Here is a 71,656-nt window from a genome sequence, read left to right as displayed (position 1 = left end):
TATAAGTTTAAAAAAATTCTTTTTTTTGTATTGGGATTTAGCTGATTCGCAATGTTGTGATAGTGTCAGCTGAACAGTGAACAGTGAAAGTATCAGGTGAAGTCAGCCATACATATACATGTATCCATTCTCCCCCAACCCCCCTTCCCCTCCAGGGTGGCACATAACATTGAGCAGAGTTCCATGTGCTGTACCATAGGTCCTTGTTAGTTGTCCATTTTAAATATAGCAGAGTGTACATGTCCATCCCAAACTCCAAAACTGTGTCTTCCCTTCACCCTCCCCCCATCCTCTCCAACCATAAGTTTGTTTTCTAAGTCTGTGAGTCTTACTGTTTGTATCATTTCTCTTTAGATTCCACACATCAGGGATGTCCTATGATACTTCTCCTCTCTGACTTAACTTCACTCAGTATGACACTCTCTAGGTCCGCCCATGTCGCTGCAAATGGGATTATTTCATTCTTTCTAGCAGCTGAGTAATATTCCTTTGTATATATGTACCACATCTTTATCCAGGCCTCTGTCCATTGCTTCCATGTCTTGGCTATTGTAAGCACTGCTGCAGTGAACATTGGGGTGCATGCATTTTTTCAGATCATGTTTTTCTCCAAATATATGCTCAGGAGTAGGATTGCAGAATCCTATGGTAGCTTTATTTTCAGTTTTTTAAACCACATGTTATATGTAGAGCATGACGGTCTGATTTACATACATCACAAAATGAGTACCCCAATAGGTTTAGTGAACATCTATTATCTCATATAGATAAAACAGTAAAGAAATAGGAAAAAAAAGTATTTTTCCTCATGATGAGAAGTCATAAGATTTGCTGTTTTTATAGCATTCATATATAATGTACAGCAGTTTTAACTAGCTTATTGTACAGTACATCCATAGTACCTGTTTATTTTATAACTGTAAGTTTGTGCATTTTGACTGCCTTCATCTGCACATATATTTAAATGTATTTATATATATTGTATGTGGAGGGGGCTTTCATTTTTTTTTTTTTTTTCAGTTCATCAAAAGAGTATACTGGTATACCTTTAGGGAAGGGATGCATAATGTAACAACACATTTCAATTCAGTTCAGTTGCTCAGTCATGTCCGACTCTTTGTGACCCCATGGACTGCAGCACACCAGGCCTCCCTGTCCATCACCAACTCCTGGAGCTTGTTCAAACTCATGTCCATCAAGCAAGTGGTACCATCCAACCATCTCATCCTCTGTCGTCCCCTTCTCCTCTTGCCTTCAATCTTTCCCAGCATCAGGGTCTTTTCAAATGAGTCAGCTCTTGGCATCAGGTGGCCAAAGTATTGGACTTTCAGCTTCAGCAGCAGTCCTTCCAATGAATATGCAGTACTGATTTCCTTTACGATGGACTGGCTGGATCTCCCTGCTGTCCAAGGGACTCTCCAAGAGTTTTCTCCAACACCACAGTTCAAAAGCATCAATTCTTTGGCGCTCAGCTTTCTTCTTAGTCCAACTCTCACATCCATACATAACTACTGGAAGAACTTTGACTAGACAGACCTTTGTTGGCAAAGCAATGTCTCTGCTTTTTAATAAGCTTTCTAGGTTGGTCATAACTCTTCTTCCAAGAAGCAAGTGTCTTTTAATTTCATGGCTGCAGTCACCATCTGCAGTGATTTTGGAGCCCCCCAAAATAAAGTCTGTCACTGTTTCCACTGTTTCCCCATCTATTTGCCATGAAGTGATGGGACTGGATGCCATGATCTTAGTTTTCTGAATTCTGAGTTTTAAGTCAACTTTTTCACTCTCTTTCACTTTCATCAAGAGGCTGTTTAGTTCTTCTTTGCTTTCTGCCATAAGGACGGTGTCATCTGCATATCTGAGGTTACTGACATCTCTCCCAGCAATCTTGATTCCTGCTTGTGCTTCATCCAGTCCAGCTTTTCTCTTGATGTACTCTGCATATAAGTTAAATAACCAGGGTGACAGTATACAGCTTTGACATAACTCCTTTCCCAATTTGAAACCAGCCCGTTGTTCCAGGTCCAGTTCTAACTGTTGCTTCCTGACCTGCATACAGATTTCTCAGGAGGCAGGTCAGGTAGTCTGGTATTCCCATCTCTTGAAGAATTTTCTGCAGTTTGTTGTGATCCACACAGTCAAGGTTTTGGCATAGTCAATAAAGCAGAAGTAGATGTTTTTCTGGAAGTCTCTTGCGTTTTTGATGATCCAACGGATGTTGGCAATTTGATCTCTGGTTCCTCTGCCTTTTCTAAATTCAGCTTGAGCATCTGGAAGTTCATAGTTCACGTACTGTTGAAGCCTGGCTTGGAGAATTTTGAACATTACTTTGCTAGCATGTGAGATGAGTGCAGTTGTTCAGTAGTTTGAGCATTCTTTGGCATTGCCTTTCTTTGGGATTGGAACAACTCATTTAGTCTGTGTTTATGTATTTGTCATTGAAGAAATCGTATCTTGGACTTATTGGCAATATTCTGTACGGTTGCCACTTGACTCTTCTAAAATGCAGTTTAAATATGATATTGAAAGATACTTTGGCAGTTGTCAGAGTGGTCCTAACAGATATTTTTCTCTTGTTTGTGTTTTATCTGGATTGACTGGACATGGGTGGCGGCTTTTGCATCTCAGGGTGATCTGTAGTTGTGAAACAGGAGTGTAATATGAGCTTTATTAATGTACTGTTGAGATTTAGGAAATTATTTTTAATTATTTTCTAAAGCAAGGATTTAAATTAAATAATATATGACTAAAAAAGGTGTGTTCTGATTATTAATTAAGCAAGGTTTTGAGATCCTCTTGGTATGGCGGAAAATTACTTCATACATTTCATGTTGGGCACTTGTAGTTAACTCAGGAATATTGTTGAAGGCTTAGAATTTCTCTCTGAAATTTTTTTGTCTTTTTTAAGCCCGTATAAATGCCTTTTTAATAGCTTATTTTTTGTGAGTTATATTAAATATATTTGGGAGATGGTATTTAAACACTTTAATCTCTTGTGTACTCTGTGATATGATGTGTGATATTAGGGAAATACCCCAGATTTACTTTGGACATGAGGTTAATTTAACACAGTTACTCTATTGAAACTTTCTGTTGGATTATGAAGTACCTTTTTGTACAGCTGAATACAATGTATACTTTTAAATTCTTACCATACTGGCTTGTTTATCACACTTACCTCTCTGTTGATTGTTTCTTTCTTGAATCCATTCTTGTCTTGCATTGCCACTTCCGCTGCATCTGTGGCTCTTCCTTTTTGGTGTCCTTTCTTGGCTCATCTTCATCTGCCCATTCCTTACATGTCAGTGAGTCTTAGAGCTTGTGGCTTGACTCTCCTTGTCCCGCTTGGTCTGGTCTCTGTCTGAGATGTGGTTCCTGTGGTCATACTGTCTGGATGCTGATGGTTTTCCTACCTTACTCTCTTGCCTCACCCTCTCCCCTGAGTCATGGATCTGCTTGTGTTTCATTCATTCTTCCATTCATTCAGTGACTGGTGAGCTCCCTATGTGCCTGGCATCGTTCTGGGTATTGGGATACAGAGTTGAACAAGACATGGTATTTTCTTGAGGAAGGCAGGTGGCAGCCGTGTAATTTCAGAGGACACTCATTACTGGGAAGACTCGAGGTGCTGGCAGAAAGACTGAGTAGCTTGAGGTCTTTGTGAAGCTCAGATCTGGTTGAGTCACCTCCCTGCAGAGGTCCCTGTGTTGACCACTCTGAGTCCTCAGAGTGCAGTCCAGCTCCTTTGAGTCGTTTGCGCTGGTGGCCTCTTCATTCTCATGCCAGCCACTCCCCGCTCCTCCCCTTTCGTGGTCAGCTTCACCAAACTCGACTGTGTACAGGGCTGAGCATTAGTGTCTCATGTCCTTTGCTTCTAACTTCTGAGTGGATTTTCTGTTGTGTCATTTCCCCCTTTCTTCCTCACTCTCTGACTGCTTGTTCTTCAGGTATGAGCTGGGATGTCAGCCCTGGGACACCTTTCATGGTACATGCAGGATTGAGCTAGGAAATCCACCAGTCCTCATCTGTCTTACCCTGTTAGGACAACTGAGGACTGTGCTATCTTCACCGTCTTATCTTTCTGTGTAGCCGGTGTGTAAGGCACATACAGATATTTAAATAGGATTGTATTCATTAAAATTAATGAACACATGTTCTAAATGAAAAGAACCATATCAGTTACACATTTTTAACATAAAGTAACCATGTTTTATAGGCGAACTATGCCATTTTTGGGCCAGGACTGGAGATCTCCTGGATGGAGTTGGATCAAAACAGAAGACGGCTGGAAAAGATGTGATGCATGGAGCCAGGAACTTGAGGGAGAGAACAGCCAGTGTGACATTGGCCACGGCATGTGAGTCTAGCTCAGCAGAGCCATGGTGTCTCCCATCCAACATTGATGTCGCGTCTGCTGAAGCCCCGTGACTTACCAGTTGGCTGAGAATCACCCCCAGACAGGCTGGTGTGAGGAGACAAGTTATTAGCCAGAGTCTGAGCCTGGTGGAGTGCTGGTGCTCACACACAGATGCTGCTATCTTCTTTTTATTTAAAACGTTTACTACTTACAGCTTTCTGAGAGATAGGTGTTGTTATTATTAACCTCCCATTATAGCTGAGGATGGAGAAGGGAATGGCGACCCACTCCAGTGTTCTTGCCTGGAAAACCCCACGGACAGAGGAGCCTGGCGGACTACAGTCCATGGGGTCACAAAGAATCAGACACCACTGAAGCGATTAAACATGCACGCACAGCTGAGGAAGGAGAAGAAATGAAAAGACGCAGTGCTGGTGGCCTACGTCCAAGGTCCCTAATAATGGCTTGCGCCAGATGGGAGAGGTTTCTCTTGGAGGCCTGAGTGGCGCTGTGACTTTGCTCGGGGCTGAAGTGACGTGTCTTGTTGCTCTGCGGGTCCCAGAGTGCGGCCTCACGTGTGTGGTTCAGGGTGTAGCTTCCTCCTGGCGGGAGAAGGGAAGAGGGAGACGCCTGTCCCCACCTCACGAGCTGGTGTGTGAGCGGCTGCGGTGGCTGGGGGCCGTGGTCCTCCCCAGATGGAAGTGAGTGATTGCAGACGCAGGAGCAGGCTGGCGGGCCGTGGCGAGTCACTCATAGTCCATGTCACCATTGTCCTGCAGCGCTTGGGAGTGGGAGGTCTGGGGACCTCTTCCTCCAGAGACTCATGGGTCTTGCCATGGATCATACTGCATATTTTTATCTGACATTGACCTAATTCTCAACTGTGTGTTTTGAACTGACAGCGTAAGTCAGACAGCTTAAGTGCATAGGTGTCTGTGCTTTCTCCTATACGTTTGTCCCTGGACTGTTCCTTCAGATGAGGGGCAGTCTGGCGGCCTGGCCCTCCCAGGGCAGAGTTTGGCAGAGCGCACGTGGGCGTGTCTTCCCAGGGCCCCTCGCTGCTCTCGCCCAGCCAGACGTGACTCTCCGGGGGCAGAGAGTCGGGTGTGGGGGTGCCGGGCAGCTCCCTCATCCCCCGCACCGGGTTCCACTTCTCTGATGTCTTTCTGGAGAGCAGTGTGGTTCCGCTCCTCCTGGGTACCCTTGTGATTCTCATTAGCGAAGCTGTTCAGATTGGAGAGCTTCTGCCTTTAGTGCTTGAATCAGTGACAGCAAACTCGTGTGAGACTCAGTGTGAGATACAGACAGGATCATCCAATTTCTACGAACTGGTGTTATTTAGCACCTGTCACTGAATGTTAAGTTGTTTGTTTTTGGTAAGTGCTCTTCTGCCTGTCTTGATGATTTACAGTTCTTGCCAGTGTTGTTTATGTCTGTTCTGACAGTGATGCATGCATTCATTTGGCAAATTCAGCTGTTTTTTATTAAAAGTGAGTTCGGGTTAGTGGATGGCGCCTGTGTACAATTTTCTTGTCAGAGAGTGGTGGCGAGGAAGCCAGTGGTGTGCCCTCCTTGGTTTTGTGCATTGGTGCTTGGACCTCTGCTGGCCAGGATCTCCAGGGAGCCCCTCTTTGCCACCAGCTGGAAGGCTGTCCAGGGTCACTGTGCTGAGAGTAAGCATTGCGTCATCTTCACTTTTGAATTTTTTTTCTTTTTAACTACAAGGAAGATGTTTTTTTTTTTTTTTAAAGAAAGTGTTTTCAAGTTGTTTAGTTATCACCTTATGATTTTATTATCTTGTTTCATCCAAAAGAAAAAAAATGGGAAAGCTTTAAATTACATGTATTTCAGTGGATAAAAGACATGTTTTACTTCATCTGGCTTCAGTTAGAGGCCTTAATAGGGAGCATTATTTGATTGATGCTTCGTATGGATACATGCCAGTGCAGTAATGTTCTAGTTGAGTCTTTGGAAACGTGGGGACAAGCAGAAATGTTGGGTGTTTCCTCAGCATTGGATCAGGGAGACAGCAGATCATTAGTATCAGGTACTTTTTTCCAGAGTATAGATTATAAATATAAGTTTTAAAGTCTGAAATGACCTTGGTTGAGCATGTCAAAATCCTTAGGAGATTCTAAAACATGTACATCACTTCCTGATACAACTTTCTGATAAGAACCAGGATAAACCTCAGATTTCTCAGAACAAACAAAAAACTTAGATATTAGCCTTGTAATTTCAAGCGTGTGATTTGTTGCTTTGAAAATTAAGTGATTGCCTTCAGATTTTAACATGATTTTTATTTTGGGCTCCTGAATTGTAAAAGTATTGTCCAAATAAACCAAAATTTATTTATTTATTTTACAAAAGAAAATCCAAATGAAGAAATCCTTTAAAAAATATTTTAATAAAATATATCTTTGTTTCAGTATCTTAAATAGTGAAGATGAAGAAATATTCAGTAATGAAGAGCACGAATATGCATCTAAAAAAAGGAAAAAGGACCATTTTAGAAATGACACAAATACTCGGTGTAAGATCATTTTCGTTAATAATCTCATGATTTTTGCTTGTGGACTGTTTTGATAAATTGGATTGTGTTGACAGTGCTGTTCTAGGGCAAAAATTCTGATCCAGTTACATAAGCAACAGTGTGTCCAGAGGTGGTCAGACTTGGGGGTCAGAGTCTTGCAACTCTGCCGTTTGCTTGACTAAGTCATCAGTAAGATTTACAGCAATGAAATAAAAGACAGGAAAACCCACAGAACAGCCTGTCTGAATGTTGAATTATGTGTGTTTAGTCGCTATGTCCTACTCCTTGCGAGCCTGCCAGGCTCTTCTGCCCATGGAATTCTCCAGGCAATAATACTGGAGCAGGTTGCCATTTCCTCCTCCAGGGGATCGTCCCAACCCAGGGATTGAACCCTGAACACGTCTCCTGCGTTGCAGGTGGGTTTTTTACCACTGAGTCACAGTAGTGATCCTGAATTCAGGTCTGTTCACTCCCAAGCAGTGAAACTGACCTTTAGAGGCCTTGACACTGCTTTGGTGCAGGAGACACTGCTGGTTCCGAGCAGGAGATAGTCGCTATCAGAGCTGGAGTCTGTAGGCAGGGTGGGCGAGGGCCTGGAGATGGGGCGGCTCTGAGAGAGTGCCTGTGCGTGTGCTCAGCCCTGAGTCGCTGAGGGCCTGTTAGTGCGATCAGTCGTGCGCCCCCTGGAGGCTCCCATGGGCAATGTAGTCTCCATCCTTGAAACTGGAACGTGAGTTACGTGGAAAGTGTATTTAAATGGAATATCGTATAGGGACAATGAAAGAGGAAGATAATTTTTATTAGGGTATATACAAAATGCACATTTGTAGCCATTTATATTTGGAGATGGCTGAAGTCACTGGTGACACTATTTTCTTCTAAGTCATCAAGATGTGGCCATGCCATGTCATCTTTCATGCAAAGACGTTTCAGCACTTTGTAAACTGATGTTGGGAGGCGAAGCACGTGGCCGAGTCAGGGGTCTCCTGTCCCCATGGCATCCGACAGTGTTGTTACACGTGCAGCTTTTGAAGCTCCTCAAAATCTTCATTTGGTAATGAGTCACCAGATGTTAAAAACAAATTCTTATTCTAGGTTTTTATCGTGAAAATTGGATCTATGTCCACAAAGAAAGCACAAGAGAAGTAAGTATTTTGTTATAAATAAGAGTATATTTTGTATTGCTTCTGTTGGATGTCTGATGTCACCTTAAGTAAATTGTTTCTTTTGCAGTATCAAATCAGTGTCCAAATTCTGACAGGTGAAAGCTTTATGAGGGTCTTTCAGTGCATGAGTGTGTGTGTGTGCCTGTGTGTGTGTGTGTGTGTGTGTGTGCGCCTCTGCGTGTGTGTGTGGTGTGAGTGTGTGTGTGTGTGGTGCATGTCAGTGCCCTGTACAGCTCTGATTCAGCTGAGGGCTGTTTCAGAACAAGTAGGGGCCCGTAGGTGCTTTGATATTTTCTCCCCGCCCTCCCCGAGCTGTTCAGAAGTGGGCTGCTGTTGCTGGTGAGGCTGTGTTTTGGCCCCCGTGTGTTCTGGAAGGGTGGGAACAGCTTGTAAACCCTCATTTATTTGTAGAGCAGTGAAGGTGGTGTTGGTAGTTAAGTTGGAATCTGCAAAAAGCCGTTCAAGCCCTGCCATCCCCCTTTCTTGATGGAAGGTGTGGTCTGTTCACCTCAGCTGTCTGTTTCCTTTTTCTCTGCTTGGTGTCTGGGGAAGCTTGCTTCCATCTGTAGCCTGAAAGACTCTTTTGCTTTTGCCTTATTTTGCGACAATTGGGGGAAATGATTTGGGAGGAGTCATTTAGCATGTGTTAGACTGTTGGCGTGACTGAAGTGTTCTGGCAGTGTTGGTAGTTGATGTTCTGAAACCAACCCCATTTCCTAGAAGCTTAAGGGTTAGATCCTGAGACAGGGAGATAATCCGACCTGTTTGGCAGTAGTTGCTGTTGTTAAATGGATGTGTGCTGCCGGGAGAACCTGTGTGAGCTCATGAAAGACTCCAAAACAGAGTAGATGTCCTGCTTTGGCGCACATGAGGCAGAAGGGGAGGGGGCTGTGAGGCTTCGGATGCTGCTGGGTCCGGGGAGCAGGGGCACAGGCAGGCATCTGGAGGGCCCCCCTCTCTCCACGTAGCATCGCACCTTTGGTCTTCTCCTCTGGGCCCATCAAGAGTCTGCTTGTGCGGTGCATGCATGCGCCTTCCAGCCCTGTTGTGAGATGGGTGGCTGCCCGGGAGGAGTCCGTCACACCGGTGTCTGGATGCTGTTCACTGAGAAAGAGAAACGTGATCGGCTGTGATGGGTTTCGTATTATGACCGACGCGCCCTCCGCAGCCCCCAGGGAACGTTCTGCAGCTAGTGGTGTTGAGCATTTGCGATGAGTGTGTCTTGTTGACTTCTCTGCACCTTGAGGCTGCTGCGGTTTGGGGGTGTGTCTCGTGTTGAGATAAGGTGTCCCCGGTGCTGCCCCGCTGGGCCCGCTCCTGTCTGTGTGTGAAACGCGAGGCGTATCTGTCTCCTCATGTTTTCTGTGATTATTCCGCACTTTATGCTCACAACTCTGAACTGAAAACCTCTCTGTGTTGTAAGTGTTCAAAAACAGGGATAAAGTTTAAAATGTTTTCTGAAACCTAGGGTTCAAATCGCTACAGCGCTTAATATACAATATGGGGCATATCATTAAGGAAAAACATCTTTGCAGTGTTTCTGGTAATAAAAAAAAGTCAGGTTTCCTTCGTGGTCTTTGACTCTTGAACCCGTGAGCCTTATTACCACATGCTTGGGTTTTGGGGTGCTAGGCCCCCTGTTCCCAGCCTGAACACTGCCTGTTGTCACATTCCATCGCCTCCAGCCCTTTCCACCTAAACACTGGTATGCAAACCTCCGGCCCCACCCAGGTGCCTCTGGCCTTGATCCTGAGTGGCTGGACGTACACAGGACTGCATGCAGAGGGATTGAATGGCAACATGTGTGTTCATAGAAGAGGCCTTTTTATAGTGGCCAAGCATGATTTATGTATTTGTAGTTGCACAGCCTAGAATACATCTGGTTATTTTATTATTTTAGGCTTAATTTTGTCCTCCCCAAATGCATGTCAACAAAAGAAATTGATGAGTATTTAATCAGTATTTACCTTTGTATCTACAGTGGTGTAAAGTGTCAATGTGTATACATAATTGATTATACATAAATGACAGATTTAGAATGGCTTTCATTTTACTCAAAAATTAAATCTAAGTATGGAATAAATCATAGTAAAAATGACTCTCCTTTGCGAAAATTAAAAAAAAAAAGTTGCACAGATTAATTCCTGTTAGCTGTCTGTTCATTTTGCCTGGTTGGCTGATTTGATGTATCATAACTCATGTCTGTTTTTCCAGAGACACGGCTACTGTACTTTGGGAGAAGCTTTTAATCGCTTAGACTTCTCGAGTGCGATCCAGGACATCCGAAGGTTCAATTACGTGGTCAGGGTGAGTGTTCATTTCAGAGCCACCGGAGGACACGTGGAGTGGTTGCGCCCTAAAGATTATCATGTCCCATGTTTAAGATGCTTTGGGCAGCTGCGTAAAGCTGTGCTTGTTCCTTGTGGAGAACCATGGGGTGGGGGGTGGGGATCAGGAGGAGGAGGACTGAAGCTCCCTCCAGCCTACCTCACGTGTCATGTTGGCGACGGAAGGAGAGGCGGGCGTTCCTCTCAGGACTTCTTACCTGGTGGTCTCATATGCATTTTCTACTTGGTGTTTTTCCCAGAGCATGAGCCCTGCTTGGTAGAGGGGAGCAAGCGAGTGGAGGGAAGGGAATTGATACAGAACAGAGCTGCATAGAAGCCTTATTGTGTTAGTGATACATTTTTAGAAGAAATTTTTACCTTTTCCTGCATTCAGAAAATAAGAGATCTCACTATATATTCCATTTATTGTTTGTTTTTACTTGCCTAGCAAGTTTACTCACCTGACTGTCCTAGGCCAAGAGTAAGTGGTGAGTCATGAAACTGTCAGTTGGGATTTTTAATAGTGCCACGAGGCTGTGGTAGACACTCCCTGTAGGGGCCTGTAGGAGTGCTCCTGTCGGGACAGAACGCTGGCTGGTTACGTGACCTCCAGCCGGGCCTGGGGTGTGGTTTCTGTAATCACTGCAGCACCGGGCACGTGTGCATAGACACACTAGAGTTTAGCGGCATGATCCTCCCCAGCATTACCATGTGATTGTCATGTTTGTTGTTTTGGCCTCCACAGTCAACAGCGGTGCGAGTGTGTGCGCGAGTGTGTAAGTGTGTGTGAGTTGGCACTTTCTCTGCTCCCTCTGCAGCTGACAGAGGCAGCAGGGAGGGCTGGAAAGGAGGGATAAAGAACCCCTTTTCAGAGACACAGGAGCAGATGTGATCCGGGTTCTGGAAGGTGTTTACGGCTCACCCAGAGGGGCTCAGATTGCTCAGGAACAGTACGGGCAGCAGTGAACGGGTGTGTGTGTGCAGGTGCGGGTCTGACCAGCACCCCAGACAGGCATGGCCTCAGTGAGGGCCTGCGCGGGCACAGCAGTTGCAGGATGTGAGTGGGTGGGGATGGGCTGACACAGGTCTCCTGAACCGGTGTGCACAGAGCTGGGCGTGGGGCACTGGAGACTCCTAGAGATGAGCTGTGTTTGTGGTAACCGGTGTCTCTGACGTGCAGAGGGGAGGGGCAGCTCTGTGGCCGAGAAGCCGGCACTACTGCCGCGTCCCCCCCTGGGTCCTCCCCGCCAGCCTCCCTGGCGGCCACCAGGACCACTCCTCCCTCAGAGCCGAGGAGGGATGCAACGGCTTCCGTGTGCTGAGAGCATCCCGCCTCTGACAGAGGGGGCGCCCGGGAGGCAGGTGGACATTGGGGCCGGATGGACCCACAGGAGCAGTGGGACAGATGTGCTGGGGGGCCATCAGGGGAGGTCTGGCTCCTGTGAGGCTGGGGCAGTCAGAGGAGAGGGCAGAGAGTGCAGCAGGGGCGGCCAGGACACTGGCCGGGGCTGGAGGGTGGGGGTTGAGCAGCAGCCGTACCTGCATCCTTTGCTTTCTTCTCGGGTCACTGGGGTGGGGAGGTGGGCTTCCCTTCAGAGGTGATGCTCACCTGTAACCCCTCCCCATCCCTCCCTCCACCCCGCAAGCTGTTGCAGCTGATTGCAAAGTCCCAGCTGACCTCGCTGAGTGGTGTGGCCCAGAAGAATTACTTCAACATCTTGGATAAGATCGTTCAGAAGGGTAAGGCGAGGACTGACATTTTTAATGATCTCAGTCTTAGAAACTTAGTACAAGGAGACTGGATTTTCTTTCATTTACCGCCAATATTAATGATATCAAATAATTTGATGGGCTCAGGTTGGCCGCTTGGTACTTGATGTTCTTAGTATTGTTCTTTAAAAGATGCTTTTGGACACAGAATATATTGTAAGGAGAAAGACATGGGATTAAACCCATGCTTCCTGCAGTAGAAGTGCAGTCTTAACCACTGGGCTGGCAGGGAAGTCCCTGAGAAAGTAACCCCTGAGTTTTAAACGGACACTTACTGCTTCATGGTTAACTAGCCATAGCTCACTTTCGCTATATAGTGATTCTGTAATTAGCAAGGTTGTGACTTAGTTCTTAGGCATCAGATAAGCCTGTAATTTTCTTTTTAACTTAATGTTTGTCTTGATTAGTTAGTGGCCAATAGTAAATGGAACTTTAAGAGTTTATGCATATATATGCCATTTTAACTATCAGTTCTCTTTATGATTAAGTATAAAAGAAAGTAGAGATGGTTTGAAAGACAAAATTGTAGACTCAACCCCAAGTACACTATCAGACAGCATTTGGAAGTTTTCAATTTGGAAGTTTTCGAATCTCGTCATACTTGCGATACCTCAAAAATGATGCCACTTTGGATATGCAGTGAAATTAAATCATTATTTTCTCTTTGTGGTGAAATGCACATAAAACACCATCTTTCCTGCGCATCTCGAGTGCACAGCTTGGTGGCACTGAGCATAGTCACATCACGGCAGCTGTCCCCACCACAGTGGTGACACGCTGTCCCCCCCCACACTAATCCCACCTCCCCTGCACCCACCATCTACTCTCTGTGAATGTGACTATTCCAAGGACCTCATATTAGGAGCATCAGACAACACTTGTCCCTTTGTGACTGGTTCTTATCATAAGGTCTTCAGGTCTCATGTGACACATGTCAGAATTTCTGTCCTGTTTAAGGCTGAGTAATAGTCCATTGTGTGTATAAATCACATTCTGTTTGCCTGTGGCATCTGCTGAGAGGCCCTTGGGTTGTGAAAGCAGGTCACTTTAGAAATCATTTGACTTATTTATTTATTTTTGGCTGTGCCGGGTCCTCGTTGCTGCACAGGCTTTTCTCTGGTTGCAGAGAGTGGGGGCTCCTCTCTAGTTGTGGTGCATGGGCTTCTCATTGTGGCGGCTTTTGTTGGGGAGCGCAGGCTCTAGGGCTCTCAGGCCTCAGTAGTTGCAGCTCATGGGCTCAGTAGTTGTGGCTTCCAGGCTCTGGAGCACGGGCTTAATAGTTGTGGCTCACAGGCTTAGTTGCTCTGAGGCATGTGGAATCTTCCTGGATCCAGGAGCAAACCGTGGCTCTCCTGCATTGACAGATGGATTCTTCACTGAGCCCCCAGGGAAGCCCGAAAGCAGGTCATTTTTAACAGTGGGGGCTGACTGTATTGTTGCATTGTTTCGTTTTTGTTTATTCCAGTTCTTGGTGACCACCAAAACCCTCGCCTGATCAAGGATCTTCTCCAAGACCTCAGCTCCACCCTGTGCATTCTGATCCGAGGAGTGGGGAAGTCCGTGCTGGTGGGAAACATCAACATCTGGATTTGCCGATTAGAGACTGTTCTCCGCTGGCAGCAGCAGCTGCAGAATCTTCAGATGACTGAGGTATGTGCTTTCTGGACTGCAAGTGAGTAGTCTCTGCTGTTACATCACAGAAGCCATTGCTACTTCTAAGTGTATGTGGAAGACTGTCACAGCTCTTCCAAAGGTTTTTTTCTCTTTATATTTCATGAATACATATTAAACTGTCGTAAGATGGGTTCAGGCCTAAAGACTCTCTGATGGCTTATAGGTGTCACTGGAAAGACAGTGGGGATGGTAATTATTAAAAACAGCTGTTCCTATGGGTGATGAGGTGGTAAATTAATTTGCCTTGACAGCAGATTAGATATTTTAGGCTGGAATAACATTCGATAAATTAAGACGGCACCGTATAGTAGTCACTCTGTTCACCTGCTGTTGCTTCTCAGGGTTGGTGTTTTCATCTCCACTTCTTGCTGTCTTTGATGTTTTGTGTTGATTCTGATAACTGGTTTCACCAAGAGAAATGTTGACCCCATTCACTAAAGTGTCTTAGGTTGTGTTTGGTTTATCTGTGGTTGGGTTCAGAGGTGACCTTGGGCCATGTATTTGCCATGTAAATGCGGGATTTATAGGAGTGGTGATTCCCTAGTTAAGGCCCTGCAGTTAGCAGGGATGATCTGACAGTACGTGTCCCGGCAGCCTCATTCCTGTGGTCAGGGGCTTGTGCTGTGAGGGCCACTCGCCTGTGAGACACTTAGCACGTGGGGCATGTCTGCTTTCCAGACCTGGCCCAGGCCATGCGCCCCAGGCGCTACTGTCCCCGAGTCCCCGACATGCAGCGACGCCACGTCGCCCAGCGCACGTGGGGACTAGGGTGTCGGTGTCCGGGGCCCCAGGTGCAGCCAGGGCCGCCGCAGGGTGTCACCTGGGAGGAGTGGGGAGGCAGCAGATGTTACTGTGCCCGACGCGCTCCTGCGTCGCCGCTGGAGTGAGTGTGGGGCCCTCCCAGCAGGTGGACAGCGGCCTGACGCTCAGCGACCTCCCTGTGCACATGCTCAGCAACATCCTGCACAGGCTCTCGGACGGGTGGGACATCGTCACCCTGGGCCAGGTGACCCCGACACTGTTCGCCCTCAGCGAGGACCGGCAGCTGTGGAAGAAGCTCTGCCAGTACCACTTTGGGGAGAAGCAGGTGAGTGGGGCTGTGGCCCTGATGGCCGAGCCTGGCCGCTTCAGGGAGTGGACTGGAATCACTGCGGGAAAGCTTGCTTTCCATGGGGAGAAAGCCATAATTTTAAAAACGGCCCAGAACAGAGCAGCAGAACCGGGGCAGAAACAGGGCAAACTGCCCAGAAACAGGGCAGTTTCTTCCTGTTAAGGACGGGCCATTAGTCTTTGCTGTAACTGGAGGCCCCTCTCCAGGCGGCGTGTCCCCTCGAGACTGAGGGGTAGGCGCCTGCTCCCTGCACCTTGCCCTCCCAGGATGGGGCCAGCTTTGGATTCCGGTGGATGCTGTGTGTCTCCCGGTTATCACTGCCCCTCCCTGCCACCCCCGCCCTGTGTGGTTTCTGGAGCGCAGCACCGCCAGCTGGGTGTCCATGACACACGCAGCAGTGTGCCGGGCCAAAGCAGACAGCCTTGCCCCAGGGAGGCCCCAGGGAGGGCCAGATGTCATGTGTCTCCTCAGACACAGGCTCGCAGACCTGAGGGGTCACGTACCTATCCAGGAGAAAGTCAGGTGGTGGGGGCAGCGAGCAGGTTCCCGCCTGAATCAGAGGGTGAGAGGTTGGGCACAGCCAGGCCGCGGGGCCACCATGGTTGCCTTCTCCTGGGGGCATGGGGCTCACGAGCAGAGGGTAACATTGTGAGGAACTGTGAAGATGCTGCTGCACTGGGCAGCCCCTGGCCACCCCTAAGCCCACCTGCTCAGCACACCATCCATGCCTGTTCCTCCGAGGGTGTGGTCGCTGCCCCACAGGGTGTGAGGTGCTGCCTCCTGCCATCTCTGGGGCCCAAGACGCTGAGCATCTTTTCGTGTGCTTCTTTGCCTGTTTGTGTGTCTTTCCAAATGCTTTGCCCATGTTGTATTTGGATACTTTCTGCATTCTGGTGACAAGTCCCTGTTAGACACAATACATGTAACTTATTTTTAACTTAGTAGACATCATGGACATCACTCCAGATAAAAACTTTTAAGTCTCTTGAACAGCTGCATGGTATTCCATTGTCTAGATTCAGCTCGAATTTATTTTCAGATAATTGAATGTTTCCTGCAGCGTGTTGCCTTTTAAAATTGTTGTGCACATGACACTGCTATGAAAGTCATCTGATTCTGAACAGAAGTCTGTTTGTCTAGTTTTGTAGACACTTGATCCTTTCAGAAAAAGGTCACGTGGAGTGGAAGCTGATGTATTTTGCGCTTCAGAAGCACTACCCCACCAAGGAGCAGTACGGAGACACCCTGCACTTCTGCCGGCACTGCAGCATCCTCTTCTGGAAGGTAAGGAGAGCACCTGTGCTCCCGGAGAGAGAGTCTGTCCCACTGAGTGTAGTGTGATGACATGACCGTGTCTTTCTAGGGACTGTCCACTCGAGTGTAGTGTGTGATGACATGATGGCGTCTCACCAGGGATGTCCACCCAAGTGTAGAGTGTGATAACATGATGGCGTCTCACCAGGGATGTCCACCCAAGTATAGTGTGTGATAACATGATGGCGTCTCACCAGGGACTGTCCACTCGAGTGTAGTGTGTGATGACATGATGGCGTCTCAGCAGGGATGTCCACCCGAGTGTAGAGTGTGAAAACATGATGGCATCTCACTAGGGACTGTCCACCCGAGTGTTCAGTGTGATAACATGATGGCGTCTCACCAGGGACTGTCCACCCGAGTGTAGTGTGTGATGACATGATGGCGTCTCACCAGGGACTGTCCACCTGAGTGTAGAGTGTGGTAACATGATGGCGTCTCATCAGGAATGTCCACCCGAGTGTAGAGTGTGATAACATGATGGTGGCTCACCAGGAATATCCACCCGAGTGTAGAGTGTGATGACACGATGGTGTCTCACCAGGGACTATCCACCCGAGTGTAGAGTGTGATGACATGATGGTGTCTCACCAGGGACTATCCACCCGAGTGTAGAGTGTGATGACATGATGGTGTCTCACCAGGGACTGTCCACCCGAGTGTAGAGTGTGATGACATGATGGTATCTCACCAGGGACTGGGGCCAGGGGCAGGTTCACCAAAGCAGAACTGTGGCTGGACCTGAAGGGGGCCACCCACCGCGTCCCTGTGCAGGATGGTAGGGCAGGACCTGTCCCCAGGCCGTGAGCACGCTGCCTGTGCGGCAGCCCGAGTCCTGGCGGGCTGCTTCCCCCTGTTCTCACGGCTCAGCTGAGAGGAGGGTCGGGATCCCCGCCTCTTCTAGAATCAAGGGAGGGCATCCCCGTCCCCCATTCTTCACACTTGGCCTCAGCTCACTGTCAGGACCCCCAGCAATGGTGCCTCCAGGGGCTTCTCCTCAAAGCACAGCCCTGGAGCAGAGGAGAGGCCCATGAAGGCGCCCAGGCTCCTCGTGTTTTTTTGACCCAAACTTAGCATGTCTGGTCCTTGTGGAGACTGAGCTGTGTCCGCAGTTGTCAGGCCCATCCTCTTCCTCTCTGGTCCCTTCCTCTCCCGTCTGGTCTCTTCCTCTCCAGACTCTGATGAAAACAAGTTTCTGGGGGAGGGACGGGTGCTTCTGTTCACCTCCTCTTAGAAAGACCGTTTCCGTAGTTTGCCTTGAGTCTGAGTCTGTTTAACTTTGTGAAGTTTGACTGGGGAGAAGGGTGACAGGCGGTCTGCCCCGCCGCTCCGTGTCCTCCCATGGGGCCATGGGGCCGCGTGCCTTCTGCCTGGTCTGAAGCACTGTGGCTGTTTTTTGTTTTCTGTTTATCTGTAATTTGTTGACTGGATTATGTGGCAAACTCTAAACTGCTGAAAAACAAATGACTGCTTTAAATTGTTTTCATTTCAGGTTATTTACATGGTAGTGTTGTTTTTTTGCCTGTACCCCTGTGGTTGTACGGTGGGAGTCCCCGTGTCAACAAGGCTTTACTGCTGGTGCTGCGGGGGCAGCCGGAGACCATGTCATTTCTGACTTGTTTTGGAGCCTGGCACGGCTTGTTCTGCACAGTTAACAAGAGGAAAGGTGTTGGGTGGATGCAGTGGTGGTTCTGTGAAGCTGCTCCTCCAGGCCAGGGGCTCCTCACACTCAGTCTTGCCAGGGTGCTAGCGGGACAGGGGTGAACCAGTCAGCCCCAGGGCCACAGCACACAGGGTGGTCCCAGACATGTGGCAGCTTCAGGGCTGAGTCAGTGGATGAGATCTGGTCGCTGCTCTGAACGATGCTTCCCCCGAGCAGATGGTTTATTCCAGAGACACTGGGAGCAGTGGTGTGTCCCCCCTGGACAGAAGTCTCTGACTTTGCATGTGGCAGACCATCTTAGACCGTCCGAGAACACTGTCTCTGATGTACTGAACTGAGAAACACCCTTGCTACTTTCTGTGCTGGCATACAGATGTTCAGGTGAAGTATCAAGAAATAGGGACTTTCTGGATGTTTAAAAATTGAGAGGTGATTTTTTTAGGTTTCCAGAAGAATTTGCCTACAGATTCTTTTGTTTATGAAAATTCAGAACAAGTGTCTTGTTGGTCTTTGGGCTCTGAAATGTTGTTCACAGTCTTGCCTTGAAGGCTGAGCGCCTTGACCTCTGTGCAGCCTTGGGGACTGGCTCTGTCCATCTGTGAGGTCACAGAGCAGGTTTTTCTCCCAGAGGCCATTCCACTTTCTTCTGAGTCTATGGGTGGAAATTGAAAGAAAAGACGAGTGTCTGGAACTTGTGGTGGACCCTGCTGCCTGTGTCGGCTCCTGAGCAAGCCCCCCAGCTGGCCACCGCCCCTACCCCGCTCCCCCCGACACAGCTTGGCCCCCTCAGGCCTCAGCCCGCTTTCTGGAGCCTCTGTGAGGGCAGGCCTGCTGCGTGGAGGCTGCATGGTGGGGCGATACCCTGCTGTGCCGATGCTGCCCGCTCCCCACCGGACCTGTCCTCTTCCACACACATAGGCTGGGGCTCTGCTGCGAGCTCACGCCGCCGCCCCAGCTGCCCCCGGCCATCCTGTCTGACCTGGCTTCACTCTCTGGACACTGTCAGTTTTTCTACTTGCCTTTGGGGGAATGTCGGCAAGGTGAAAGGAGGTCTTGGAGTGGTTGAGTCACCTGTGTGCACGCAGGCCCAGCTCAGGTCTGTCTGCCTTCCGTGGGGTGGCCCTTCTGTGAGACTGCTGTGCTCCCCCCACCCCACTGTCCTCTAGCTGTTTTTCAGGGAACTTCAGCTAAAACCAGGTGTTGAGTGGGCTGGAAGCCAGACAGAATGAATCCAGTCAAAGGCAGCAATCGCAACTGTGTGTCCATGTGTCCACTGCCAGGTCCACACTGCAGGCGTGCAGCAGGGGCCGGGAGGCCACGGGTCCCGGCTGTGCTGACAGCGAGCCCCGCGGACACCCGGGCTGTGGCGAGGGTGGGGCAGCCAGCGGGTGGCGAGAGGGGCAGGTTGGTGCTGACCTTGACTTGGAAACCGTGGGTGAGCAGGAAGGAGCTGGCTCCCGGGGAACCTGCATTGTTCACTTACTCCCCCAGAGCTGGCTCAGACTGCAAAGAGGGAGTGAGTGGGCTTCAGGGAAACCTGCTGGGAACGTTCCCGGTGTGAGCCACTGTGCTGCTCTGCGTGTTCTCAGTGAAGTCGTGACGGTCACTTGGCTCTGCTGTCTCACCAGCTGTGGGCCCGAAGCTGGAGGAGGTGGAAGCCGCGTCTGGTCCCAGATGGCCTGCGGGTCCTCTGGCTTCCAGCTGCTGCGTGGAGCCCGGGGGCAGCGCTCCCCTGTTCACTGCCCAGTGATGTTGGTCGTTTCCATAAATGATTCGTGTTCAGCCTGAGTCCTGGTGTGGCCTGGCTCTTCCTAACCCTGTTTTCCCTTTTTTCCTCCCTTCACTGCTCTCCTCCTCCGCCACCTCCAGGACTGCCGCCTTGCTTTATTACTCGAGGTACCTCCTCTCTGCCTGAGTCTGTGCGCGTCCCCGGGGGGCTGGGCCGATGAGGCCACGGCCTCTGCTGACGTGTGACTGGCCTTCCTACTTGGCCACCATCGGGGTCCCTCGAGCTGCCTTTAGACCAGAGGGAGGGTGTAGGCTTGGCTGGGGGGGGAGTCCTGTCTCCAGACACTGGCCTAACTGGCCCCCAGGTCCCGAGGCTGTTCTGACACAAGCGAGCCCTGGGTGTTTCTGCTGGGGGACATGGTGCTGGGCCCTCAGGGGAACGTGGGTGGGTGGTGCCCGGCACAGTTCCAGAGTGGATCCTGGCCCACCGTGGGCGGAGGGGGCAGCGTGACCAGGACGGGGTCGGGGCTGGGGAGCAGGGAAGCGTGGGCTCCTCCCGGCCCCCAGACTCGGGCGCCCTGTCCCCCACGCACTGGCACGGGGACTCTCCCCGCTGAGCAGCCACGTGTCCCTAATTCTCGCTGTCCGCATACCTGTGCGGTGGGGTCCAGGTGCATTTAAGTGAATGCCTGGTGACTTTTGAGCTGTCTTCCCTCCCGGCACATGCGGTAACGCCCTGCCCCTCCCACAGGACTCGGGCCACCCCTGCACAGCCGCCGACCCAGACAGCTGCTTCACACCTGTGTCCCCGCAGCACTTCATTGACCTTTTCAAGTACTGAGGGCCTGGCCGGGCCCACCGTGACCTGGAGCCTGCGTTGGAGAGAACGTGAAAGGGCCTGTGGGCAGGGGCGCCTATGGTTTCCACCTCTGAAACCAGGTCAGGGAACCCCGGCAAAATCATTTCTGCTTCTCTCTTTAAAAAATTATTCTAAGCACATTAAGATTTGGAACTTTGTGTATTTGTAAATATGGTTCAAAAAGTGTGTTTTCAGCACTACATCCTGTGCTGAACTGACACTAACAGCCAAGAAGACTATGCCTCTTAACTCAAATGATGGTTTCCCGATTTTGTAGTGATTGGGGTGAGAGTAGATCACTGATCCTTGTAATGACATTGTACAGAATATTTATTTTTCTTAAGATGTATATTAACTGTATTGGTTGTGTCTGCACGAGTCTTCTGAGCTACAGAAGGATCCAGGGAAGTATGTGCCTGTCTCCTGGATGCTCAGCAGTGGGTTGTGAATTGTGCAGATGGCTGAGACCCACGAGGGCGAGTCTGGGGCTGTGGTCCTGGGCCTCATGCCCAGCGCTGACTGGCAGGGCCCTGACCTGGGGGAAGCCTGGTGTGGCCTGTACCACACTGCTTGGAATCCTCTTCTAGCAGAATAATAAATCATGTTTGTCTACCTATTTTGTCAATTTTGCATCTTACTGAAAAAAAGTAGTGTCAATGATTTTGATAATCGTTTATTGAAACCTCTCAAAGATCATTTTATTTTAAAAATATTGCATGTATATTTTAGAAAATTTTGAAAATAAAGGTTTATAAAAGAATAAAACTGGTACATAACCCTGGCACCCAGAATAGCTGTGCTTGCCAGAAAGCACGTTGGAATGGCCCCAGCAGATGCAGGGGAGAAATGAACAGGGTCAGGGAACCCAAGCCTAGTCATTTCTGCTTCCTTCTTCTTAGCAGATGAAAATGTGCAGTCTTGCATATTTGTAAATAGTCTCTGCTTTCAGCACACATCCTGTGCCAAACTGGTGCAGCCAGAACTATGCTTAGTTGGCAGATGATAGTTTCCCTGTGTGTGAATCAGGTGGAAGCTTTTCATAAAACCATCAATGGCATATATAGTGTTCTCATTTTACAACCAGCTCTTTTTTCACAAGAGTTTGTGGAAATACGGTTTTTATTGGTGACACGGTACCATGCAGCTCGAAAGAATCACTCTGTGATCAGCAACACTACACAGGTGCTTACATCCATCTGATGATGCTCTCCTCACGTCAAACAAGAAGCAGAGCCCGGGAAGCAAGTCAGAAATCTGCAGGGACATTCCCAGAGCAGTGGCGAGAGCGGTTCGTGGCATCTTTCTCCCCTGAAGATGGATGCGTGAAGAGGCTGTGAGGCGGGGCATTTCTCCTGAAAGCTTGCTGGTTGCTTTTATTTCTGTTCTGTTTTACTTTTGGCAAATTACCTAATGTGTGTTTACTTTTGGGGTGTTGGTCTTTTTTGTGTTAATTTCTTAAGAAGACATTAACCTCTTGACGTGAGTTCTTCCCCCTCAATAGCATGAAAAGTCTTGGGAGATGTGTGTAGCCGTTCCCCATTAATCAGCCCATCTCCACAGGCAGCAGATGTGCTTGGACCGGAACCCATGTACAGGCATCGGCAGGACTTCCAGCAGTTGTGCAGAGTGGGGATGTGACTGGGGTACAGTGGGGGAGGGGCAGAGACCACGCACACAGTCCCTGGGCCCCGACCGGTTGTTTCCCAACGATTGAACGGCATGGATCAGGAAGAGGGGTGCTGTCCTGAGCCGCAGGTTTTTGTGGCATTCCCGAGCGTGGTTCCCCGTCCATGATGTGGCACCTGCATGCCCCCTGTGCTTGCTGGACAGCTGCAGGGGACCCGCAGCACCCCTGTGGGAAGCCCCGCCTCCAGGAAGCGCTGCCAGCACATCCATGGTGTCTGCCTTGGCAATGAGGTACATTTTCCCACCCGGGTTGTAACTTGTGGGTCAGGAGGAGCCACGGTAGGTTCTGCAGCCAACACAGGAGCTGCTTTCGGGTGTCACGGAGTTGGCTGTGTGTGCTCAGGGCTGTCCACAGAGAACCACATCTCCTTTCAGGACAGTATTGAAGGGTTTGGTGTTAGTTTTGCTGTAAATGCCACTTTTAGAATCATACACAAACAAGATGTAAGGTGTTTGTACACTGATTCTGTATCCTCTTAGGAAAGAAAGAAAGTCAGTCAGGTCACTCAGTTGTGTCCAACTCTTTGTGACCCGTGGGCTGTAGCCTACCAGGCTCCTCTGTCCATGGGATTTTCCAGGCAAGAGTACTGGAGTGGGTTGCCTTTTCCTTCTCTAGGAGATCTTCCCAACTCAGGGATTGAACCCTGGTCTCCGCCATGGTAGCCAGATGCTTTACCATCTGGGCCACCAGGGAAGTCCTCTTAACTTTGCTGAAACCACTAAATGGATCTAGTGGTATTTTGTAGACTCCATGGGATGCAGATGTACATTGTGAGGTCTGCACATGAAGGGGGCTCATCACCTTCTTTCAGTGGGATACCCTTTTTTTCCTTCCTCGCCAGCTTTCCCACCAGATCCCCATGGGTATGGACGGCGGTCCCTGGGGGATGTCTGTCCTTCACCTGTGGGTGTGCTGTGAGCTGGGCTCTCTGGGCGCCTCAGGGTGAGGTGCTCCCTTCCAGCCTCATGTTGTTGGGGGTGTTTTACATGAAAGGGTGTTGGGTTTTGTTGAGTTCCCTTTCTGTATCCACAGAGGTGGTCACGTGTTGACTTGTTGGCTGAACCAGCCTTGCACTTTGCGGTTTTAGTTTGTTTCTCTGGATTGGACTGCTGAAGACACGCTGCATAATTGGAATCTTTTAGTATCTGTCTCATCCACGTTGTAGCGTGGCTTAGGCTTTCCCTCCCTTGGCGTACCTGTCCTCCACATTCTGCTTCTTCATCACCTGCTGATGTGGAGGTGCTCCCCTACTTTGAGCTGCTGGGAACATGCTATACACATCTCTCTTGGGAGATACACCCACAAGTGGAACTGCAGGACCATGTGGTAAATGCATGTTTAATATTTTGAAGAACCACCATACTGTTTTCCATGGTGGGAATGTAAAATGGTGCTGCCTTTGATAGTGTGGAATAGTTCCATTTCTCGCCAACACTTGTTGGGCTGTGGAGTTGAGTTTTTGGTTTGATAGTCGTCATCCAAATGGGTGGGAGGTGGTATTTCATTGTGGCTTTGATTTGCATTTCTCTGTCGTGGAGTGATGTTGAGCATCTTTTCCTTGCTTGTTCAAGGACTTGCCTGCCTTTTAATTGAGTTGTGGTGGTTTTCTTGTTGAATGTAGAAGGAACTACTCCAGCTCTGGACATTTAAGCCCTTATCAGCCAGATGACTTGAAAATGTTCTGATTCCCTAGGTTGCCTTTTTCACTCTATTGATTGTGTCTTTTGGGAGCAGAGACTCTTCACAATATGAACTGAGAGACATTTAGGATAGAGTAGTGCTTTTTCTGAAAACAAGTGCATTCAACTGGCTGAACAGTCTGGCAGCTGGCCTGCAGCAACTGGACTGGGCTGGGACGGGATAGGACGCGGCACAATTACAGACTGCAGAACACAGCTGTGGGGACGCACACTCACCAGGACGGCATCCCGTGCAGGCTGCAGGCCCCTCAGACACTCATGGCGATGCAGCAACTACAGGAAGCGGTGGGATCTGTCTTTGGGGCATGGTGCCACGGAAGCCCCTCAGAGGGTTCCTTGCCTCACATCCATCACCAGAACCACGCTTCTGCCAGAAGGCAAGTGGCAGCCACTCCCTTGGTCAGTCACTTAGGACCATCTGCACGCCCTTTGGGCTATTTTATCAGTTAACAAAAATTTTAGCCAGTTCCTGTCTTAAAGCTTATTATAAATAGTGTCCTGCCTATCTTTGGTTCAGTCAAGTATCAATTGAGACTTAACCATAAAATCTGGAAAGAAGCTATATGGCTAGAAGTAAACTGGGAGAGAGAAGAGAAGGTCCTTTACCTGTACAAGAATCGGAAGTATCTGGTGAAGTGAGTGAGAACTCGAGGGTGGGGGTCTGAGGCTACCACAGAGCCGGAGGCCCCCTGGGGGAGTGCAGAGCTGGACTGGGGGGAGGGCACAGGCCACGAGACCAGTGAGGACAAGGCCGCCCGGGACACACCCCGCTGGGAAGGAGGCTGGTGGGATGCGCGCATCGCCTGGCTTGAGACAGCACCACCACAGGTGCTACCCAGGTCCTAATGGGAGTCAGGGTTTCTTTCCAAGAGGCCACTGTTTGGAAAGAAGAGATGAAACCTTAAAAGATGATTAAAGAACCTACTCAGGCTGGTGGCTGAAGGGGAGGCTTGCTTCAGGCTCCCCCTCCTCAAGTGACTGGAAAAAAGCAGGGCCCAGGGCGGGCGGCTCAGACGTGGGGCACTGCTGCTGCTGCTAAGTCGCTTCAGTCATGTCTGACTCTGTGCGACCCCATAGCTGGCAGCGCCTATTACTCCGAACAGCATCCCATATGTAAAAGCTACATCCTGATGACTGAGGTTGAAGCTGGTCATTTATCCATGAATCTACACATTTCATTGGCATCTTGAAAGACACTGAAAGTGTTGAGAAGATGTCATCAGCTCTAAGTTGTCAGAAGCAGATGTCAATAACTGTGCAAACTAACAGGATATAAACCATGTTTTTATTTTTAAAAAACTTCAGCATTACGGATGAATTCAACTTTCTTTAAAACCAATCACTTTCCTGTTAATGACAAAACAAAGTCAGAAGAGCAGATACTTCACTCTTCAGAGAAGCTGTGCAGTTTACAGAATTTGGACAGACCCGCTCTCTCATCAGCCAGTGAACAAAATAAAAGCTGCTTTGGTAAATTCCATCAAGAAAAAAATATCTTTCCCCCAAAGCACACCAATAAATATTTATATTAAAATCCACAGAGTTATTTTAATCAGATACAACAGAAGAAAAATTAATTTTTACATTAATGTTTGTAGATAAGAAAAAGTATTATTCACGTGCATAATCCAACCCCACTCTGGCTTGCATTTGGCTGTGAGGAATGAGGGGTGTGAGGGGCCGTTCTGCCAGCTGTGCATCACATGTGTCCCCAAGGGGGTCGCAGGCACTTAGCATCACAGCACACCAGCACAGGCTCCCCGAGGTGGAGGCTGTCCCACCTGCCCCGCCCCCCCCCCACCCCGCGCTCTCTGCCCAGAACCTCAAACACACAGCCCCTTCACTGCACCTCATCACAGGATTAGCCCAAGATGAGCCCGAAGCTCCTGCTTCAGATAGCTCATCTCAGTCACAGCAAGTGTCTCTAGGGAGAAGGACTCCAGTCAATGAGCTGAACTGTTTACCTGAGGAAACACGGTTTTCAACTCCGCTATTAACCACTTCAAGGTTCTAACACAAATAGGATTTTACCACCACTCACATGTCCCCCTTTCAAGGCTCGGTGAAGTAAACTTGTCTATTAGAAAGAGAAGGACATAGGTGATTTTGACAGACGCTACACAGATGACAGACACAGATGGTTAGATGACATGGAGACTGTGGTTAGACGGCTGGTAGTCAGATGACAGAGTGTCCACAGACTGATGGACCAAGAAATAGCAGGTGACAGGCAGGCGCTCTGTCATCCCCGTCACCCCTTGGGGTCCACAGAAACGCTAAATGACACCCCTTGTGTGGAACAGCACGGAACTGCTCACTGAATACCTTGAAGACAGTGGCTTTCACAAGAGAGGAATGCACAGTGTAACTGGAAGTTTTTCTTTTTAACCAGAAACCCCTACTACCTGTTCTGATCTCAGAAACACGTGGTCCTCCTGTGGGTCGGGTCTGTCTTGCTGAGGACACACGTGCTTCATACCTGACCTGGAGCCCACTCTGTCAAGGAGTCAACAAGCAAGTTCGGAGACACAAGAGATGCTCAGTGATGCTCCTGAACCAGCCACAACACAGAGCTTCTCAGGGTCCAACAGTCTCATTTGAAAAAACAAAACCCTGGGTGTTACAGAAAAGAGGCACTTTCAGCATTTTCCTGCAATTTCAACTCTAACAAGCAAGTTAATATTTTCCAAACAAATTGAAGTGTCAAGTTATTAAAACTGATCCATGCTTTATAGCATTCTTTCATCTGCAATCAAAATAAGAAAACAAACTTTTAGAAGAAAAGAAACATCAGTATTTAAAAGTTCAAGAACCTCAAGATGGGAACATGTCACCATCTAATACGCTTGTGGGAGGTGAAGCTGTGTTTGCAGACAGTGTATTTCTGGGGATGATACAGCCTTCACTTCACCAGCGTTTAATTTGCTTGCATATTTTACGGTTTAATACAAAAGAAGAGTGAGCACAGTGTGACGTGACCTTTGGAAGATTCACGTTACACCTGGATTGCAGGTTTCTGGCAACAGAAAAGAAGTGTGTGGCTGCTACATTCTTGTGTCATAGATTACAGGTATGTGCTACATGCAGAGACAGGGATCAAGTCACAGCACACAGAACTGCAACTCAGGACACAGAAAGACAGTTTTGTGGCAAACAGCAAATCCCCACTGTGGTGAACTTCCCACCTAAGGTCAGCAACACACAGGTGACAGGTGGACCCTGTGCGTGCCCACTGAGAAATCACAGGACGCCTGGCATTTCCTCACTTGGCATTTGAAGAGGAAAGCCAAATGAAACAGCACAGAGCAGATTCTCTGTGACTTTCATCTGGGAAAGACCAAATAGGACACTATACTAATAAACACCACGATACCGCAGACTCTAGGAATGTGAAGGAGATGAGATACAAAGGTGCACGATCAGGCAGGTTTTGGTGTGAGGACACGTGGGGGCTGGGCGGTCACTCCAGCTCCTCCCAGTCGTCCGTCAGGTGGCCTCTGCTCTGCCGGCGGATGCTGACCAGCTTCCCGGCCGACCTGAGGCTCCAGCGTGAGCTGCTCCCTGCACTGGCCAGGCTGGTGTACTTGGTAGAGCCCTTGGCGTCCTCCTGCCAGCCCGGCCGAGACACACGGTCACTCACAGGGCCGCCCGAGTCTGCTGCCACGTCTTCAAGGGCAAGTTTTGGAGGTTCCCAACCTTCTATCTCATCTGGTTTCTTAGACTGTATGTTCTGTTTCAAAACCAAATTGTCCCAAAATCCAGACTTCTTCTCTGTCTTCAACTCTTCTTTTAGTCGTAAGTTAGTGCTACAGGAGATGAAAGAGTTAAGTGTTGGTGATCAGTCATCCTAGGGTGTCAAGTTGTGTTTACTTTATAAATAAACTCAAACAGATACATATGTAAAACCTGTATTTTCCATATTAATATGGAAAAACCAGTCAGTACACGTGATTAATAAAATTTGTGAATGCCATATTTAAACTCAAGCAAAGTCAGCCTCAGAGAGAAGACAGAAGAGAAGTCTGTCTCAAGGCACACAGAAGGCCGAGCTTGTCTCTGGAGACAGGAGAAAACAGGCCCCAGATCCCAGATCCAGAAACAGATTATGCCCTGTACCAAGTTGGGCTGCCACAGGTTTACTCAGCTGCAGTCTCAGATGTTCAGACTTCAGAGCACTGTGTGCCCTGAGGAAAACGCAGCCAACTGGAGGTGGGTCCCCAGAAACGACACAGCACCCTGGCCACGGGCCCCCTGGCCGGGCTGCCAAGAGCATCCCCAGGACACAGGCCCAACCTTCCAAGTCCTGCTTAACTGGACCGAGGGGCAGAACACAGGCACAAGTTCAAGGCCCCCGGGAGACGCTGGCCTGTTAGCTGCCACCCAGACAGCCCAGAGGACAGTCCCTGAAGACAGGGTGGGGAGGCCACAGTCACGTGGTCAGAGGAGGGGGACTGGCTGGCTCTGATGGGTCCTGAGTGCTGCCAAGGCGCCCTGTCCACGGAGGAGCAGCCTCCCTATGGTCAGATTCCCCAGGATTCACCCGCTGTTGGCAACACCATTTATATTTTCAAATTTAAATTTATATTTTCATCTTTAACTACATTTTTTGTTGGCCATGCCACACGGCTTCTGAGATGTTAGTTCACCCACCAGGGATCAAGCCCAGGCCCACAGCAGTGAAAGCACCAAGTTTTAACCACGGGACTACCAGGGAATTCCCTAAGTATGTAATTTTTAAATTCAAAATGTTTATAATAAACTAGTAGCACTCTCAGCATGTAAGTATAGTTTACAGTCAATCTTTGCATTTTTAATTGGGTTTTTCCTTGATTCTCTGGAACAACTGCCATCTGCCCACCTTAAACATGTGGCTACCATCTGCTTTAAGGCTTGTAAGTTCAGTTTACAGCTGGAAGTTCAAGACCTGGTCTGGGAAGCTTTTTAAAATTCTTTTCCATTTTCCTATAGTCTTTCAAAGTGCTTACACTTAGAACAATGCATTTCCATCTCCTCACAAGGGAGGAAGCCCCTCTTGTCCCCTCTCATGGCCCTGCTCTCTGTCTCTGGAATGCCCGCTCCTTGGACAGTGGCTACTCACGCTCTGGACTTGGGGGATTTTCGTCCTTCCAGCAGCTGCTGCTCGTCATCCTTGTTAAATAGAGAAGTCACTTCTTTCCAGCCTCGGAAACTTGCTCCTGGAACCTAATGAAAGGTTAAGAGAAGCTCAGACCTGATGCAGTGAATACACAGGTCACAGTTGTGTCACCCGGTGGCTGTGAAACTGACACTTCAGCAGAGAAGCTGGCCCACGTCCCCTTATCTGTGCGTCTGCACAGCGCGTTCTCCCATCAGCTGCAGGGAGTCTCCATGTGGCTGAAGACAGTCAGCCGCGTTGAGTAACTGCAGCCAAACCAGATCAGGTTGACGGGGCTCCCAACCGAGGGCGGAGGGGTGCTGAGGCTGCACCACAACACATTTTGTATTCTTAGAAATGATTTTGTTACTTTTTCATTTCTGAAATCAGGATATACTTAACGCCTGGCACCTTAGATTCAAAGAAATACAGTAATAAGAAGGGAGGGATGGAGAAAAGGAAGTGCATCTGCAGAGCTCTCCTGTCAACTGCCTTTTCCTGGAGTCACTCTGATGGTTCTGGAGCCTGAAATCAAAACAGCAGGCAAATGTGACACCACCTAGTTCAGTTCAGTTGCTCAGTCATATCTGATTCTTTGTGACCCCATGGACTGCAGCACACCAGGCCTCCCTGTCCATTACCAACTCCCGGAGTTTACTGAAACTCATGTCCATAAGTTGATGATGCCCTCCAACCATCTGATCCTCTGTCGTCCCCTTCTCCTCCTGCCCTCAATCTTTCCCAGCATCAGGGTCTTTTCAAATGAGTCAGCTCTTGGCATCAGGTGGCCAAAGGATTGGAGTTTCAGCTTCAGCATCAGTCCTTCCAATGAATATTCAGGACTGATTTCCTTTAGGATTGACTGATTGGATCTCCTTGCAGTCCAAGGGACTCTCAAGAGTCTTCTCCAACACCACAGTTCAAAAGCATTAATTCTTCGACGCTCAGCTTTCCTTATAGTCCAGCTCTCACATCCATAGATGACTACTGGAAAAACCATAGCCTTGACTAGATGGACCTTTGTTGGCAGGGTCTCTGCTTTTTAATATGCTGTCTAGCTTGGTCATAACTTTTCTTCCAAGGAGTAAAAGTCTTTTAATTTCATGGCACCTAAGGGAGCTAATAAAGCTTCAATAACTGACCCTAAAGAAATGTGGTACCTATAAACTATCAGAGAATTCCAAATAACCCTATTGAAGTTTAGTGAACCATAACAACACAAAGACAACTAAATGAAATTAGGAAAACAACACATGAAACAAACAAACAGAAACCATAAAGAAAAAAACTTAGAAGTGAAAAACACAATCACAAAACAAAAATCTTAATAGAGATGGTCAAAAATAGACTTGACAATGAAGAGAAACAAAGACATTTGAAATTATCCAGTAAGAGAAGAAGAAAAAACAACAACAACAACAAAGAACGAGAAAGAATAAAGAAAGTCAAAGAGACGTGTGGAACACAATCAGGAGAAACAGTATCTACACTGGTAGAATTACAGAATAAAAGAGAAAGGGACAAGTATATTTAAAACAGTAATGGCTGAAAATGTCTCAAACCTGGGGGGAGAAATGGATATCCAAATCCATGAGACCAAAGGACCCCAAATAAGTTGAACCCAAGTAGATCTACACCGAGACACATAATTGTTCAAAGACAAAGAACTTTGAACGTAGTGAAAGAGACTAGTTACATACAAAGGAACCCTTCACCCCAATATGAAGAGATTTCTCAAGAGAAGCTTTTCAGGCCAGGAGAGGATGAGATGATATAATCAAAAGATTTTTTAACTACTAAACATTTTCTTAATTGACTTACTGAATTATAATTACCATAGGATATTATAACAAAAGAAAAAAACCTATCAACCAAGATTTCTATATCAGCAAAACTGTTCTTCAGAAATGAGGGGAGATAAAGACTCTCCCAAACAAACAAAAGTGGAGGGAGTTCATCAGCACTAGACCTGCCTAACAAAAAATGCTTAAAGGAGTTTTGTGAGTGAAAATAAACATGAAGGTAGAGTGAAACTCACTAGTACACGTAAATTTATACTCAAGAGTGTAATACAGTAATGGTGGCATATAAATCACTTACAACTCTAAAAGTAGAAAAAAAAGTACTAAAAATAATTTCAACTACAATAATCTGTCCTCAGATACACAAAAATATACATAAACTGTAATGGGTTAACAAGACCCAACTATAAGCTTCCTACAGAGAGACTCACTTTAGCTTTAAAGACACACATAGCCTGAGTGAATGGATATAAAACTAACTTCAAGCAAATGGTGACCCAAAAACAGTAGGGATAGCTATGCTTATGTAACACAAAACAGACTTTACAAATGGTGAAGAGGGGCAAAGAAGGTCACTATATAATGATAAAGGGGTCAGTTCTATCAAGAAGATCCAATTATTAAATACTTATGCACCCAACACTGGAACACATAAATGTAGAAAGCAGAAATTAACAGAATTCCCTGGTGGTCCAGTGGTTAGGACTTAGCCTTTTCACTGCTGAGGACTTGTATTTGATCCCTCGTTGGGGAACTAAGATCCCACAAACTGCATGTTGCAGCCAAAACAACCACTACTAACAGCTAAAAAGAGACACTGCGGTACAATAATAGCTAGGGAATTTAATACCACACTCTCAACAATGGATACAGATCATCCAAACAAAGAATCAAAATGGAAACAGTCTGAACAACATTACACATGAAATGAACCTCACAAACACATATAGAATATTCTATAATGTGACTGCAAAATACACATTCTTTTAAGAACACATGGAACCTTTTCTATGATAGACCATATATTAGGCCACAAAACAAATCTGTGCAAATTTAGGAGACTGTAAGCATAGTATCTTTTTTGACTGCAACATATACCACCAGAGGAGGAAAAGTGGAAACTGCATGAAAACATGCAAACTAAACAACACTCTCCTGAACAACACACAAGTCAAAGACATCAAAGAGGAAATAAAACTGTATCTTGAGACAGACAAAAATGGAAACACAACATATACAGAATGTGACAAAAGCAACTCTAAGAAAGAAGTTCACAAGACAAAATAATGATCCGGAATAACATAACTCTATGCCTTAAGGGATGAGAAAAAGAAGAACAAACTGAGTACATAGTAAAACAGAGTGATAGAGAGGACAAATAGAGAACAAGGAAATGACAGGAAAGATGTATAAAACTAAGAGTTGGTTCTTTGAAAACAAACAAAACTGACAAACCTTTAGGTAGGCTCACCAAGGAAAACAAAGAACCAACTCAACAAAATTCTAAATGAAAGAAACATTACAATTGATACCAGGTAAATACAGGGATCATTAGAAGTTACTATGAGATTACACTTGATTATCACCCTGCTCCCCAGATGGGGGCTCTGCATTCATCCAGCTGACCCTTTTAATCTGTTAGGATGGTTCTCAGCAGTAAACTCTGCAGAAACTCCTTAGACTAAGTAGAGAAACAGCTAAGGCTTCACATGGCTTGCTCTGAAACTGCTGCTGCTGCTGCTGCTAAGTCGCTTCAGTCATGTCCGACTCTGTGCGACTCCATAGACGGCAGCCTACCAGGCCCCCCAATCCCTGGGATTCTCCAGGCAAGAACACTGGAGTGGGTTGCCATTTCCTTCTCCAATGCATGAAAGTGAAAAGTGAAAGTGAAGTTGCTCAGTCGTGTCTGACTCTCAGCGACCCCATGGACTGCAGCCTACCAGACTCCTCCGTCCATGGGATTTTCCAGCAAGAGTACTGGAGTGGGGTGCCATTGCCTTCTCTGTGCTCTGAAACTACATACCATACAATGGTCTGCTGTGGACCTGCTCCTCAGTGGGAATGCACAGATCAAAGTGACTCACCCGCAGAGCACAAGAAGACACACACTTGTTGTAGAGTGTGCGATGCTACAGCTGCGTTTGCTAATAGTAACAAACACATGTAGTAGTCCTAAAATGTGAAAAATGTTTCTGATCAATCGCCAGTTAGACTTTGAGTTCTTGGTTTGTTTGGTCACTTGTGCAACAATGTTTATATCTTTTCAATACCCAAATCAGTTGACGGTCAACTCAATTATTCATGCTAACAGAAGAGAAGAGAGAGGTTCCTGATTCAAAGCCAAGTGCATCTCTGTGCCAAAAGCATGAGCAGGAAAATGCACTGTGGAATCCTGAGGGGGTGACCTGAATGTTTGTCAGCTGAGGCCTCTTTAGGCAGGCAGAAGGGGCTGTAGGGACTAACCCCAGCCCACCAGCTAGACACCAACGTGCTACCAGCTGTCCGTGCATATCTGGGGACTCACATGCTCACTTTTCGTACATGTGACATCTGTGTACATGTATGCATATCGACACGTCCTGTGTTTATACATTATATGCAGAAAGGACCTCTAGAGGGAGGAGCAAGAGCTGTGAACTGCAGAACTGGGTGGCAAGCAGAGATGAGACTCACCACATCCCCTTCAGTCCATTTTCAGTCTTAGATCATGTGTCCCTGCTGGAAGGAGCAGGAAACAGGGCATCCTGGAGTGGTGGACTGGCCATGGGAGGAGGCGGCCCCAGGAAACTAAATGACAGATGGTGGACAGAAAGAGCATGAGGTGTTGCCAAGCAGATACTGAGTTTTCTGGGAGGAGGAGAACAGGGAAAGTCACCAGATAGAAACTGGTGCAGGGCAGAGCTCGACACTCAAGATATAAACGCAGTTAAGAGGAGTTTTGTGAGGAAAATCAATAAAAGGCAGATGTAAAGTGGCCACGAGAAGCAGCCCCCAGTTCAGAACAAAGCTCCCCATTGTGGGGACCACAGCTCTCAGCCACTGGAGGACAGTGCCCGCCTGGACACTGCAGAGAGGGACATGTCCAGCAATGCAGCCTCAGATGTCAGCAGACGTCTGACCTGCAACAGAGGCTGTGACCAGTGGCGTCTTCCAGGGGCAGAGGGCAGGCAAGTGCATACCCAGAAATCTAACCCACAGGTAACAAGTCCAATAAAACACACCTCACCCTGCCCCCTGGGAAACATCTCTCTGATGCAATGGAAAAGACTGCTCTGAACAGCGCCCTCCTCTGAAACACAGTAGCAAAGAGCAGAGTTCACATGCACAAGGGTCAGTCTCTAGGAAGACTGCTTTCTACAGGGTCCCACTGCAACCTGAGACAAGCACTGAGCTTGCAAACCTGCCGGCAAGTATCTTGAGAAAGAGCTTCAACATTAACTGGTAACTTCTGAGAGCAGAATTCATGGTGGGGAGGGGAGAAATGGGTACTCTTCTTTTAATTATAAACTTCACAGTTCTTTCCGAATTTGACAAACAAAAAGACAAACAACTTTGCTAGGAAAGATTGTAATGTATAATGGTAAAAATCTAATGTCTTCAATATAAAGAGTTTTACAGAACAATTAAAAAAAAAATCAAACGACCTAGTAGGAAAATGGGCAAAACAAAACAGAATCTTTTGACTTGGGAAGGCTCTCTGAGTATCTGGGAGAAGCCGGTCATGTGACTAGGTCTTCAGCCCAGGTGTCTCAGGAGGAGACCCTGTCAGGCGAGCCTTCTGGTTCTGGATCAGAGAGAAGGGTGGGCTCTGGGCCTGAAAGGACTTGGATCTTCTGTCACACACAGCACCCAGCAGCTCTGCACCCCCTGCTGCCCAGGACACTGTCTGCTTGGTAGCATGCCCTTTTTTCCTTTGGTTTTCTTTCTTTTGTTTAGCTTTGGGGTGCAGTCAGGAAGTGTTATTAAGAGTCTTAAAGCTGGTATAAAGTCCCCAGCAAATCTATTTACCACATGAGGTGTGAACGGAGATCCCCAGGAGGCACAGGGTGGTGGACGCTGTCCCCAGAGAGGTGGGTGGGTCTCTGCACCTGCTTGGGCACCACCCTGTTAGCACCCTGCACCTCAGGGGGGACAAGGCCAGTGCTGGGCTGCCCCGTGAGTGCTCGGCCGCCTGCACCCCCGGGTCCTCAGGGGCACTCGGCCCTCTACACCCCCGGCTCCCTGTGAGCACTCAGCCCTCTACACCCCCGTTTCCTCGGAGGCACTCGGCCCTCTACACCCCCGGTTCCCTGTGAGCACTCGGCCACCTGCACTCCCGGGTCCTTGGGAGCACTCAGCCGTCTATGCTTCCGGTTTCCTGTGAGCACTTGGCCCTCTACATCCCTGGTTCCTCGGGAGCACTCGGCCGTCTACGCTCCCAGTCCCCGGCAAGTACTTGGCCCTCTATATGCCAGCCTACACTCCAGGTCCCTGACTTCTTTGCGCTTCACTGTCTCAGGAAGCGAACACAGATCTCGGTGCGTTTAGAATCTAACACACCAGAAGCTATTCAGAGACAGTGATGACACATAAAACAACTTGTCCTCTGCTTTTGCACATTTGGGAACCAAACATAATACATTCATTCAGAGTTTTTAAACTGCATTTTCAATCATTTCATTTCTAAAAAACTTCCACTTTATGTCCTTTTAAGAGCTATTTGAAAACTAAGTGGCTAACTGTAGTGGTAATTAATTGTGGCAATTACTTATTCAGAGTAGGATTACAGTGGGGAAAAGCAAATTTTTCCTTTCCACACCAAATTTTTTAACACAACTGTTTAGCTGAAATAAAAATTAACCTTAAATGATGACTTAATTTATGTAACTAGTATAAATTAGGACCTTCACATAATCTTGTAGGCCTGATGAAAACAAACATCATTTATACATGTGGCATACTTATGGAACTGAAAATCAGAACCTCTACACACTGCCCACTACAACCTTCCTTGATACAAACCGTGCAGCAGGTTTGCCAGGCGCTGGAAGGGACCCATCCAGCAGGAGTGTTAACCGCTCATGTGAACGCACACTGGCCACTGAGTGCTTGACGGCTTTAATGACAGGTGAACTCTGGGGCCAGAGGGCGTGCCAAAGGGAGAAACGTTGGTCTTCAGCTCATCGAAGGCAATGGTCTAAATGGATGTCTCTCCCCGGAATTAAGGTGCTGGAATCCTAAACTGCGACATGATGGTATGTGGGGGTTGATCAGGCCCTGCAGGTGGAGCCCTGCGATGGGATGGGACGCAGCCCAGCAGGAAGTGTCCTGTTGGCCTCACCAGAGCTGTCTGAACTCCAGTCCCTGGTGTTATGTTACAGCAACGTGATCCCATGAACACAAAGGTGCCACAGAGAAACTGGAAAAAGTAATCCCGATGAAGAAACACAGGCCTTCACTTTGCCAACCCAAATCCAAAATATGTGGGGTTTTTTGCTAGAAATATTTTAGACAGATGATCTTAACCTGTTTCAAGAAGCCAAAGGAAAATTCCATCTGCTCCCCCCACTTCCTGCAGCCTCTGAATATCCTCTGCAGTCAAAGCAATGGGAATAAAAAGCTGACAAAACCTAACATTATCAGATAACCAATACATCAGTGAGGCTTAGGCAGAGGGAAAGCAAAAACAGCTCTTCTCAGAGCCTAGACTTCATGAGGTGCGGTGTGTACGCCTTCCGGGGGCAGCCCTGGAAGGAGGTGGCCTCGCCAGAAGGCAGCACAGCTAGGTGGGCCCTGGACCCAAGGGCACCGGGGGTGCTGGCTCCTGCTCTCCTCCAGCTGGTCTTCCTGCTTCCTGTGAGCAAGCCCCCTTTTCCCCCCGGCCCACCCAGGAGGGGGCAGCTCTAGGGCTCTGCGCAAGTGGGAGGGATGGAGCCCCGCCTTTGCACTGGGCCCTGGGCTGTTTCTGCCTCCATCTTGAGCCAATGGCACCACCACCACCGTCCCGGCCCATCCGGCCCAGCCACCGTGGGCCTCTGTCCCAAGAAAAGGCCAGCTCGGCCACAGCCTCAAAGGCAAGCCGCTGAGCTCTCACAGTCAGAAGGGATGCCAGCGAGCCGGCGGCAGTGGGTGGAGCAGAAGCAGGAACGGAAGCTGGTGGAGCGCCCACCAGGTGCCCCTCAGAACTGTCCACAATCCTACCAAAAATTTAGGTTCCATTCTCCACTCCCACAGTGAGATGACAAGCTAATCATTAACTGTATATAACAACCATATAATCATAAGCAATACTAAAATTTTAAGTATCTGCAATGATACAACTAAAAACAGTAGTAAGAACCTAATATGTTCTAAGTGTCAAAACAGAGGAATTCCAAATTGCATAAACAAACATATAAAACGAACAAATCAAATATATAAAACTCAGACCAAAGGAAGCCAGTGATTACAGGTCATGGCAGTATTCTAAGTTGCTACGGCAAAAATAAACTTAAAAAGATGGATGGGTATATGTAAGAGCTGGAAATAACAATCAATAAAGAAAATAAACTCACACCTTAATCCCCTGTTCCCTTTGAAAGTTATATTTGGAGACAGAAAAATACATCAATAGCACCAATTCTAGATGCTGATTTTAAACTACTGATTCCAGCAGCAATGATAAACAAGAGTCCAACCTTGGAGCAGAGCTGCGCCCGTAATCACAGTGCAGCAGTGGGGTGTCCTTTCTCCACACAGCCAGATGAACGCCAGGAACAGTGGAATTAACACAAGACTTCTACCTCACGCACTCCCACCCCTCAATCATCATTTTGAGAAATGAAATTCATTAACTCAAAATTAAGAAAATGTACAAAAGGCATGAGAAACGCTGGCCTGGAGGAAGCACAAGCTGGAATCAAGATTGATGGAAGAAATATCAATAACCTCAGATATGCAGATGACACCACCCTTATGGCAGAAAGTGAAGAAGAACTAAAGAGTTTCTTGATGAAAGTGAAAGAGGAGAGTGAAAAAGTTGGCTTAAAGCTCAACATTCAGAAAACTAAGATCATGGCATCCGGTCCCATCACTTCATGGCAAATAGATGGGGAAACAGTGGAAACAGTGGCTGTCTTAATTTTTCTGGGCTCCAAAATCATTGCAGATGGTGACTGCAGCCATGAAATTAAAAGACGCTTACTCCTTGGAAGGAAACTTATGACCAACCTAGAGAGCATATTAAAAAGCAGAGACATTACTCTGTCAACAAAGGTCCGTCTAGTCAAGGCTATAGTTTTTCCAGTGGTCGTGTATGGATGTGAGAGTTGGATTATAAAGAAAGCTGAGTGCCGAAGAATTAATGCTTTTGAACTGTGGTGTTGGAGAAGACTCTTGAGAGTCCCTTGGACTGCAAGGAGATCCAACCAGTCCATTCTAAAGGAAATCAGTCCTGGGTGTTCATTGAAAGCTGAAACTGAAGCTGAAACTCCAAAACTTTGGCCACCTGATGTCAAGAGCTGACTCATTTGAAAAGACCCTGATGCTGGGAAAGATTGAGGGCAGGAGGAGAAGGGGACGAGAGAGGATGAGATGATTGGATGGCATCACCGACTCAATGGACATGGGTTTGGGTGGACTCTGGGAGTTGGTGATGGACAGGGAGGCCTGGCATGCTGCGGTTCATGGGGTCGCAAAGAGTCAGACACGACTGAGCGACTGAACTGAACTGAAGTGAACAAAAGGCAACAAGCCCTGGTTGCACCTGAGCCCAAACACAGCCCCCAGGCCCCTGGCTGGCTGCTAGCACAGAGTCCAGTCTCCCCCAGCCGCCTGGTGAGGGGCTGGGCTTCTGCACTTCGCATCCTGAGGCTCCCTAGGAGTGGGCCCCAGAGGGGGCTCCTTCCTTCCATCCAGCCCCCCTCAAGGGACAGAGGCTCACCTGGCCTGGCTCATGTAGTGGCAGCCAGAGTGCACCAGGAGATCCCAGGCTGCTGCCCGCTCCCCAGCAGGCACTTGGCTCCGAGAGTGGGTGCCACTCAGAGAGAAGCCTGTCATGGCCTCTACACCTGCTCCAGAGCCCAGCTCAGAGGCCCTGCAGGAAGAGCAGGACACAAGACACTGTGAGCCTGCAGGAGCTTCTGGAGCCGCGGACCAGAGACCCTCCCACAGGCACCCACCTCGCTGTAACAGAGCACAGAGGAGCTGTCCAGAGCAGGAGGTTGTGGGGACCTGAGGTGCAGCCAAACTGAGCAGTGAGACTGCAGGAGACCCAGCGGAGAGAAGCCAAGGGGCGCCCCTGAGGTCGGAGCCTCAGACATACTTCCCTCAAGGGAGCCAGTCAGAGCAGATGCAGCTCCAGAGCAGCTCACACCCCTCCCCGACTATCACTGAAAATAACTGAGCAACAACCTGAGTAAGAAGTGGGCAGAGGATCTCAGCATGTTTTCAAAGACAACACACAGCTGGCCAACAAGTATGTGAAAAGATACTCAACGTCACTGGTCCCCAGGGAAATGCAAATTAAAAATCACAAGAAATCACCTCACACCTACGAGAACAGCTCTTATCAAAAAGACAAAAAATAACAAGTATTGGTAAGGATGTGAAGAGAAGGGAACCCTTGTGCATGGCTGGCGGGAATGTAAATTGGTGCAGGCATTACGAAAAACATCATAGGGATTTCACAAAAAATTAAAAATAGAATGACCCAGCAATTCTTCTGCATATTGATTCAGAGAAAATGAAAACACTAACTGGAAAAGATATATGGAAAAATATATGTACTTCATGTTCATTGTAGCACTATTCACAATAGTCAAGACATGGTAACAACCTAAATGTCCATCAACAGATGAATGGATAAAGATAATGTGATGTGTGTGCGCGCACACACACACACACACACACACACACGGTTTATTATACAGCCATAAAAAGGATGAAATCTTGCTGTCTGCACCATGAATGGACCTTGGGGACACTATGTTCAAGTGAAATAAGTCAGACAGATAAGGACAAATACTGTATGATCTCACTTATATGTGGAATCAAAAACAAAGCAAAACATAAAAGAACCCAGCACACAGGGCTTCCCAGGTGGTGCTGGTGGTAAGGAACCTGCCTAACAGTGCAGGAGACTTTAGAGACATGGTCGGAAAGATCCCTTGGAGGGAGGACACAGCAACTCACTCCAGTATTGGAGAAGCCCATGGATAGAGGAGTCTGGTGGGCTACGGTCCCCACAAAGAGTTGAAGCAACTTAGCATGTACACACAGTACTCACAGAGACAGAACAGACTGCGGTTGTCAGAGGCAGAAGGGGAAAAGGCACAAGAGAAAACTTAACTGCATCCAGTGATGGATATTAACTAGACTTATTGTAGTGCTCACTTTGCAGTATACATATCAAATCTTTATGCTGCACACCTGAAACTAAGATACTGTTATATCCTAGTTATAGCTCAGTTTTAAAAATGTAAATAGAAGAAAATGTCCATTTTCTAATGAAAAACTCTGAAGCAGCCTAAAAAGGAGGAAAGGAAGACCCATAGACCAAAAAGAAAGTGGACAAACAAACTGACTCTGAGAGCAAACCAGATGTTTGATTTGACAAAATAGCCATCATAAACACATTGACAGGACAGAAGGAAGTGCCATTAAAGAAGCAAAAGAAGGCGTGCCAGCACTGTGGCACCCAATGAAAAAGGGCAGAGGCAGAAGCGACCGAAGAGAACCAGGCAGAAATTCTGAGGTCGAAAAGTACAATAAACAAAATTAAAAATTCACTACAGGGGCTCAAAAGTAGGTCTTAGTTTGGAGAATAAAGAATTATCGAACTTGAAGCCAAAAACCAGAGAGAAAAAAATGAAAAAGATGAAGAGCCTCAGAAAAATGCATGATACCATTAAGCACATCAATATATGCAAAATAGAGTACCAGAAGAAGAGCGAAATTAGCAAAAAAAAAAAAAAAAAAATCAAAGAAATAACAGAACATTACCAAATTTATTGAAAACCAAAATCCATACATCAGGAAGCTCAAGAAACTCTAAGTAGGATGAACACAGAGACCCACAAGCACACACACACTGTAGTAACACAGAGTCAGAGCCAGCACCAGCACCAATCCTGAGACCCCCAAACACACAGACTGCTGTAAAGCAAAGTCAGAGTCAACATCAATCCTGAGGCTAACCACCTGGAGTCTGCCTCGGACTCAACAAGTTCAAGGCTCAGTCCTCCTCAAGACTGTCTTCACGCAAGTCAGCAGCCTCACTTCAGGGGCTCACTTAAGCTGCACTTCTGATTAAAGAGATATAAATTCAGAGGGTGGGGAACGCGGTGCTGCCTGCAGTCTTCCTAGGAACTCAGAGCCAGTTCGTCTGCCTCTCTCTCACACACACACATCAACAAGTTCACCAACCATAAAGGTCCACTGAGTCTTTATTGGAATTTCATTATGTCGGCCTGATTGATTAAATCACTGACTATGTGAAAGAACTCAGTCTCTAGCCCTCTCCATTCCCTGGGGGTGACATGGCTGAAAACCCCAAATTTCTATTCCTATGCCTAGTCTTTGGTACCAGAACCAAGCCCCATCCTTATGCTAATGGAGGGGCACAGGGGAGTCATGTCCCTAGTATAACAATGACGCCTGACCCTCAGGAATCCCAAGGGTTTAGAAGCTCTGTGCTAGGAATGGGAGTTGGAGAGAAGACCAGACATCTTCCTTACCACAGCCTACAAAGAGAAAGCCTTGAAAACTACAAAGAGAAAAACATCTGGTCACTTACCAAGGAAGCTGCAGTCAGAGTAGGAACTGACTCAGAGAAATAATGAAGACAGAAGGGAGTAAGACAACATACTCAAAGCACTGTATGAAAACAGTGAAAAGCAAGAATCCTGAGCCCAACAAAGCCATCTCTCAGAAATGAAGGTGAAATAAAGACTTTCCCAAATAAGCGAATCTGAAAGAATTTGTTGCTAGCAGATCTGTCTTATAAGAAACACTAAATAATGGTCTAGACTGAAGCAAGTAACTCCAAATGGTAATTCAAACCCACAGGAGAAAACAAGGACCACTGGTAAAAGTAATTATGTAATTATCAACATAAAACACAGTAAAAATGCATGGTTTTTACTTCTTATAACTAACTTAAATAAGTATATACACTAATATATATTTAATGTAATGCTGGGCCTATGTAACATAGGTGTAATATATTTGCCAATAACAGCATAAAAGAGGTGGGTGGGAATACTGGACTACAGATGGTAAAACAATAAAGATATTAAGATGTTACATTAGGAATCTTCCCAACCCAGAGATGGAACCCAGGTTTTCTGCACTGCAGGTGGATTCTTTACCATCTGAGCCACCAGCAAAGTCCTACATTAGAAAATACACATTTAATACAAAAGAAAGCACTAAAGGAGGAATCATGGGACAAAAAAGACATGAGACACATAGAAAACAAAAAATGGCAATATGATTTCACCTAAGCAATAATACTATTAAATGTAAACTGATTAAACAATCCAATCAAAGGCAGAGATTGTCATACTGTATTTAAAAACTGATTCAACTAAATGTTGCCTATAGGAGACAACTTGAGATTCAGAGATAAAAAAGATTAAATGTAAAAGGAAGGGAAAAGATAAATCATGCAAACAGCAACCACAAATAAAGCTGGAGTGGCTATATCAACAAGATAAACATTAAAATTTTTGAAGTTACTAAAGATAAAGAGATTATTTCATAACGATAAATGGAAGGAATGGAAATTGGATAAACAGAATGAAAACTGTTGTATCTTAACATCAGAAGCATATAACAAAACATATAGGCACATAATAACAGAAAAAATACAAGAAGGAAAAATGTGGAGAAATTAAAAGCGAACTAGTCAACCCAACAACAGAAGAGACTTCAGTATCAACACTGGATAGAACTAGACAGAAAATAAACAACAGAGGACATGAAAACCACTACAAACTAACGAGACCTAATAGACATCAACAAAACACTCTGTCCAACAGTAGAATACACATTCTTCTCAGTGCACATAGAACACAGACCATGTGCTAGTCATAAAATAAACATTTAATACATTTAATAGGATAAAATTGTTCATAGTTGTCAGATCATTCCTCTGACACAGAGGAATGAAATGTCAATAGCAGGAAAAACTCACAACTAGGTGGAAGTTAAACAACACATGCCTAAATAACCAAGGGGTCAAACAAGAACTCAAAAAGGAAATGAGAAATAGTTTGAAATGAATCAAAGCAAAGACAGAAACATTCAAGTTTTAAGTGTAACTTACATATATTGCATAGTTATAATAAAGCTGTCACTGTATGTGCTAAGTATGGCAGCAATAAGTTTTCAGTTTCTTTTGATTGTTATGCTATTTTAAAAAATTAGTTCTTTTTTTTTTTTTTTTTTAAAGAGAGCTCCCTCAATCTGATAATGAGCATCTATGAAAAACTCACAGCTAACATCAGACTGCATGGTAAAATACTGAAAGCTTTCCCCCTAATGAGGAATGAGACAAAGATGCCTACTGCTACTCAACACTGCTGAGGTGCCAGCGAGGGAATCAAACACGAAAAAGAAATAAAAAAGATCCAGACTGGAAAGGAAAAGGTATAACATTTCTACTTCTATTTGTAGGTGATGTATTTTACAGAGAAAACCCTAAGGAATCCCCTAAAAACCCACTAGAATAAACCAGTTCAATGAGGTGACAGGATACATGATCATATACAAAAATCAGTTGTCAATATATACCAGCAACGAGCAGTCAAAGACAGAAAAGTGCCATTTACAAACACATCAAAAAGAATACTTAGGAATACAGCTTACAAAAGTTCAAAGTTTCTTTTCTGAAAACTACAAAATAGTACTGAAATAAACTTTTAAAAGCTCTGAATATGAGAAAATCATACAATGTTCACGGATCAGAAAACATAACACTATTAAGACAGCAATTCTCCCCCTAAACAGATCTACAGATTCAATGCATTGCAATTCTATCTGACTTCTTTGTAGAAATTGTTAAGCTGATTCTAAAATTCATATAGACTCACAAGAGACTCAAATAGTCAAAATAATCTTGAAAAAGAACTCACTCTTACCATTTCAAAACATTCTACCAAGCAACAGTAATCAAGACACTACTGGCAAATGGAAAAATAAACAGATCAATGAAACAGGACTGAGAATCCAGAAACAACCCCATACCTCCAAGGTCAACTAATTTTCTTGAAAATGTGCCAAGACAAATTGGAAAAGAATCGTCTTTTCAATGAGTGGTGCTGTGACAACTGGGTAATAATAGGTAAAAGAACAAAACCGGACTGTTATCTCACATTATATACAAATATTAACACAAAATGGATCAAAAAAAAAAAAACTAAATAGAAGAGCTAAAACTATAAAACTTTTAAAGAAAACACAGGGGTAATCTTTATGGCCTTAGATTTGGATATTCTTAAATAAAACGGTAAAACCATGAGCAACAAAAGAAAAAATAAACTGAACTTAATAAAAATTTACAATTCTTGTGCTTCAAAGAACATTAGCAAAAAAGTGAAGACAATCCACAGAACGGAAGAATTTACAAATCATATATCTGATAAAGTTCTTATATGTATCTAGAACACACATAGGAACTTTACAACTCAATAATAAAGAGATAACTAAAAGTTTTTACATGAACAAGGCACCAGAATAGACACTTCTCCAGGAAGGTATACAAACAGCCAGGAAGTACACAAAAAGATGCTCAATACATGTGTCATCAGAGAAATACAAGTCAAACCACAGTGAAATACTACTTCACACCCACGAGGATGGCTAGAATCAAGAAGTCAGAGCAATACATATGTGAGGAAGTGGCAAAATCACACCCTAACACACTACTGGGGGAATGAAAAACGAAGGCATCACATGGAGGAAACAGCCAGCAGGTGTGTAAAATGATTACACACAGAGAAACCGTGCGGCCCAGTGTCTCAGCCCATCTGTGCTGCTGTTAACAGAAGACCGTGGACTGGGTGGCTTGTAAACAATGAAGGGTGCTCCTCACAGTCCAGAGGGTAGGTAGTCCAAGACGAGGTGCTAACAGAGGCTGAGTGGTGAGGGCACTCTTCCTGCCTCACAGCTGGCTACGCTTGGTGTATTTCCATGTGGTGGGAGAGGCAGGGAGCTCTCGGGGTCCCGTTCATGAGGGTTCTGGCACATGACCTAATTACCTCCCAAAGGCCCCACTGCTTAGCCCCCATCACAAGGGGTAGGATTTAACATATGAATCTGGGAGAATAAACACTCAGTCTGAAGCACCTAGAAATTCCACTCCTAGATATATACCCATCAGAAATGAAAACAAGGCCATGGCCACACAAAATATTTTACACAAATGTTTATAGCAACATCATTCATAATAGCCAAAAAGTGGAAACAACCAAACATTTGTGATAAATTGATAAAATGGAGCATGATTCAGTCAAAAAAAGTAACTAAGTACTGACATAGGCTATAACACAGATGAACCTTTTAAAACATTATGCTCAGTGAAAGCGGTCAGTCACAAAAGTCCACACATTACACGATCTTCTGTTCAAACAGAAGCCCAGAGTAGTGAAGATGCAGTGACACAAGCAGACCAGCAGCTACTTGGGGAGGGAAAACAGTGGGGGTGAAGAGCCACAGGGTTTCCTCCTGAGGTCCTGAAAATGTCCTCAAATTGGTAGGTTGTAGTCACATATCTGTGACTGTACTAAGAATCATTTAGTTGTACTATTTGAGTGAATGAATTAAGGGAGACGGTTGTACTTTAACATGCTGTGGAAGGCGTGCAGGACACACCCAGAAAGCTTCTTCCCACACCTCCGCCAGCCTTGGCCAACAACAGAGGAAGATGCTGGGAATATCTGGTCACATCACAAAACTCGCAGCAGCAGGGTCGCAGGTGCAGCAGTGCCCAACAAAAGCAAGGCACACACCAGCCTTCTCGCTCCTCTGTGAAGATGCCTGAACGCGACACCAACTGCCGTGATGCTCCTAACATGCCTGAGTCCTGGCAGCAGCACACCCAGGGCCCACAGAGCCTGGCACAGACAACTAACACCAGCCCCATTTAACACACACATAAATTTAACAGAAAAATACGTCCAACGGCATGAAGACTATGGACTCCACACGACCAACCCCCAGGAAACTGGACCAGAGTGGACCCGCCAGGGACACACTGGCCAGTCACATTAAGCTCCTCTAGACCAACATGCTCGGCTGAAACCCAGTGTCCGGCAAGCCTCTGCCTAGCCTGCTGACTCCTCAGCTCACACATGTCCACACAGGATGCCGTCCGGACTAGAAGCTCCATATCAGCACATAGGCGGTTCTCTTGTAAGTGGCTGCAGGGATGGGCAGGCCTCACAGGCACTGGGAAATGGCAAACTCAGTTTTCCTGCTCCAGGGGCAGGAGTCCCACCGAGACCACAGGGACACGAGCTGAGAGAGACCACTGGCAGCTCCCATGGGTCACCACCCTCGCCCCCCACCCCCGCCAGAGGCTGCTGCCAACAGGCTGAGAGTATATTTGTTTCTGCCCTTGAAGGGCCACCTAAAATAAAGATCCTCATCTCATAAGTCAGCAGAACTAGATCTTGATGGACTCTACCTTGAAAAAAAATACTAGGAAGGGAAACATTTTGCAATTCAGATTTTCCTACACTTCTGAATAAAGATACCACAAATACTGGGAATGCAGGTCAGGTCAGGGCCCCACGTACATCTGCAGCCTACCAGAAAAGCAGCACCTACTCAGCCAAAAACTCATTAAACTTGGCAAATGCTGACCTCCTCCTGAAAAGACAGCCATGGGACTGGATCTTAGGTCCCTCCTCCACCCTCACTTTAAATATAGTTACTTATCTACATTTCTGATGATTTTCAAATGCTCACTAATCAATCTCTTGGCCAGCCAAAAAACTGTATCTATGAAACCTACCTCTGATTAAACTTACAAATACAGGCATTCAAAACATTGTATGTATGAGAATGCTTACAGTACTATCAAAATAAATGATATTCTACCCAGCATAAACCAGTAAAGTCAGAAAAAAGATATGGCCACCCTCCCACATTATTACTCAGTATTATTCTGTAAGTTCTAAGCAGTACAAGGCATAAAACAGAAAAGAGTTAAAACTACTGGGAAGGAAAATACAATTACTATTATTTAGGCAAAGACCATATAACTAGAAGATGGAAAAAGCATCAAATGAAGAAACATTAGACCTAATGAAATGGCTAAATATAAAATAAATGTACAAAACTAAATAGCTTTATTGCAATTAAAGACCATAGAAAAAAATGCTGTTCTCGAGAGAACATTGAAAATGTCCAGAAAAAACTTTTACATGTTACCTTGACAGATTATATTTAAAAACTTGAATAAATGAAGATAAAAAAATCATTACCTAAAAAGAAAAATTACCTAAATGGCAAGAATAAATATTAGGGAATATTAATTTCTTCTGAGGTACAGGTCTGGCAGTGTGCTTTCCACATGGGGCGGGGCAGAGTCAGAGAAGAAAGTCTAAGCCCTGGGCTTCTCCCTGAGTCCCTTCAGGCAGTGAGCCGCCGCCCCCATGGCACCAGTCACAGTCCTCAGGAGTGTGAAGTACAACGAAAACAGTGAAAATTCTAGACAGAAGAAAACCCACAGACTTGAAGAAAACATCTGCAAAAGACACACCTATCAGGTATTAAGATACTGTCCAAAACACACAAAATACTGACACCACCAAATGACTCTCATTCACTGCTGGTAGTAATGCAAACTGGAAAAGTCACTTTGGAAGAGTTTGGCAGTTTCTTATGCAAATAAATAGACTCTAACTATAAAGTCCCCCCTTCACGGATCACACACAGCCTTGTCATGGCAAAGAGTCTTGCATAACTCAATGAAGCTATGAGCCACGCTGTGCAGGGCCACCCAAGATGGATGGGTTATAGTTAAAAGTTCTGACAAAACATGGTCCACTGAAGGAGGGAATGACAAACCACTAACGTATTCTTGCCGCAAAAACCCCATGATAAGGCAAAAAGATGTGACACTGGACGATGAGCCCTGCAGGTTGGAAGGTGTCTAGTATGCTACTGGGGAAGACTGGAGAAATAGCTCCAGAAAAAATGAAGTGGCTGGGCCAAAGCAGAAAGAATGCTCAGTTGTGGATGTATCTGGTGGTAAAAGTAAAGTCCGATGCTATATAGACCAATACTGCATAGGAACCTGGAAAGTTAGGTCCATGAACCAAGGTAAGTAGAACATGCTCAAACAGCAGTTGTCAAGAGTGAACACTGACATCTTAGGAATGGGAATGGGTGAATTTAATTCAGATGACTATTTTATCTACTACTGTGGATAGTAGAAAAATCCCTTAGAAGAAATGGAGTAGCCCTCACAGTCAACAAGAGAGTCCAAAATGTAGTACTTGAGTGCAATATCAAAAACAACAGAATGATTTTGGTTCGTTTCCCAGGCAAACCATTCAACATCACAGTATTCCAAGTCTATGCCCAACCACTGATGCCAAAGAAGTTGAAGGTGACTGGTTCTATGAAGACCTACAAGACCTAGAACTAACACGAAAGAAAACATGTCCTTTTCATCATAGAGGATTGGAATGCAAAGTAGGATGTCAAGAGGTAGCTGGAGTAACAAGAAAGTTTGGCCTTGGAGTTCAAAATGAAGCAGGGCAAACACTAACAGACTTTTGCCAAGAGAACGCACTGGTCATAGCAAACACCCTCTTCCAACAATAGAAGAGATGATTTTACACATAGACTCTCCAGATTGATTTTACCAAAATCAGACTGGTTATATTCTTTGCAGCTGAAGATGGAGAGGCTCTATACAGTCAGCAAAAACAAGACCCGGAGCTGACTGTGGCTCAGATCATCAGCTCCTTATTGGAAAATTTGGACTTAAATAGAAGAAAGTAGGGAAAACCACTAGGCAATTCAGGTATGACCTAACTCAAATCCCTTATGATTATAATACAGTGGAGGTGTCTAACAGATTCAAAGGATCAGATCTGGAAGACAAAATGCCCAAAGAATTATGGATTGGGAGTTTGTAACACTGCACAGGAGTCAGTGACAAAAACCAGTGAAAAAGAAATGCAAGAAGGCAAAGTGGTTGTCTGAGAAGGCTTTATAAATAGCTGATCAAAGAAGAGAAGCAAAAGGCAAGGGAAAAAGGGAAAGATATTCCCTACTGAATGCAGAGTTACAGAGAATAGCAAGGATAAGAAGGTCTTCTTCAAAGAATAGTGCAAAGAAGTAGAAGAAAACAACAGAATGAGAAAGACTAGCGATCTCTTCAAGAAAACTGGAGATATCAAGGGAACATTTCATGCAAGGATCAGCACGATAAAGGACGGAAATGGTAAGGACCTAACGGAAGTAGAAGAGATTAAAAAGAGGTGGCAAGAATACACAGAAGAGCTATACAAAAAATGTCCTGGATAGCCACAATGGTGTGGTCACTCACCTAGAGCCTGACATCCTGGAATCTGAAGTCAAGTGGGCCTTAGGAAGCATCACTACAAACAAGGCTAGTGGAGGTGACAGAATTCCAGTTGAGCTATTTAAAATCCTGAAAGATGAGGCTGTTACTGTGCTGCACTCAATGTCAGCAAATTTGCAAAACTTAGCAGTGACCACAAGACTGGAAAAGGTCAGTTTTCATTCTAATTACAAAGAAGGCAGTGCCAAAGAAGGTACAAACTACTGTAAAATTGGACTCATTCTGTATGCCAGTAAGGTTATACTCAAAATCCTTCAAGCTAAACTTTAGCATTACGTGAACTAAGAACTTGAAGACATACAAGCTGGGTTTAGAAAAGGCCAGAGGAACCAGAGATCAAATTGCCAACATCCACTGGATCAGAGAAAAAGCAAGAATATTCCAGAAAAACATGTTCTTCTGCTTCATTGACTATGCTAAAGCCTCTGACTGTGTGGATCACAATAAACTGTGGAAAATTCTTAAAGTGATGGGCGTACCAGACCACCTTACCTGTCTCCTGAGAAACCTGTATGCTGATAAAGAAGCAACAGTTAAAACCAGACATAGAACAACTGACTGGTTCAAAATTGGGAAGGAGTATGACAAAGCTGTATGCTGTAACCTTGTTTATTTAACTTCTATGCAGAGTATGTATCATGGGGAATGCTGGGCTGAATGAGTCACAAGCTGGACTCAAGAGTGCCCAAAGAAGTAACAACCACAGATATGCAGATGGAACCACTTTAATGGCAGAAAACAAGGAGGAACTAAAGAGTCTGTTGATGAAAGTGAAAGAGGAGAGTGAAAAAGTTGCCTTAAAACTCAACATTCAAAAAACTAAGATCCGGACTTCCCTGGTGGTCCAGTGGTTAAGATTCTGAGATTCAGTGGTTCTCACTGGTTAAGATTCTTTGCCCACTCAATGGATGGGGCATGTGTTTGACCTCTGGTTGGGGAACTAAGATCCCACATGCTGCATGTCTAATAAATAAATAAAATAAAACATTAAAAAAACAAACAAAAAACTAACAACATGATACCTGGCCCCATTACTTCACGGCAAATAGATGGGGAAAATGTGAAAGCAGTGACAGATGTTATTTTCTTGGGCATCACTGTGGATGGTGACTGCAGCCATGAAATTAAAAGACATCTGCTCCTTGGAAGGAAAGCTATGATAAATTTAGACAGCATATTAAAAAGTAAAGACATCACTTTGCTGACAAAGGTCCATATAGTCAAGGCTACGTTTTTCTGCTAGTCATGAATGGATGTGAGAGTTGGACCATAAAGAAGGCTGAGCATAACGGATTGATGCTTTTGAACTGTGGTGCTGGAGAAGACTCTTGAGGGTCCCTTGGACTGCAAGGAGATCAAACCAGTCCATCCTAAAGGAAATCAACCTTGCATATTCATTGTAAGGACTAATGGTAGAGCTCCAATACTTTGGCCACCTGATGCTAAGAGTCAACTCAAAAAACATGATGCTGGGAAAGATTGAGGGCAAAAGAAGGAGGCGATAGAGGATGAGATGGTTAGATGGCATTTCTGACTCAATGGACATGAATTTGAGCAAACTCCAAGAGACAGTGAAGGACAGAGAAACCTGGCATGCTGCAGTCCATGTGGCCGCAAAGAGTCAGGCACAACTTAGCAACTGAACAACAACAACAAACTGTAAGGTCCAGCAATCACATGCTTTAGTACTTAACTAAAGGAATCAAAAACTTATGATCACACATAAACCTGCACATGGATGTTTACAGAAGCTTCATTCTCAACTTCTAAAACTTGGACGCAACCAAGACGTCCTTCAGCAAGTGAATGGATAAATTAACTTAGTATTTCCAGACAATGGGACATTACTCAGCTGAAAAGAAATGAGCTACCAAGCCATGAAAAGACATGACATGGAGGAAACTTAAATGCATATTGAGTGAAAGAAGCCAATATAAAAACACCACATACTATAAATTCCAACTGTGTGGCACTGTGGAAAAGGCAAAACTGTGGAGACAGTAATAACACCAGGGTTTGGAGGAGGGAGGAACAGGTGGAGCACAGAGGACCTCTGGGTCACGAAACCCCTCTGTGTGACATCATAATGGTGGATGTGTGTTGTTACATGTTTGTCCAAACCCACAAAATGGGCCACAAGTGAACCCTGATGTAAACCATGGACTCTGGGAGATGACGATATATCCTATTGTAACAAACATCCCATCTGGTGTGGATGGTGACAGTGGGGGAGGCTGTGCATGTGTGGAAACAGGAGGGGGAGGACTGGGGTTTACGGGAAACCTCTGTGCCTTACTCTCAGTTTTATTGTGAATCTAAAACTGCTCTAAATGAAATAAAAGGCGTATTAAAAACAAAGAAGATAATAATCTAGTTCAGTAAGACACATACATACAAAAAGTAAACAGGAAAGTGTCAACTGGGAGAAAAAAAAACACAACCTAAAAGTTGACAACAGTTTGATCTGAAGAACTTCCTGAGGGCGCAAGCCAGGGGGCAGTTCCCAGGTAGCCCTGAGGGACTGCTCTGAAGAGTGAGAGAGCAGCAGCTGAATCTACAGGAATTTTTGCAACACAGACCAGGCAGTGGGAACATCCAAAGATTACTGATAATTAAAGAAAACCAAGTTAAGGAATTTAGTGCTTCTCTATGCATGGCAAGATGCAAGAGTCTGGGCTCACTGAAATCATTCTTCTGCTGTGCACCTCACTCTTCGGGGCCAGAATCCTGTGCTGTGCCAGCCTGAGTCCCCTCTGGGCTCACCATCGGGCAGCTGTAGTGGTTTGATGGCTCCAAAAATCTGTTTTCTAAGAATGTGGCACGCAATGTTTTTAATTCACAAAAACAAAGACATTTTAGAAAGGCTATGAAAATGCAATCTGTGCCACAAGTTATTAAATATATTATAAAACTTCAGTAAGTAAACTGTGGAAATGGAACAAGAATACACAGAGTTCAAGAGAAGAGAAGGGAAAACCCTACAAACCCTAACAGAGAAGAATTTTAGTAAGAGTGATGTGACAAAGAGGGTAAAAGAAAAATGATTAAAAAAACAAAACAAAACAGACTTACAACAATTGGTTATCTATTTTGAGAGGAAAAACTAAAATCCTTATTTTCACAGAAAATAAATTCCACACAGATGAAAGAGCTGTTCCTTTTAACTGAAGCCATAAAGGAACTAAGGAGAATCTGATCTCAAGGAAGGAAATGCCTTTCTCAGCATAAAAGCAACAGGAAAAAAACAGAGAGAAAAACTGAGACTTCTTTTTTTAAAGATTTTTAAGAAAACATTTACATATTTTAATAAAAAGTCTAACTTAAAATCCACATACATTTACAATAAATCAAATATTGGGAATCTAGTACAGTTAAAAAAAAAAAAAAAAACTCGATGTTTGTTTCTTGGCACAAAGTCACCAAAGTCTGAGAACTTACAGTCTTTTGTGTGCTAATATGATGACACGGGGGTCTTGGGGGCTTCAGAACTTCAGGACTGGGGGTGGGGTGGGGTGGGGTGGGGTGGCTGGTCACCAGAAAAGCAACTCCTACATCAGAACTCTCCTTCAGTCCCACCACCATGCCTCCCCTGTTGGCTGAGAGAGGCTAAGCTGACTCGGAGCAATGACCGACCGGTCATTTAACCTGTCCTGCTCAGTGCTGGAACACGGAAAGCTTTGTAGGATATACATGTACACGCACACATATAATACGTATGTAGTATGTATAATCATACCATGACCCTCTTTGTCTCTTGTGAGAATCTTTGACTCAAATTTTTGTCTGATGTACTTGCATACTTATTTTTTACATTTATTCAGCTACTCTGTATCTTTCGACTGGGGAGTTTAAGACATTTACACTGAAAGTAATTACTGATAGTGAAAGTGAAAATGTTGGTCACTCAGTTGTGTCTGACTCTTTATGTCCTATCTGGCTACTCCATTCATGGGATTCTCCAGGCAAGAATACCAGAGTGGGTTGCCATGCCCTTCTACCGGGGTTCTTTCTGACCCAAGGATTGAACCCAGATCTCTTGCATTGCAGGCAGATTCTTTTCCATTTGAGCTACCAGGGAAGCACTTACTATTTTCATTTTGTTGATTGTTTTTTTGTCTTACAGTTTATCTGCTCCTCTTTTCTGTTCTTGCTTCCTGCCTTCATGCTTCCTTGGTGTTCTGCAGTGACATGCTTTGATTCCTTTCTCATCTTCCACCTATATCCTATGGGTATTTTCTTTGCGGGGAGGTTACATAACACAGTTTATAGTTACAACAATCTTTTAAACTAATTACTGCTTAATTTCAATCACATACAAAAATTCTACTCCTGTACATCTCCCCCCACTTATGTTATAAACATCACAAATTATATCTTTTTATATTTTATGGTTACTACAGTTACTGGTTTTTACCTTTTAATTTATGTACCACCATGACAGTATTACAGATTTTGGACCTTTCTATATGGGTTTCCCAGGTAGCTCAGTGGTAAAGAATCTGCTTGCCAACAAAGGAGCCCCAGGAAACGTGGGTTTGATCCCTGGATTGGGAAAATCCCCTGGAGGCGGAAATGGCAACCCACGCCAGTACTCTTGCATGGAAAATCCCATGGACAGAGGAGCCTGATGGGCTACAATCCATGAGGTCGCAAAGAACTGGACATGATTGAGCATCCACACCTCTCTATATATTCACCTTTAACACAGTGTTATGTTTTCGTGTGCTTTCACATCACACCTTGCATCCTGTCTGTCATTAGCATTTCTGGCAAAGCAAGTCTAGTGATGGTGCAGTCCCTCAGCTTCTCCTTCTCTTGGAAAGTCTTATTTCTCCTTCACTTTTGAAGGACAGTTTTGCCTGATCCAGTTCCCTTGGTTGGCACTCCTCTTTTCCTCTAGCACTTTGACTACATCGCCCCACTCCCTCTTGGCCTATAATGCCCCTGCTGAAACACCTGCTGAGAACCTTATGGGAGCTCCCCTGTGACAACTGGCTTTTTTCTTGCTGTTTTCAAGATTCTCTCTTTGCCTCTGCCTTGTGAGTTTTATTACAATGTGTTTTGGTCCAGGCCTCTTTTGGGCATCTTGAATTTGGATGTCCATATCCTGCCCTGGGTTTCAGAAGCTTCCTGACCTTTCTACTAGGTCTCCCACGCAACATATCCTGGTCTACTTGTTCGTGTTTCATAAGCCTCCGAGGCTTTCCACACTCTTTATTATTCTTTTTCCTTTTTGCTCTTGACTTGATCATTTCAAGTGACTTGTCTTCAAATTCTGATTCTTTCTTCTGCTTGGTTAATTCTGCTGCTGAACACTCTAGAGAATTTTTCAATTTAGTTATTGTATTCTTCAGCTCCAGAATTTGTTTGGTTCTTTTTTATACTTTCTCTTTCTTGATATTTGCTTCCCTGGTGGCTCAGAAGGTAAAGAATCACCTGCAATTCAGGTGACTAGGTTTGATCCCTGGGTTGGGAAAATCCCCTAGAGAAGGAAATGGCAACCTGCTCCAATATTCTTGCCTGGACAATTCCATAGACAGAGGAGCCTGGTGGGCTACACAGTCCACGGGGTCACAAAGAGTTAGACATGACTGAGTGACTACATTTTCTTTTCTTTCTTTTGTTGATATTTACATTTTGTTCATTTTCACAACTGCAGTTCAACTGCTCTCTTGTAGCATACTAAAGGTTAAGACTATTATTTTGAATCCTTCATTAATTCACACAGCTTCTTTAGGGGCAGTTTCCGGATATGTATTTTGATCCTACGACTGGGCCACATTTCCCTGTTTCTTTATCTGCCTCATTATTTTTGGCTGGGATTTGGGCCTTTGTAAAAACTGCCACCTCTCCCAGTCTTTCTGAACTGGCTTCATATGGGGAAAGACTTTCACCAATCAGCCTGGCTAGATCCTGGGAGCCTCCAAACCTTCTCTGGGCATGTGTCTTCTCTCCACCTGTCACGGCCCAGAGCTGTAAGCTGCTTCTCCCTCCAGCATCCATCTGCGGGGCTGCAGGTTCTCTGGCCACAAGCAGCTGAACGCTCCTTGTTCTCAGTGGCCCCACGGGAGCCAATCATGCCAGTCAGGTGAGAGAAATCGACCCGCGGTAGCTTCTCTTGGGCCTGTAACCCGGAAGCTGTGAGCATGGCATTCACTGAAAGTCTGGCTGAGGGGCACTTGTGGATGTGGCTCTTGTGAGTGAGGGGAGTGAAGTGCCCTGTCACCATTCCCGTCACCACTTCAGTGCGGCTGCTCTTGGCGTTGTGCTGGCTTGGGTGACTTAACTTCTTTACTGGTTTCTGGAGTCATAAAAGCTTTTCCGGACCATTACTATTAAGGCGATGCGTCTGAGGGTTAACAGATCAGGGATTCCCTCTCCACCACGCTGGCTTCGCTCCTCCTATGTCTGCCTGGGCGCCTGCTGGCGGCCGACTTCTGAGTGAGGGCCGCTGTGTGGGACTGAGCCTGTAACCTGTGGGGTCTGTGCTAACTTGAGGCAGTGGCAGAACAGAACTGAATCGGACGACACCCAGTTGGTGTTAGAGGACTGGAGAACTGCTTGGCATCAGGAAAAAAACAACATGGGGATATACATATTTCTTATGATAAAAATGGAAATGTGTGAAGATGACCACTCTTAATTATAGTTATACACTGTTTTTTCTCTGTAAAATTTCTTAGCACACTCTCCTGCCACATCAATCAATGTCTATAATTACACCTTAGGACAAAACTTCTCCATTTGTTGTTTAAAACACCACTATAAAACAACTTTCTTTTTAAGAAGTATTATTTATCTTCCTCCTTGGAAGGAAAGTTATGACCAACCTAGACAGCATATAGATAGCATATTAAAAAGCAGAGACATTACTTTGACAACAAAGGTCTGTCTAGTCAAGGCTACGGTTTTTCCAGTGGTCATGTATGGATGTGACATTTGGACTATAAAGAAAGCTGAGCGCAGAAGAATTGATGCTTTTGAACTGTGGTGTTGGAGAAGACTCCTGAGAGTCTCTTGGACTGCAAGGAGATCCAACCAGTGCATCCTAAAGGAGATCAGTCCTGGGTGTTCATTGGAAGGACTGATGGTGAAGCTGAAACTCCAATACTTTGGCCACTTGATGCAAAGACCTGACTCATTTGAGAAGACCCTGATGCTGGGAAAGATTGAAGGTGGGAGGAGAAGGGGACGTATGAAATGGAGAGTATGAAATGGTTGGATGGCATCACCAAATCAATGGACATGGGATTGGGTAAACTCCGAGAGTTGATGATAGACAGGGAGGCCTGGTGTGCTGCGGTTCATGGGGTCACAAAGAGTCAGACATGACTGAGTGACTGAACTGAACTGATTTATCTTCAGTCAATAAATTTACTATGGGCTACAGCTAAACACCTAGCAAAGAAAATCTAAAACGAGATATAATAGTTACATGGAAATATTAAATCATATCAGGTTTTAAAGTTTAATTGATACAGAAGAGGGAGAATTAAGTAACTGGTACATGACGTAGAGCAGGCCACTGGGCTGATGCAAAGAAATAGAGGAAAACAATAGAACAGGAAAGGCTAGAGATCTCCTCAAGAAAATTAAAGATACCACGGGAACATTTCATGCAAAGATGGGCACAATAAAGGACAGAAATGGTATGGACCTAACAGAAGCAGAAGATAAGAAGAGGTGGCAAGAATGCACAGAACTGTACAAAAAAGATCTTCATGACCCAGATAACCACAATGGTGTGATCACTCATCTAGAGCCAGACATCCTGGAATGCAAAGTCAAGTGGGCCTTAGGAAGCAAAACTACCAACAAAGCTAGTGGAGGTGATGGAATTCCAGTTGAGCTATTTCAAATCCTAAAAGGTGATGCTGTCAAAGTGCTGCACTCAGTATGCCAGCAAATTTGGAAAACTCAGCAGTAGTCATAGGACTGGAAAAGGTCAGTTTTCATTCCAATCCCTAAGAAAGGCAATGCCAAAGAATGCTCAAACTACCACACAATTGCACTCATCTCACACGCTAGTAAAAATTGCTAGCTATGAATGCTATGCTAGCTAAAAAATGCTCAAAATTCTCCAAGCCAGGCTTCTACAGTATGTGAACCATGAACTTCCAGATGTTGAAGATGGATTTAGAAAAGGCAGAGAAACCAGACATCAAATTGCTAACATCCATTGGATCATCAAAAAGAGTTCCAGAGAAACATCTCCTTCTGCTTTACTGATTATGCCAAAGCCTCTGACTGTGTGGATCACAACAAATTGTGGAAAATTCTTAAACAGATGGAAATACCAGACCACCTGACCTGCCTCCTGAGAAATCTGTAAGCAGGTCAAGAAGCAACAGTTAGAACTGGACATGGAACAACAGACTGTTTCCAAATCGGGAAAGGAGTACATCAAGGCTGTACACTGTCACCCTGCTTATTTAACTTATATGCAGAGTACATCATGAGAAATCCTGGGCTGGGTGAAGCACAAGCTGGAATCAAGATTGCTGGGAGAAATATCAGTAACCTCAGATATGCAGATGACAGCAGCCTTATAGCAGAAAGTGAAGAAGAATTAACAAGCCTCTTGATGAAAGTGAAAAGAGGAGAGTGAAAATGTTGGCTTAAAACTCAACATTCAGAAAACTAAGATCATGCCATCTGGTCCCATCACTTCATGGCAAATAGATGGGGAAACAGTGGAAACAGTGACAGACTATTTTTTTGAGCTCCAAAATCACTGCAGGTGGTGACTGCAGCCATGAAATTAAAAAACGTTTGCTCCTTGATAGAAAAGTTATGACCACCTAGACAGCATATTAAAAAGAAATTACTTTGCCAACAAAGGTCCGCTCGTCAAAGCTATGGTTTTTCCAATAGTCACGTATGGATGTTAAGAGTCAGACCATAGAGAAAGCTGAGTGCCGAAGAATTGATGCTTCTGAACTGTGATGTTGGAGAAGCTCTCCAGAGTCCTGTGGACTGCAAGGAGATCCAACCAGTCCGTCCTAAAGGAAATCAGTCCTGAATATTCATTGGAAGGACTGATGCTGAAGCTGAAACTCCAATACTTTGGTCACCTGATGCGAAGAACTGACTCATTTGTAAAGACCCTGATGCTGAGAAAGACTGAAGGTGGGAGAAGGGGATGACAGAGGATGAGATGGTTGGATGGCATCACCAACTCAATGGACACGAGTTTGAGCAAGCTGTGGGAGTTGGTGATAGACAGGGAAGCCTGGCGTGCTTCAGTCCAAGGGGTGGAAAAGAGTCAGACACGAGTGAGCGACTGAACTGAACTGGGTAGATGTATGTCGTAAAGCCTCTAGTTATAATAAAATTTGCTGCAAGAATACAACACAACAGAAGAGAACACTACTCCAACACCATACCCCACCTCACCCCACCCCCTCTGGGGCAGAGGACAGCCCCACCATCATTGACCAAAGTGCCAAGGGGATGGGAAGCAGGAGGGCAGGTGCACTTGCTTCCTCCCATGTGACTCCCAGACCTGGACTCAGAGCTCTTGCTGGCGCAAGGCATGCTGGGAGTGAAGTCTCCAGCTGGGGGGCTGTACACACGACGAACACGGGCTGTTAGTGGGAAGTCAGCAGTCTCCCCCAAAAGGGCACCTGCCAGTCCCTGGCCTCTGCAGAGCTAAGATGAACACCACTATACACAGTTCTTAACTGTCGACAAAACACCTCCCGGTTCCCTTCGCCTCCACGTGCTGTTTGGGTTGAGATGATGCAGATCACTGTGCTGTTCTTAATGTCGTCTCCTTGACTGTAAAGCATGACTCATTTCATCATGGAATGAGAAGTAAAGGTCCAGCATAGACAATTTATGTGAAAGCACAGAAAGATACACAATGTTCACTGGGCAATTAATAAAATGTAAGCCCAGGAAGAATATAAATGAGCTCCAGCATCTGCCACTAATTTCCAAGTTTAGCAACTAAGACTTCCTACTTGTACCCTAAATCACAAATTCCACACTGCAAAACTCTAATGCATTAGGTTGCCTCATAATTAGCATAGACTTCAAAGATCCTTTATTCTAAACCAGGGTCAGCAAAGAATGGCCAAGCCCTGCCCGTGTAAATACAGTTTTACTGGAGCACAGCCACGCTTGTTCACCAACACAGGTCATGGCTGTCTGCACATGACAGCTGCAGAGTTACGCATCTGTGACGGACACCGTGTGGCCCTTTACAGTCAGCTTCTCCACTTCTGCTCTAACCCTCTGGCTTAGAACAGGGGCTCTGCAGAGTGCATAATACACTCACTGGCCCCATGTCTCACAACTGCTGAGAGGGGGCAGGGAACCCGGACTGTCTGCTGACGCCAGGCTACCAACTCCCTTTCCCGTGATCCTAGTTCATTCATCAATGGAGAGGCAGGCTCTTGCAGTATCTCACAAATGATGAGTCCTCTGGCTCCTACCCAGCACTCTACCTGTGCGGCTCAGCCATGGGGGTGTCTGGCAGAAGCTGCCTCTAAGTCACATGTCCCCAGTCAACCCGCCCAGGATCCCCTGCTGCTCAGAGGTGACATCATCTTCCCCATCACACCAGGTGCCCTTCAGCCTCTGATCTTCAAAAGGCACCAGCTCTCTTTTCCATGGGCTTGGCAAGCTTGCTTCCTCCCACTTGTCCTGAACCTAATCCATCTAGAATTCAGGCTCTTATTTCAGCCTGAACTTCGATACCCGGATCCTACCTGTTTTATGTGCACCTCACCTCTAATCCCTCCTCCCCAGACAAGATTTCCCTGTGAAGTGGCAGGAAGCCATGACTCAGAGGCCTTCAATATTTACCTCCAAGGTGAATTCTAAACCCCTCAGTGGGGTTTCCCAGTTCTCCCTGTACAAACCTTCTATACCGATTAAACTGATTTGTTTTCTATCCCCCAAGCTATTTGGGGACCAAAGCTATGCCATTTCCTCCCTCCCTCACTATCTTTCTTCAAGAATCAGCTTAAATTCTACCTGCTCTTCTTCAAATAATGAAGTTAAAAGGGAGATGAATAAAGAAAAGGGTGTGTGCACAACAGTTCTTTATTTCACCTGCTAATTCACCAGAGAGCCATTTACCTTCCACAGTAAGACTTCTATAAATATACTCATTATTGCAATACTTAAGCACAGCAAAAAAATAAGTAAATAAATAAAAGTATATTAGGATGTTTGTTACAATGAAATTTGAGCCAAGACATAATTTTATCAATGCTTTTTAAGGCACTAATTACTGAAGCCCTAGCACTTTAAATATAGAATATGAAACCTGGATTCAAATTCCTGTTAGTAGCTACATAACTCTACACAAGTTCTTTAGCTTCCTTAAGTTATTCAAATGTAAAATACAGTCGATTTTCAATATTCAAGACAGCTATGAATCAGCAAATACTGAATTGCTGCTCTTACAGGAAAAACGGGGTCAGGTTCCTGTGAGCCTCTGGTGACATTTTCTTCAATCATTCAATATATATCCTTGTTTTGTGTGTGTTTCTGTATGAAACCTTGTTGCTATTGCTGGTTAGTCGCTAATTCGTGTCTGACAATTTTGAGACCCCATGGACTGTAGCTCACCAGGCCCCTCTGTCCACAGGATTTCCCAGGTAAGAATACTGGAGTGTGTTGCCATTTCCTCCTGCAGGGGATCTTCTCAATTCAAAAGACTGAACCCATGGTCTCCTGCAATGGCAGGCAGATTCTTTCCCACTAAGCCACCTGGGAAGTGTATAAAACTTTATTTAACATATACTGCATGGTTATTAATGTTGACCTCACAGGCAACATACTAACTCACCATAACAGACTACAACAGGCACCTCCCAGCACCACACAAGAAAGATTCTGTGTTATCTCAACTAAGACTCTTGGTTTTTTCTATCCTCAAAGCAGAGTAAAAAACACCTGAAACATTCTCTGACTTTTTTTGGAATGCCTACAGAGTATGTCTAAGCCTTTTAAACTTTTAAATAAAGTATTTAGATTTTTAAGTAAAGCCTTTTCATATTTAAATGAAAATATGCCCCAAATGCTGTGAGTTTTGTTTCTGAAGATGTTCAACTGCAGCTGGAGAAGGAAATGGCCACCCACTCCAGTATTCTGGCCTGGAAAATCCCATGGACAGAGGAGCCTGGTGGGTTGCAGAGTTGGACATGACTGAGGAACTAACACCCAGGACCCTGTGCAGTGCAGCTTGAGGCAAGTGAAAACCAGCTGAACCCTCCCTCATGTGGGTCATCTCAGACCAACTTTTCCTCTTACTACTCACACAGCGCCCAGGAGCAGCGCCTAAAACAGCCACCTCCACATCCATCAGGAGAGGCCCAACCAGATAAATTTTGGCATACCCAGCCTTAAGGGTGATTTTTTTCCAGCTGTAGGCCTGAGACAGGAAGTGCCCCATGATACATATATTATTTATTGAGGGAACCATTCCAAGTACACAAAAATGTTTGTGGTGGAAAAGCAAATATGTGATTTTAAACATACATTTATGAATGTACATAAATGCTTCATGGATAGCTATATTAAACAAGTAATGATACTTCCTACTGGAAAGAGGAAGAAGACCCAATATTGAACATCCAGAAATGTTTTACTATATACATAGCAGATGTTGTTTAAACAAACATTAGAGTCATTAAAACTTCTATATCTCTCTTTTTTAAATGATTACAATAAATGTTTCACCTTAAAAACCTCACTGTTACACTTTAATACAAAATAGATGCGTATTCATGACAAAAAAGGCTAATCACCTACAGAGGGGCTCAGATAAATTTGTAAAATTTCTATTTTAGTAACAGTTAAGTATTCCTTAAATCCATGGAATGATGGAATGCCTCACATTTCAAACTTACTAGAACCTAACATTAAGCTATTTTTTCTTTTTTTAAAAAACGACACAGATTATAGCTGTGTGACCTGATTTTCAAGTAAGTCGACTGACCAGATTTGAACACAAATTAAATGCCTTTCTGGAATAAGACAAAGTGCACTCCTAGCCTACATGTTTTAATATGAACTGACTTTTTTGAGGGGACAGGGAGGGGTAGGGGGAAGGTATACACTGAAAATGAAGTAGAATGAGAATGAGGAATGAGAATGTCTTTCTAATGAGACACAATTTTAACAGATCCATTAAATCCTTCTGTATTAACTCCTACTTCTTTCAACTTTAAATAAAATTTTGTAGGCAGAAGTTTTATGGTAGACTTGTCATAAACTTTAAAATTTAATTCTAAGAGAAACTGGCTTTGGGATAAATATCAATCTACCTGATGAAATGAACTAAATTTAGAGTTATGACCAACTTGCCACAAAAAGTCTTTGCTTTTCTATAGCAAAGTTTTTTCAACACATCAAACTATAGATACACTTGATAAAGTAAGATAGAAACTGTAGTCAAATCTCATGTCAAGGCTGTATATTGTTACTCTACTTATTTAATTTAAATGCAGAGTACATCATGAGAAACGTTGGGCTGGAGGAAGCACAAGCTGGAATCAAGATTGCCGGGAGAAATATCAATAAGCTCAGATATCCAGATGACACCACCCTTATGGCAGAAAGTGAAGAAGAACTAAAGAGCCTCTTGATGAAAGTGAAAGAGGAGAATGAAAAAGTTGGCTTAAAGCTCAGCATTCAGAAAACTAAGATCATGGCATCCGGTCCCACCACTTCATGGCAAATAGATGGGGAAACAGTGGAAATAGTGGCTGACTTTATTTTTGGGGGCTCCAAAATCACTGCAAATGGTGACTGCAGCCATGAAATTAAAAGATGCCTACTCCTTGGAAGGGAAGTTATGACCAACCTAGAGAGCATATTAAAAAGCAGAGACATTACTTTGCCAACAAAGGTCCGTCTAGTCAAGGCTATGTCTTTCCAGAAGTCATGTATAGATGTGAGAGTTGGACTATAAAGAAAGCTGAGTGCAGAAGAATTGACGCTTTTGAACTGTGGTGTTGGAGAAGACTCTTGAGAGTCCCTTGGACTGCAAGGAGATCCAACCAGTCCATCCTAAAGGAGATCAGTCCTGGGTGTTCACTGGAAGGACTGATGTTGAGGCTGAAGCTCCAATACTTTGGCCACCTGATGTGAAGAGGACTCATTGTAAAAGACCCTGATGCTGGGAAAGGTTGAGGGCAGGAGGAGAAGGGGACGACAGAGGATGAGATGGTTGGATGGCATCACCATGACTCAACGGATGACTCAATGGACAAGGGTTTGGGTAGACTCCGGGAGTTGGTGATGGACAGGGAGGCCTGGTGTGCTGTGGTTCATGGGGCTGCAATAGTCAGATACGACTGAGCGACTGAACTGAACTGAACTTGCCACAAAAAATCTTTGTTTTTCTATAGCAAAGTTTTTTCAACACATCAAACTATAGATACACTTGATAAAGTAAGATAGAAACTGCAGTCAAATCTCACTCCTAGAAGGTGGTGGTGGTGGTGGTAGTTTAGTCGCTAATTCACATCCGACTCTTGCGACCCCATGGACTGTAGCCCGCTAGGCTCCTCCATCCATGGGATTCTCCAGGCAAGGATACTGGAAGGTAACCCAGGATAAAATGCAGATGACTTTGGGGAAACACCACCGAAGATGTGATTATGAAAGAGGTAACTGATAACCTAGACTTCATTAAAATTAAAAACTTCTGCTCTGTGAAATATAATGTTAAGAAAATGAAAAGATATGACATAGACTGGGAGAAAATATTTGGAAAAGACACATCTCAAAAAAAAAAAAAAAAAGACACATCTCATAAATGACTGCTATCCAAAATACACAAAGACTTCTTAAAACTCAACAATAAGGGGGAAAAAGCAACTCAATTAAAAAATGGGGCAAGAAAATCTGAACAGACATCTCACTGAAGGAGACATGAGTGAGTGAAAGTCGCTCAGTAGTGTCTGACTCTGTGTGACCTCATGGACTATACAATTCATGGAATTCTCCATGCCAGAATACTGGAGTGGGTAGCCTTTCTCGTCTCCAAGGGATCTTCTCAACCCAGGATTCAAACCCAGGTCTCCTGCATTGCAGGAGCATTCTTTACCAGCTGAGCCACAAGAGAAGCCCAAGAATCCTGGAGTGGGTAGCCTATATGGATGGCAAATGAGCAAGATGAAGAGATGCTCTGCATCAAATGTTATCAGTGAAATGCAAATTAAGCAACAGTGAGATGCCAGTACACATCTATCAGAATGACCAAAACCCAGAACACTGACATCACATGCTGGCAAGCGCAGGAAGCAACAGAAGTCTCACTCATTGCTGGTGGGCATGCAAACCGGTACAGCCACTGTGGAGACAGTCTGGTTCTAACAAACAAAATAGACTCTTAGTCTATGATCCAGGAATCACACAGTCCTTGGTATCTATCCAAACGAGTTAAAAACTAATGTTCACACAAAACCCTGCATATCATGTATTTTATAGCAGCGTTATTTATAATTGCTAAAACCTGGAAGCAACCAAGATGCCACTCTGCAGTGAACTGGTAAACTTTCAGACAATGGGATATTATTCAGCATTAAAAAGAAATGAGCTATCAAGCCGTGAAAAGGCACGGAGGATCCTTAAATGCACACTGCTCAGTCAGTAAGAGAAGTCAATCTGTAAAAGCTGCACATCTTATGATTCAACTCTGACATTCTGGAGAGGCAAAACTATGGAGACAGCAAAAAGATCAATGGTTGTGGGGGAGCGGGGGAAGGATGAATAGGCAGAGCACAGGGGATTTTTAGGGCAGTGAAACTATACTACATGGCACTATAATGGTGAATTCATGTTATTATACACTTATCTAATCCACAGAACAGACAATACCAAGAAGGAACCTTAATGTAAACTGTGGATTCTGGGCAATAACAATGTGTCAGTGGAGGTTCCTTGGCTGTAATAAATGGGATTTTGCTAGTATGGGGGAGGCTGTACACACGTGGGGACCGGGGGTATATGGGAACTCTGTTTTCCACTGAGTTTTGTTGTGTACCTAAAAAAAAAAAGTCTATTAAAACACACATACAACTACACACAGAGGAAAAAAAGGTATAGACTGTAATTCTGTAAACTTGAAGATCAGAAAAAAAGTTTTAATAAATGTGTCACTAATGGTTAAGTCTGGGCTTCTCAGGTGGTTCAGATGGTAAACAATTCACCTGCCAATGTAAGAGACAGAGGTTCAATCCCTGGTCAGGCAGATGCCCTGGAAAAGGAAACAGTAACCCACTCCAGTATTCTTGCCTGGAAAATCCCATGGACAGAGGAGCCAGGAGTCCCTGGGGTGGTAAAGAGTCCGACTCACGATTGAGCGACTAAACAACAATGGTTATGTCTAGGTAGCATATACGAGGGTGTTTAATCTCCTATCCTTCCAACTTTTCTCTGTTAGTAATTTAACTTAAAAGGGGAAAGAATGTGTTTGGGGATTCATTAGAAAACAGAAGCGGAACATAGAATTTCTAACAGATTATAAAACAGATTATAAAATTTTAAGTTCATTCAGAAACAATACTGCTATCTCTGACCAATAATAGTCAAACACAGAAATAACTCTGTAACCATATTTAAACTGCACTTAAATTCTCAACATTATATTTAAGAAAGTTGTTGCTTAGAATAACCATAAAATTTTGAGATTTAAAAAGTAAATAGTAGGGTGAGCACTAAAACTACCAAAAAGTGGTTTCTGAAAGACATTTCAGATAGGGATCATATTTAAATGCTTATCTAAAGGTATTTAACTCCTACTAAAAAAATATCCAAATGAAGCAACTTCAGTTCCAAGGGACGTTATTTAGAACCAACTGGGAAAGAAACAATCTCCTGAACTATTTCCAAGTGCCGAGAAGAGAGACACAGATCACCATTAACTTCCGTCTTACGCCAAAAGCAACAGGAGAGGGTTTCCAAACATTTAACAAACAAGAAGTTGTACGACCACCGTCATTTTAAAAATAAAAAGCTGAATTTCTGACCTAATTTCACTGCATAGGAAAAGGAACACTGCGTTGGGGGTGGGGTGGAGTGGAGCGTACGTAACGCGCACAGGATCCACCTGGGGTCCTTTTTAATTAAAAAATTCTAAACATTCCAGGCATATCTCCGAACTTGTAACGGCAGTGTCTGTCTAAATAAACGCCATCTGCCTTCTTCCTCCAACCGAGGGTTTAAACAGAGGTGAAGGTCTGTTTGTTATCTGAAGAAGTATTTAGCGCACTCGGCGCGCCCGCTGCAGCCCCCAGAAGCTCCTGACCTCGCCGGCGGGCCGGTGCCCCCCTCCAGCCCAGGCCTGGCCGGTGAGTCCAGCCCAGCGCGGCGCGCGGCCCCGGACTCGGCACTGGACTGATGCGCCCGGGCCGGGGCCAGGGCCGCGTCCACTCGGCAGGCAGGTTCCCCCGCGCCACTGGAAGGCCACGGCCCGAGGTTTCCACCTCCGGGAACTCCGCCCGCGATCCCGAAACCGCGCGAGGGGCGGCGGGGCGCAGGGTTCAGTCACTCGTAATGTGGAGGGGGGCGGTCACCACGGGGCACAGCGGCCGGGCCCGGACCAGCCTCGGGAAATTAACGGGCCGCGCGGCGCGGGCCTCACCTGCGCGCCCCACCTGTGCGCCTCCCCCACTGCGCGGCCAGGCCTCAGCCGCGCGCATCCCGACCCGCGTCACCCTCCCCGACCCCTGCCTCCCGCGCTCCGTCCCCCCGTGCGCCCCCTCACCTGAGCGGCGGCGGGGGCGGTGGCGGGCGGCGCACCCCCCCGCAGGCCGTCCTCCTCCTCGGGGGGCTCGTCCAGGAGCACCCGGCTCCGGCCCAGCTTCCACATGCTGCGGGCGGGCTGGCGGGCGCCGGTGTCCCTGCGTGCCCCTCCACCGCCGGCCCGCAGCACCGACGCCCGGGCTGCGGCTCCTGGAGGACCGGACGCTGCCAGTGGGGCCGGGCGGGGCCGGGTTGTGGGGCGGGCCCACCCCCAGGACCCGGCCCTCCCCAGCCCACCCCGCCCCCTCCCGGACAGGACTCGGTCCCCGCACCCAACCAGACCCGCCGTCCGTCCCGGCCCGGGCCCACCTCCAGACCCGGGCCACACCCCCCGGGCCTCCACTTCCCCTGCTCACCGCCCCTCTCAGGTCACCACCGCCCCAACCCCGGCCAGGCCCTACCCCCGACCGACCCCCCACCCCCAAGAGGCTCCTCCTCCTCTGAGAGGTCCCTACCCCCTAACAAAATCCCAGGAGGTCCTTTCCGCGGGCCGCCCACCCAAACCGACCTTCTCACCCCTCGCCCCTCACCCAAGCTCCCTTCACCTAGCCCCCACTCATCTCGGACCCTCTCCGCTCACCCCTCGACCCAAGGTCCCCACAACCCGGCCGACCTCCTCACCCCTTACCCCGTGATATCTCCTCACCCCGAGCACACCCCCACCCCGAGCTGACCCTTTCACCCCTCACCCTTCACCCCGCGCTGGGTCGCGGCCAGACCCGCCGGGCGGCGGCGCGGGGGGCGGGGCGGCCGGGGCTCCGGTCACCATAGCGACAACTACCGGACGCGGAGCGGGCATGGTGCGCATGCGCACACGCCAGTGTCCGCGGCTCGGGGCGCGGTGGGTGGGGCTGGAGGCGGTGGCTGTTCTGGTTCCTGCTGGGTCGGCCCGCCCCCTGGTGCTCTCGGGGGTGCGCAGGCGTCCTGCCTGGGGGTCCCGTGGGTAACAGCGCGAATGTTGGCCGGCACCCCAGAGGGTGGAGGCGCTGGGCGTGCGGACCTGCTGCCGAGGAGAGGGTGCGGCCGAGCCCCGGGATGGCCGTAGACGGTGGGCTCGGCCCGGGCGGGTGCGGATAGAGGGACGGGAACGAGTCTGCCTTCGGAGCGGAAGGCCCGCGGGGAAAGCAGGCAGCTCTCTGGCCACACCACCTTGGAAGCCGCATTGTTGCGCGCCGGACGCTCGCTTTCCGGGAGCCTGACGTTGACCAGCAAGTAAGATGACCCACACGTGGTGTAGTTCACTGGCAGCCGAGTGTACTTTGAGACAGTCAGTTATAACAACTGAAATTTGTTCCTTTTTCTCAGAATTGCATTTTACAGTCATAGTCATGGCGAGCGAACCTGTGGCAGAGGAGGCCCGGCCCACCCGGCTCTCTGGCCTCTTACCCAAACCCCAAGTACAATACAGGATGACTTTTACTTTCTGTCTCATAAAGGAGCCATACAATGAAATATAAAAGATATTCAACTCCAGTGCAATCCGTTCAGTTCAGTTGCTCAGTCGTGTCCAACTCTTTGCGACCCCATGGACTGCAGCACGCCAGGCCTCCCTGTCCATCACCAGCTCCCGGAGTTTACTCAAACTCATGTCCATTAGAGCCGGTGATGCCATCCAACCATCTCATCCTCTGTCGTCCCCTTCTCCTCCCACCTTCAATCTTTTCCAGCATCAGGGTCTTATCAAATGAGTCAGTTCTTCGCATCAGGTGGCCAAAGTATTGGAGTTTCAGCTTCAGCATCAGTCCTTCCAATGAACGGTTCAGGACTGATTTCCACTAGGATGGACTGATTGGATCTCCTTGCAGTTCAAGGGACTCTCAAGAGTCTTCTCCAACACCAGTTCAAAGGCATGAATTCTGTGCTCAGCTTTCTTTATAGTCCAACTCTCACATCCATACATGACTACTGGAAAAACCAAAGCTTTGTCTAGGCGGACCTTTGTTGGTCAAGTAATGTCTCTACTTTTTAATAAGCTGTCTAGGTTGGTCATAGCTTTTCTTCCAAGGAGTGTCTTTTAATTTCATGGCTGCAGTCACCATCTGCAGTGATTTTGGAGCCCAAAATCAAAGTTTTGGGCTCTGCTGTAATCAGGGAAATGCAAATGAACATGAGAACCCTTTTCTGCTCATGAACATGAGGCCCTTTTCTCTCCTATCAAGATGGTGAACATTTGCAAGGATGTACCAGGTGCTAGTATCTATTACAGTTTAAACTCGCGAACCTTCTGCCCAGCAAATTAACACCCACAGAGAAACTTTTTACTTATGTGATATGCTTCAGTATTGCTTGTATTTTCACAACATATGTGTATTAGTTGAGAAATCCAGAATTGTTGGCTTCTATAACATTTTCTTAAGCTTTGTAATTTTACTACTCTAAGGAAAAAAAAAATCAGCTGTACCTTTTGGGACTTTCCAGATGTAATGAGTAGGAAAAGTTTTAAAATGAAGAGAGGCTCTGAGTTTGTCTTTGGGAGAGGCCTGCAGAAGCCCCAAGAACAAGACCCAGTGGTGAGGGGCGTGGGAGTCCTTTCAGGGTTAGTGGTTAGGGCATGTGAAGTGAAAGTGTTAGTCTCTCAGTGGTGTCCAACTCTTTGCAATCCAATGGACTGTAACTCTCCAGGATCTTCTGTCCCTGGAATTCTCCAGGTAGGAACACTGGAGTAGGTTGCTATTCCCTTTTCCAGGGGATCTTCCAGACCCAGGGATCGAACGTGGGTGTCTTGTATTGCAGGCAGATTCTTTACCATCTGAGCCCCAGCATGGAAGGGGAAAATTTACCTATCAGCCAGCTACCTGGAACCCAAGCCTGTGGCAAGAAGCCCAGGAGACCCTATTCTCCCTTCTCACTGAGTCAGGAGGATCATGAGATAAACACACAGGCACACCTAACAGGGCCCCAAATATCTCTGGATCCACAAGGCACAAATACCCGAAACTGGTGTAGAACCAGAGAATACCTACTGAAGAATACTGTACCCACTAGAAATTAAACAACTCTTTCTTCATGGGACTATATAAGAATGTTAAAACTATATATATATATACATCTTTTCAAAGGATCAAGACCATCCCCAAGAAAAAGAACTGTAAAAAGGCAAAATGGTTGTCTGAGGAGGCCTTACAAATAGCTGAGAAAAGAAGAGAAGGGAAAGGAGGAAAGGAAAGATATTCCCATTTGAAGGCAGAGTTCCAAGGAATAGCCAGGAGAGATAAGAAAGCCTTCCTCAGTGGCCAATGCAAGGAAATAGAGGAAAACAACAGAATGGGAAAGACTAGCGATCTCTTCAAAATTAGAGCTACCAAGGGAATATCTCTTGCAAAGATGGGCACAATAAAGGACAGAAATGGTATGAACCCAACAGAAGCAGAAGATATAAGAAGAGGTGGCAAGAATACACAGAACTACACAAAAAGATCTTCATGACCTAGATTTCATACCATGATGGTGTGATCACTCACCTAGAGCCAGACATCCTGGAATGCAGAGTCAAGTGGGCCTTAGGAAGCATCACTACCAACAAAGCTAGTGGAGGTGATGGAATTCCAGTTGGGCTATTTCAAATCCTAAAAGATGATGCTGTGAAAGTGCTGCACTCAATATCGCAGCAAATTTGGAAAACTCAGCAGTGGCCACAGGACTGGAAAAGGTCAGTTTTTATTCCAATCCCTAAGAAAGGCAATGCCAAAGAATGTTCAAACTACTGCACAATTTTACTCATCTCCCACGCTAGCAAAGCAATTCTTAAAATTTTCTAAGCCAGGCTTCAACAGTGCATGAACCAAGAACTTCCAGATGTTGAAACTGGATTTAGAAAAGGCAGAGGAACCAGAGATCCAACATCTGTTGGATCATCAAAAAAGCAAGAGAGTTCCAGAAAAACATCTCCTTCTGCTTTATTGACTATGCCAAAGCCTTTGACTGTGTGGATCACAACAAACTGTGGAAAATTCTTAAAGAGATGGGAATACCAGTCCACCTGACCTGCCTCCTGAGAAATCTCAGGTCAGGAAGCAACAGTTAGTTCCAAATTGGGAGAGTAGTACGTCAAGGCTGTACATTGTCACCCTGCTTATTTAACTTATATGCAGAGTACATCATGAGAAATGCTGTGCTGGATGAAGAACAAACTGGAATCAAGACTGCTGGGAGAAATATCAGTAACCTCAGATATGCAGATGACACCACCCTTACAGCCAAAAGCGAAGAACTAAAGAGCCTCTTGATGAAAGAGGAGAGTGAAAAAGTTGGCTTAAAACTCAACATTCAGAAAACTAAGATCATGGCATCTGGTCCCATCACTTCATGACATATAGATGGGGAAACAGTGGAAACAGTGACAGACTTTATTTTTTTGAGCTCCAAAATCACTGCAGATGGTGACTGCAGCCATGAAATTAAAAGATGCTTGCTCCTTGGAAGAAAAGCTATGACAAACCCAAACAGCATATTAAAAAGCAGAGACGTGACTTTGCCAACAAAGGTCCATCTAGTCAAAGCTAT

At 45.9% G+C, this 71,656-nt stretch overlaps 2 protein-coding genes across 9 annotated transcripts in view; one reads left to right on the top strand and one right to left on the bottom strand.

The window, feature by feature from the left end:
• Positions 1–21,115, top strand: part of FBXO25 (F-box protein 25) — a 27,453-nt gene extending 6,338 nt beyond the window's left edge. For 2 of the 8 annotated variants that reach the window (XM_043874446.1, XM_043874447.1), the window contains 10 exons: positions 4,214–4,354; positions 6,784–6,887; positions 7,983–8,032; positions 10,268–10,360; positions 12,027–12,120; positions 13,616–13,800; positions 14,729–14,911; positions 16,076–16,219; positions 19,782–19,808; positions 20,392–21,115. In XM_043874446.1, coding sequence (XP_043730381.1) covers positions 4,221–4,354; positions 6,784–6,887; positions 7,983–8,032; positions 10,268–10,360; positions 12,027–12,120; positions 13,616–13,800; positions 14,729–14,911; positions 16,076–16,219; positions 19,782–19,808; positions 20,392–20,481 — 1,104 coding nt within the window. In that variant the 5' untranslated portion in view covers positions 4,214–4,220 and the 3' untranslated portion in view covers positions 20,482–21,115. Of the gene's footprint in view, positions 1–4,213; positions 4,355–6,783; positions 6,888–7,982; positions 8,033–10,267; positions 10,361–12,026; positions 12,121–13,615; positions 13,801–14,728; positions 14,912–16,075; positions 16,220–19,781; positions 19,809–20,391 lie in introns of those variants that run through there. The other 6 variants (XM_043874451.1, XM_043874452.1, XM_043874448.1 and 3 more) reach the window with 5 other exon arrangements.
• Positions 21,116–25,149: 4,034 nt separating this feature from the next.
• On the bottom strand, positions 25,150–67,964 carry LOC122675551 (testis development related protein). The gene is made up of 4 exons (XM_043874454.1): positions 67,843–67,964; positions 67,116–67,303; positions 28,985–29,088; positions 25,150–27,692 (listed from the first exon to the last, which is right to left on the bottom strand). Exons 2-4 carry the CDS (start codon positions 67,218–67,220, stop codon positions 27,347–27,349), a joined length of 555 nt encoding a protein of 184 aa, XP_043730389.1. The 5' UTR covers positions 67,221–67,303; positions 67,843–67,964; the 3' UTR covers positions 25,150–27,346.
• Positions 67,965–71,656: the final 3,692 nt, after the last annotated feature.

This window comes from Cervus elaphus, chromosome 19 (assembly GCF_910594005.1).
Source record: "Cervus elaphus chromosome 19, mCerEla1.1, whole genome shotgun sequence".
Taxonomy (NCBI): Eukaryota; Metazoa; Chordata; class Mammalia; order Artiodactyla; family Cervidae; genus Cervus; species Cervus elaphus.
The sequence above is the reverse complement of the archived record's forward strand: the minus strand, read 5'-3'. Positions and strand labels throughout refer to the sequence as shown.

Bases quoted from the DNA above. Each gene is read 5' to 3' on its own strand.
- LOC122675551 (XM_043874454.1), bottom strand. From the start codon at position 67,220: ATGTGGAAGCTGGGCCGGAGCCGGGTGCTCCTGGACGAGCCCCCCGAG. The intron at 29,089-67,115 runs GTGAGGGGGCGC...ACCTTTCATTAG, and splicing joins CCGCCCCCGCCGCCGCTCAG to GTTCCAGGAGCAAGTTTCCG. The intron at 27,693-28,984 runs GTGAGTAGCCAC...CATCTCCTGTAG, and splicing joins AAATCCCCCAAGTCCAGAGC to CACTAACTTACGACTAAAAG.